The 62,252-nt window shown below is 41.9% G+C and overlaps 4 protein-coding genes and 1 pseudogene across 4 annotated transcripts; all 5 read left to right on the top strand.

Annotated features, from left to right (window-relative positions):
• The first annotated feature begins 1,078 nt into the window (after positions 1–1,078).
• Positions 1,079–4,368, top strand: LOC120029577 (KIF-binding protein-like). The gene is made up of 7 exons (XM_038974853.1): positions 1,079–1,528; positions 1,777–1,875; positions 2,093–2,172; positions 2,259–2,442; positions 2,717–2,810; positions 2,931–3,043; positions 3,140–4,368. The coding sequence occupies exons 1-7, from the start codon at positions 1,079–1,081 to the stop codon at positions 4,022–4,024; spliced, it is 1,905 nt and encodes a 634-aa protein (XP_038830781.1). The 3' UTR covers positions 4,025–4,368.
• Positions 4,369–9,149: 4,781 nt separating this feature from the next.
• On the top strand, positions 9,150–13,508 carry LOC120030018 (serglycin-like). The gene is made up of 3 exons (XM_038975334.1): positions 9,150–9,348; positions 11,136–11,274; positions 12,995–13,508. Exons 1-3 carry the CDS (start codon positions 9,276–9,278, stop codon positions 13,206–13,208), a joined length of 426 nt encoding a protein of 141 aa, XP_038831262.1. The 5' UTR covers positions 9,150–9,275; the 3' UTR covers positions 13,209–13,508.
• Positions 13,509–23,814: 10,306 nt separating this feature from the next.
• LOC120029826 (vacuolar protein sorting-associated protein 26A-like) lies at positions 23,815–37,403 on the top strand. Its single transcript, XM_038975114.1, has 9 exons — positions 23,815–23,908; positions 30,735–30,884; positions 31,609–31,684; positions 32,195–32,351; positions 32,558–32,722; positions 32,895–33,001; positions 33,209–33,277; positions 33,439–33,581; positions 36,207–37,403. The coding sequence occupies exons 1-9, from the start codon at positions 23,906–23,908 to the stop codon at positions 36,318–36,320; spliced, it is 984 nt and encodes a 327-aa protein (XP_038831042.1). The 5' UTR covers positions 23,815–23,905; the 3' UTR covers positions 36,321–37,403.
• Positions 37,404–39,133: 1,730 nt separating this feature from the next.
• On the top strand, positions 39,134–47,013 carry LOC120029982 (ATP-dependent RNA helicase SUPV3L1, mitochondrial-like). The gene is made up of 15 exons (XM_038975296.1): positions 39,134–39,579; positions 41,087–41,164; positions 41,295–41,402; positions 41,526–41,640; positions 41,978–42,146; positions 42,307–42,418; positions 42,597–42,674; positions 42,825–42,916; positions 43,076–43,256; positions 43,473–43,566; positions 43,999–44,218; positions 44,342–44,422; positions 44,546–44,722; positions 45,776–45,924; positions 46,115–47,013. The coding sequence occupies exons 1-15, from the start codon at positions 39,294–39,296 to the stop codon at positions 46,521–46,523; spliced, it is 2,349 nt and encodes a 782-aa protein (XP_038831224.1). The 5' UTR covers positions 39,134–39,293; the 3' UTR covers positions 46,524–47,013.
• A 4,161-nt stretch (positions 47,014–51,174) lies between these two features.
• Positions 51,175–56,844, top strand: LOC120029382 (annotated as a pseudogene).
• The last annotated feature ends 5,408 nt before the right edge of the window (positions 56,845–62,252 follow it).

Here is a 62,252-nt window from a genome sequence, read left to right as displayed (position 1 = left end):
TCTCGTCACGGTATCTCTGTGAATTCAAATTGCCATCGATAAAATGTAATTGTGTTCATTGTCCGTTGCTTATGCCTGCCCATACCATAACTCCACCACCACCATGGGGCATTCTGTTCACAACATTGACATCAGCAAACCGCTCGCTCACACGATGCCATACACGTGGTTTGCAGTTGTGAGGCCGGTTGGACGTACAGCCAGATTCTCTAAAACGACGTTGGAGGTGGCTTATGGACATTCAATTTTCTGGCAACAGCTCTGGTGGACATTCCTGCAGTCAGCATTGCACTCTCCCTCAAAATTTGAGACATCTGATGGCATTGTGTTGTGTAACAAAACTGCAATTTTTTTCGCCAGCACAAGGTGCACCTGTTTAATGATCGTGCTGTTTAAGCATCTTCTTGATATGCCACACCTGTCAGGTGGATGGATTATCTTGGCAATGGAGAAATGCTCAATAACAGGGATGTAAACTATTTTGTGCACAACATTTGTCAGAAATAAGCTTTTTGTGTGTATGGAACATTTCTGGGACCTTTTATTTCAGCTCATGAAACATGGGACCAACACTTTACATGTTGCGTTCATATTTTTGTTCAGTGTAGTTGGACAAAACAGGCATGTTCTAAACCGAAACAGTGTGGTGATTGCAGAATTTAGTCAGTTGTATAAATAGTTGAGTGGGATCATTTAAGAAAAAAAGCTGTCCTGCTGTATTTATTATCTTGGTGTAAACCGCTGTATTTAATTCAATTTGCTATAATCTTTGAGAGATTAGTCCTAGCTAAATTAGTCCTAGTTAAATTGTCAATTAAAAACAGCTTTTGAGATTCCTTTGTGAATCTCATTATTTCTTTATGACCCTAGCTTTCTTTATACGTACCGTGTCCTGGGTTCTATTCATTAGGCATCAGACGAACTGAAACAGGGAGGGAGGGACTACCTGAACTTGTCCAACACTAAACGCTCGTTTTTGTTTTCTGTTGCAAAACGTTTAGCAACGGTATATCCTAATGGACACGACCCTGAGCACACAACTACGGGTCCCCGGTTGAGTCATACTGAACTAACAAACATGGCTTCCACATACAGTCATGAGTGGAGAGCAGTTTGCGACAAATTTAATAATGCTCAAGATCTATCTGAAGTAGAATCAAGAAAAGACCCAGAAAATGACCCTTTTCGATCGAAGTATAAGGCAAGGGAGCTTTTGAGAGAGATTTACTGCTCCTTGAAGAATTTCGATGTCGGTGAAAACGAGAGCGTCAATGATGAAGCCGACCAGCGCCCGACAGAGCAGCCGGTTGACGGAGGAATGGAGGAGGGCTTTGGGAGAGGCCACTGTGGAGATTCCCCAGCCGGATCAAGAGCAGCTAAACTCGGGGCGGTGGAGTATTATCTTGGTGTAAACCACGTGGAAACAGAAGAGCTGTCTGCTGGAGAGGAACATTTAATGAATTGCATGACATTGCTGGAGAAGTGCAGCATATCACCAGAGAACGTGTCTTTGTTCATCCAAGTCAGGGTAATCAAATTAAATTGTATTCATCACATACACAGTTTACAGCCGGTATAAAACGTGCAGCTCCCTCAACAATGCAGTAATAGAGCACCTAGCAATCTTTAATTTAGTCCGCAACTAGCAGTCCATTGCATAATATTTGTATAATTAAATATGCACACACATTGTCTAACTTTAGCTAAAGATAATGAATTAAGTAGCTAGTAAAATTCTGTGAACTGACTTTGCTGTTTGTGTGTCTTTTTTTACAGAATCAACTGGGCATTCTGTGGGCTGGCAGGGATGAAATTGAGAAAGCCCAAGGATTTTTGGAAACTGCAGAAGCAATGTATATTCGGTACATGAAAGAGGTAGCTTGTAACGACACTGTCTAGATGCATAATTTACCTACTTAGCTAGGTTCATTTTGGGAGAAGAGAAAACAGCAGCATCATCATCTTTCATCAGGAAGGCCAGCCGCAGTGCATTCTGGATTATTGTCCTGTCAGACTTAATTCTATGTTTAATAATTGTGACCTTGAAAAGGCTGAAGGAATAATCTATTGTTTTGTTTTATTCACACCATAGGATGGGCAACCCCCAATGGACCTCACCGAGTTCTTTGTGGCAGAGGAAGAAGCATTACCCCAACAGGAGAGGACCAAGAGGTAGGGACATCACTGTTGTGGAGTCTTTCAACAATTTCATAAATAAATGACATTGCTCTTTTTAACTTTTCCCTCTCTTCAAACAGATTTGAAATGGCTTATACCCACACACTGTACTATCTTGCACAAGTGTACAAGAACTTGGAGCAGTATGAGAAAGCTGGGGGCTACTGCCACAGCACTCTGCAGAGACAGCTGAAATTCAACCAATTCATTCCTCTGGAATGGGCCATCAACGCAGCCACGTTATCACAATATTACATCACCAAGGTAAATGATAAACTGTACAAATGTGTTGTCTTCATCAAGATGAATGACTTGTCATGTATTTACAGTCAGTACATGACTTGATTTCTTTAAAATTATATTTGGTATTTTTAATAAGATCCCCATTTCTATTTGTATTATTATGGATCCCATAATAATAATAATAATAATGGTGTGAAAGCAGCAGCTACTCTTCCAGGGGGTCCACATGAAACATGACATAATACAGAACATCAACTATGGATTAATCTCACATATATTTTGTTCTTCCTCCCAGAACCTCTACATGGAGGGCAGGCACTGTCTATCTGCTGCCAGTGTCATAGCAGACCTGGCCGGGGAGGTCCCCTCAGAAGCTGCTGCCCAGGAGAGTAAGTTCTCACTCTGAATTCATATACTCAACCTTGATAGTATATGTTCTTTCTGAAATGTTTGTAAAGTTGCCTTTCATTCAATACTCATTAATACACATCTCAAACCTTTTTCTCTAGGTGAAGCTGAAGCTGAGAAGCGAGACCAACTTAGACAGAAGAGAGCTGAAATAGCCAGGTGTTGGATAAAATACTGTCTTAATTTGTTGCAAGATGCCAAGAAACTTCTCGAGGTAATTTAGATATCTTCAGATCAAATGTAATTCTGTAGATGATTAGCCTATAATTGTGAGACAGTATCTTATTCTTATGTCTACCGGTTTGAGCAGGACAACATTGGAGAGCTAGATATGGATCGTCAAGCAGAGCTGAGAGCAACACGGCTACAGGAGGAGGAGGAGAAAGAGAGGGGAAGGAAGAGTGCTGTTCTGTTTGGTTCCACTGACACCTTTGACTCCATCTGTGGTCTGGAGGAGAAAGTGAGTTGTGTGTTCCCTGTGGACTTTGAGGAAGCCCGCGCCATCTTCCTGGTTGGCCAGACCTACGTAAATCAGGCCAAGGAGTACTTTGAGATGGACGGCCACGTCACAGACCACATCGAGATCCTGCAGGACCACAGCGCTCTCTTCAAGGCCCTGGCTTTCTTTGAGGAGGACATGGAGCGTCGCTGCAAGATGCACAAGCGGCGTGTGGACATGATGGAGCCCATCTGCAAAGACCTGAACGCCCAGTACTACCTGCTCGTCTGCCGCCAGCTGCAGTTTGAGCTGGCTGAGACCTACTACGAGATGATGGATCTCAAGCTGGCCGTGGCCAACAAGCAGGACGACTTGGATGCGCACACGGTCAAGAAGTTTAACCACCTCTGCTCCTCCTCCACCAGGTTCTACCAGATGTTCCTTGACTCCGTCCGCTCGCCAGAGGGCAAATGGCCGGAGAAACTGGAGGATGAGGTGCTGAGGCCGGCACTGGTGGCTAAGTTCCGGGTGGCTCGTCTCCACAGCAGGCTGATCTCGTCCAGCAAAACCGTTCAGCTGGAGAACCTGAACCGCTCCCTGGAGTGCTACAACTTTGTGGTCCAGTACTGCAAGGACAACCCAGAGGCTAAAAGCGCCATTGAGACAGAGCTGGAGCTGAGCGAAGAGATGGTCAGCCTTCTGCCCCTCAAGATCAACCGACTCCAGGCAAATCTGGCCTCCTCTAACGGACTCTAAATGTGTCCTAAACGCTACATGACACACCCCTATCATATATTGCATATGTAATTCTCCTTAACCCCCATCTGCATTTCCTGATGTCACTGTGTAAATTGTTACTCTTGGACCAATTAACCACACCTTTAATATCTTAAAACAATTAGTTATATGCATGATAACACATTCATTGCCTAATTTATTTGTTCTAGCTGATTGAAAATAACTTATGTTGTATGGAATGTAGATATGTAGCTAAAAACAATGTAATGGAAACATGAATTAACTGATGTGATATTTGTTTTAAAGGGATGTTTTTCGGTTTATTTCCAATTGACAACCAAAAATAAACAAAGTGCAAATCACTTTCACTTGTCTCTCAAAAATTATAATTGTGTAAGTAAATTTGAACAATTAAGTTGATTATGACGATCTATGTGTTCTTGTCCAGCAAGTGTCAATTGTGTTTTTAACACAGTATCAAATCGGAACTCTAATACATAGATACAAGCAGATATGTTGCTGCGTCAGAGTAGGGCTTATAAAGAAACTGAAGAGGGCGCTGTTACTCATCAAATGGCTTCTGACATAGAATTGCATGAAATTCTTTTATCAAAAGCAATTTTATCAGACCTTCAAATATGATGATAGATTCATGCAATGCTTTTATTATTAATATCCACAGGCAGAGGATACAGGGCAGAGGTTACAGCGGAAGTTATTTATCTAGCTACTTCACTTTAACTTTACTTCATTGTCAGTACTATACTAATTTGAAATGTAAATATACCCATTGCTCTCAGGCTAGTGCAAGCATAGATGTCTTACCCTATCATAAACCCAAATCTAAGACACTTCCTCCATTGCTTAGGTTTTTGTAACAATTTTAGTTTTTTGAAAAAAAGTGTATATATAAAAGGTATTATGTTGATGTCATGAACTGTCAGTCTTTGTGTCTATAGCTCTGTATATGAATTTTGAATGTTGTTACATTTCCTCAACCCCATCTCTTAGCTTACCAAACAAAGTGGCAGGGCCAGGCTGATGAAATATCAGATTGTGCCTGTAATTGGAAATTACCCTTCCGCTATCTGTATTAGCAGATGTGGCCATGCTTAGTATGAATCACTTAATCTTTTCCTCTGATAAGAAAAAGCATACACACGCCCATCCTCATTTATAAACTAATATATTGTTTTTTAGATAATCAAACCTTCACTCAAGTATGAATGTATAAATGTGTTCATAGCTGAATATAAAAACATCTGATAATCTTAATCTATTACCAAATGATTAGTTCCTCACAGACAAGTTACCAAGAAGAATTTTGTTAAGCAGCGTCTATCTATTGATAAACAGTGTTTTGTATCTCAATCATTGCTCAGTGCTACTAAGGATACAGCAGAAACTTAAATTCATCTTAGTTCCCCTTTGAAAGGTTCCCAAATGTTTGATGATCATGTCCATGAATACTTGTTTTTTATAAAATAAACATTTTATTGTAACATTCATACAAACATAGGAACATAGTAACATTCATACAAACATAGGAACATAGGAACATTGTAACATTCATACTTACATGGGAAAATATATAATAGCTCTGTGACTTAGATGTACATAATTGTACATTTTAGGAGCTGGGAGGATTTAATTACAGACCTATATTGTTTACATTTTAAGAGGCATAAATGTGTCTCTGTGTCAAGATTTATTGCCACTTCAGCTCTGTAAATATACTTTGAATGCAAAACCATCCGGATGGGGCTTTGGTGTTGTTACCATGTGAATTCTCCTGAGCAAGATGCCAACGAGGCTGTGGGAGACATTTAGCTCCACTTGGTGTGACTTGGCTGTAGGATGAAATCTCAACCTGCCAATGGCAGTGTAGTCGCTCTCTTTATAAGCCCAATGAAGAGGAATGATCTTTTCTCCATTTGTGCTAAAGAGAGATGACAGACAAGACAGCTGATGAGCATGCTTGTTATTTTAAAAACATTCAAAATAGTAGCTAATACTTATTTTTATTAAAGCAAAAACATGTTTCCTTGGTAAGGTGGAGAATCGTTCTTTTTGTGCTTAAAAAATGCACATTTGATATAATTTACTCAACAAAAACAGTGTCCACAAAAATAAAATAAACAATAATTCAGTTGAATGATTTGTCCCTGCCCTAGAACAATGTATGATTTAAGGCATTTCATTTACTAGGTCATCAAACACTTCAGTATTTGCTCAGCTAGGGCATTTTACTCTGAATGATATTTGAGAAAGAGACAGTCAGCAAAGAATCTAGATGACCTCATTCACGTCTCAACTTTCTACCCTTCTCTAGAAAATCTTCTGTTTGCATGCATGAGTGATCAACATGGAGTGGTTTTCAGTGGACACAGATTGAGCCTAGTCCTAGACCAAAAATTATTTTCGATGGATATTGTCCATTGAGTTTGCTTTTTAGTCCAGGACTAAGCTTAATCTGTGTCTGGGAAACTGTCTCAATGAGCTAAAACAACAGCATGAGTACAAGTAACAAAAACAGACACTTCACTATCAGTCATAACATGTATAGTGGTATCAGTAAAGTTAGTCCAATCGTTTTTCAGTATAATTTGTTTTCATGGGATACATGGCTGAAGGGTAGACTGTAATGGAGCCTAAAAGCAAAAAGAGGAGATTCCTCAGCACATCAGGATGGGTCTCCAGTGCAATCTTTTATGAAACGGACAGTTTGGCAGAGCCATATGTTTAGACCCATAAGTATGACTGACAGTTGCTCCAACAGGCGACCTAATACAAACAGGTGACTTGCTGCAATGGGGTTATGACAGCAACAGGATCAGGACAAGGTTAGTAAATTGTGAATAAACTCAAGTTTTTCTTGTATGAATTGATCACTTACACTTTGAACTAAAAACTTCTAACATGTTTAAGCCTTCATACTTTTGAAGCCATGTTATTCTTGAGATCAACACATTTCCCCCTTAAGACAAACTGCATAGGCTATGTATGTTCCCCAGGCCAGGCACCTCTATTGCTGGCTGGCTTCAAAAGTATGAAGGCTTAAACATGTTAGAAGTGTTGATCTCAAGAATAACATGGCTGGCTTCAAAAGTATGAAGCCAGTGAAGAAACTGAAGTGTCATTTCCTGAGAAAAGATAAAAGCACCCGATAAACCCACTTCCTGTTCCATCTCACATCTACGACTACGCATTGGCTGAAAAGAAACATTCATACACATGCACGTCACCTTTTCAAAACAAGATTTTAAAGAGACCAATTAACAAGACAGAGATCAATCATCAGAATCTAGAGTACACTGTAAAAAAAATCTATGTTGCCCAACTCAGGATCTTTAAGTAACTAGTTCCACAGACTTTTTGAGTTTACTCAACATTTTGGAGAAGTGTTGGTCCTCTGTAGCTCAGTTGGTAGAGCATGGCACTTGCAACACCAGGATAGTGGGTTCAATTACCAGGACCACCTGTGCAGAAAGAATGATTGTAAGTTGCTTTGGATAAAAGTGTCTGCTAAAGGGCCTATTATTAATAAACATCCATATTTTAAGCATGAAGGACACCATGTTGCTTGCTAATATCGAGATTCAAGATTCAAACCCACAACCTCTGCCTCCCAAACACACATGACCGCTCTCCTGAAGCGTGTTACCCAGTCGCACCGCTGAAAAGGTAGCTATTAGACAATGCAAGTGGAGACACTGCAGGTCTCTGACAAGTAGATTAACTACAATATAGTATAATACAACTTGCCGAAAGGCACACTGGGAAATGTGTTAATAAGACATGTATTTTAAGCCAACACAGTATTTTAAGTTGCAAAGCTCAGCTGACATTGAGCAATACTCTTTCATTAATGTACTTATAATTTCTATTAAGTGCTTACATTGCTTGTCAGATCCATATAATTCTAATATTCTCACTCTTGTGTATTTTGAGTATGGTTTGAAATGCACTTTTCTTCCAAGTTGTGTGGTGTTTTCTAGCAGTAATTTGTTTGGTCGATACCAACCACATCCAAGACAGTGACAGTAACCCCACCTCAACATTTCGCCTGTTACCAATTTTTTTTTAACCTTTATTTAACTAGGCAATTCAGTCAACACATTCTTATTTACAATGACGGCCTACCAAAAGGCCTCCTGCGGGGACAGGGGCCTGGGATTAAAAAAATAAATAATTACAGCATAAATATAGGACAAAACACACACAACAAGAGAGACAACACAACACTACATAAAGAAAGACCTAAGACAACATAGCAAGGCAGCAACACATGACAACACAGCATGGTAGCAACACAACATGGTAGCAGCACAAAACATGGTACAAACATTATTGGGCACAGACAACAGCACAATACACAATACATCACACAAAGCAGCCACAACTGTCAGTAAAAGTGTCCATGATTGAGTCTTTGAATGAAGAGATTGAGATAAAACTGTCCAGTTTGAATGTTTGTTGCAGCTCTTTCCAGTCGCTAGCTGCAGTGAACTGAAAAGAGGAGCGACCCAGGGATGTGTGTGCTATGGGGACCTTTAACAGAATGTGACTGTCAGAACGGGTGTTGTATGTGGAGGATGAGGGCTGCAGTAGATATGTTAGATATATAGTATGCATACAGTCACTTTACCAATACATAGAATTTTCATAATATCTTCAAAATTCTTGAGAAATTAACCAAAGGTAATCAAATGTGAAATACTGCTCATTCATTTGCTGAAAATTCCCTTCAGCAAATTAATGGGGGGGACAATGATAAGCCTTTGGAGAGATGTTATAGCATACCATGTCTCCAAACACAGAGAGACTAAGTGTTTTACGTTTTAGATCTTATTTGTTCATCTAGGACTTCATCTATTGGATTTAGGCTATTTATTGGGCCAACGCTTGATTCAAATTAGGCTATGTGTCATTTTCTATCAATATATGATGGTCTATTGCAGTTTTACAGTGTGACTACCAATTTGTATATCCGTGGAATTTCCAGATTAAGCTACTGTGTTTATCTTTTTTTTGTTGTTACAAACTAAATGCGCTGAACGTAGGCATGCCAGATATGGAAGACAAGAACTTTCCATTGCGGATGTTAAACTTCTTGCTAAAAATTCTGGTTTCAGGAAACAATGACGCATAAATGGGCAGGGTTTAGGGGTATTCAACAGTGCGATTAGGTGTACTTTCAGAATATTCACACACAAAGGTTATTCTTAAAAGCATATATTGTCGTCTCCTCATTACAGCATCGAAAATAATGAAGGGACTACTGAATTCGAAGATCTGTCTGACACTGGCTGTCATCTTCTTTCTCGCAGATAACGGACATGGTAAGTTTTAAAATAAATAGTAGGCTATATCACCTTTTTGCATTAGCCACATATAGGATACTAGAATATTTAACTATTGACAAAAGTAATTAGGGATAGTTAAGGATTTTTAACAATAACATTAAAGTTGAGTAATTCGTATTGATACATTTATCCGCGCGTCTGCTTTCAAGTTGACGTCTTCTGGCACGCTTGACAAAATAGCCTATAGGTTACTGACTATTTTGTTTGAATTGGTCTGTATTTTCTGACAGGAGGACACGTTTTACTACCAGAATAGAGTACGAGTAAGAAAAAGGTTGAGGCCCCACAAGTTAGAACAATTCACATGTTACTCATAACTTTAAGCTGCCATTTATAAAATGGATGGTTGCATAAGTGAAAGTGTAATTTGATCATAGTATTGACATAGTCTATTGTAGGCCGTCATCATACTGTGAAGACATTTTAATGCCTTATAATAATAATAATATAGGCTAAATGTGTAAATGCAGAGTAGCCACTGTGAGTTTGTGTGAATAAGGTATTTCTTTGTTTTCTATTAAAAAATCTAAATAAGTAGGCCTATATCCATTCTGCCCAACAAAAACTAAAGCTGTAGGCTACCTATTTAGTTTGTTAGTTTTTTCTAAAGGGAAAATGTACTCATAGATTGCAAGAACAAGTATACTAGCAAGAAATGGGAAAGTGTCTCACAGTAGGAGTGCTGCTCAGGTCCTCTCACAGTTGGAGTGCTGGTCAGGTCCCCTCAGAGTGGGAGTGCTGGTCAGGTCCTCTCTGTCCATTATAATCTTAAAGGCAAAACTGATCCCAAATCAACACCCCTACTCTGAGACCCCTACGCTTGGTACATACGGACCGAGAATAGTTTAGAGTACATGTTTTGGAAAGTTGTCAAAATATACCCCCAAAACAAGTTGTTTTATACTGTTACATAATTTTTGTTGGGCAGGAAGAATGGTGGCAAGCACACTTGTTCATATCAAAACTCCCAGACTCCTCTTACAGGCTGACTACACCGCTCGCGTCGCAAAATCTATGTTATTCAATTATTGCACCCACACTGCTTGCGCGCACCAACGAGCATCTGTGCTGCCAATAGAAATCAGTTCTATTTCTGACACAGATCGCTCTTCAGAGTTTGTTTTGATATTTTAACCTGCGTGTCGTGATCGCGTTTGGTGTGGGGGGACAAAATACATTTATGCACGATGGCGCACGCGCGCAGCCGGTTTGGGTTCCGTGTTAGGGATGGGGGCTACCTTGACTTGTTCCTAAACCATTCCAAGGCCCTTTGAAGTCTTTTCAGGCCTATTGATTATTCCCGGGCATTATAAATCAGCATCCAGAAACAGATAACTGCCAACATAAAGGAAACACCAATATAAAGTGTGTTAATAGGGCATTGGATCACCACGAGCCATAACAGATTCAATGCATCTTGGCATAGATTCTACAATTGTCTGGAACTCTATTGGTGGGATTTGACACCATTCTTTTATGAGAAATTCCATAATTTGATGTTTTGTTAATGGTGGTGGAAAACGCTATCTCGGGCGCCATTCCAGAATGTATTAATGTTCTGTATTATATCATGTTTAATGTTTTGTGTGGACCCCAGGAAGAGTAGATGCTGCTTTCGCAACAGCTAACAGGGATCCTAATCAAATTCCAATGTTTTAAAGCATATATTTCATATATCATATTCAATAGGAATATTGTTGACAAATGATCCTTTGTCACAAATGAGTTATGTTTATATATTGTCATTCCTTTATGAAACACAGGGACTCCAGCAAAAGGCAGATATATGTGGGTTAAGTGCAGTCCAGACGCCAAGAATACCAACTGTGAGACACAGAGGGGTCCCTGGATGGACTTGCCCGGGCCTCCTGACAGACTCCCTTCAATTGCCGTAAAGGATATGTAAGTATATGTCATCATCACAGATCAATTTGTCAGGAGACCAAGGCTCTATGGGCTAATGAATTTCAGAATTGAACAGACTGTGACAGAATTGTTCAAACTTTAACTTCTTTGCGCCATTGCTTTTGATGAGCGATGTCTCCATAAAGGATTGCAATAACGGACATTGACAAATTGTGTCACAAACCCCGACTTAAGCAATAACATTTCCAAAATCTTTTCAAAAAATCTCTTCACAATTTCCTGTAGGAATGTTACTAATTACAGAATCAGCCTGGTAGGTACGTACTGTGACTTGAATGGCCTCCGATATTCGGTCTTATTCCGAGAGCGATGGTAGCATACAGAAAGAGAGCACTTTGATGACTTGTTATTAGTATAAACTACACACTGTGGGCCTACTCTTTGGTTCTAGATTATCCTGCTGAAAGATCAGTGTTAAAACTACGACCTATTTTAAATGATCTGATTATATATGTGTGATTTCTGCACTCATTATATTACGACAGACAGAAGATAACAATATGCACTCAGCTCTGTTAAACGCTTTGTTCAACGTTTTCACTATTGAGGAAGCTAAACATTTGCTATCACATGGTCTAAGACACCACTTCCCCTCTAGTGGTCAAAATCCTCAGCAAGACATTGTATCAGTTAGAAAAACACTAAGAGCCAAAAGGGTTGGATCTCACAAAACCCTCTTCCTTATACTGTTGTTTGCAGAAAAAGTTATTATTGTTATAAATTCCCTGTTACCATGAAGAAATATAAAAACCTGCCTTATACGACAATAAAGTACAATGGCAAAAAGTCAGGAATACATTGTTTAATTATGGATTTTGTGTATTACACTTGTTAAAAGTACCATGCAAACAGAAGCTTCAGTATTTTAATAAAACCTGTGTAGTAGTGCTGTTATTATGTTAGTAACAACATTGTATTTTATGCAATTACAAAGCATTTCCTAAATAATTACTATGTAACAACATATGAATCCAATATAGTGACTGGAGTAATAAGTGTTTCCTCACAGGTATCAGAGCAACTTTGTAAAGTTTTACAAATTATTCATCTACATGTGGTTATTTTCACATTCACTTTAATGTGCACTATGTAGAAATCTCTTTGCCATTTCCTGGTTGCTAAAATTGTAATAGTTCGCCTCATTTCAGTTTATGTGACAAAACAAGCAGGTATAGTGTAGAGAATCATTGTATACTCTAAACCGCTGTGAAATATATTTTCCATAACCAAAAATATTGTATTTTCAGCTGGTGTACAAAACCGAAAGTAAAAAACACAAAAATGAAACTTAAGAGCGGGAAGCATAGAAAAAATGCACATAAAACATATCTACTGCTTCTTAGACTTGCTTTCAATGAGAATGACAGCTCTATAACACACATTTTTATGTAAATTTGGTCGGGTCGCCCAAAAAGTTACATAATGCTGCTTTAAGTTGATAAAATAAAAGATTGGACACTGTTTCAACAATATATTCTCTGGCAAGAAAGGTTATAGAGTTATCATACACTCAGCCTTTCTTGTTAAACGCTTTGTGACTTCAACTTAATACGATCCAAGGCTCTCAGACAAACAAAGCAGGGAGGATGGGTGTGTAGAGACTCCCAGGCCTGCTCTGTAGTGAAAAATCACAGGAAGAGCTCAGAGGATGTAGACTGTAATGGCTAACGATACTGTGCGTCTGTTTTTCTTCCAGAGTGCCGGAAGAGGCTGGCTCAGAGCCGGAGGAGCAGTCAGACGAGGGTTCTGCCACAGGAATCCTTTTCACTGAGCAGGGCTCTGGCGACCAGTTGGGCAGCACAGATGTGGATGGGATTGACTACCCTGGCTTTGTCTTCCCACCGAAAATGACCATGGATCAGGCTCTGCCTCCTGCTCAGGAATTGAAAGAGGATCACCTGATCCTGTAGCCTGCCAGAATGCTAAATATTGAAATTGTGATGTCAATCCAGTTGTGTAAAATGCATTTTGTAACCTCTCATGATTCCATGAGCACCTTAAAATGGAATTTCCATTTGAATTATTGTATTTTCTGGTCAATGCTATCTGCATCTTGTGAAAGTAGTAGTACCATGCTATTTGACCCAGGTATTGATGCTTGGCTGTGTAAGATTGCATTTAGGTAACTGAAGTGTGGGCAATGTAAGTGGTTATCCCCTTAGAGGGCGAGGTAAACTCCAATAAATATACAGCCATTGTTTGAGTGATGACCTTGAACCTATGGTGAATCATTTCTATCCTGATGGCCCTATTAAGACACTTTATGTTGGTGTTTCCATTATTTTGGCAGTTACCTATATATTGGGTGGTTGAAATTATGCAGAACTTCCTGTTATTTGACCTTGTTTCAATGTTGATAGCAAAATAGTAAGTTTGAACTGTTTTAGCTATAAGCTATTATAAGCCCATTCCTGAAAGATAAGACTCTCTGGAACATGGATGTGCCTTCTGATCCCCTCTATGATGATCACAGGCCGCGCAGGACCAGTTCCATGCTGACCACACTGCCCATGTTACAGGACCAGTTACATGCTGACCACACTGCCCATGTTACAGGACCAGTTACATGCTGACCACACTGCCCATGTTACAGGACCAGTTACATGCTGACCACACTGCCTATGTTGCGTGCGGGATCATTGCAAAATAAATGTACACATACAGTTGAAGCCAGAAGTTTACATACACTTAGGTTGGAGTCATTAAAACTCGTTTTTCAACCACTCCACACATTTCTTGTCAACAAACTATAGTTTTGGCAAGTCGGTTAGGACATCTACTTTGTGCATGACACAAGTAATTTTTCCAACAATTGTTTACAGACAGATTATTTCACATAATTCACTGTATCACAATTCCAGTGGGTCAGAAGTTTACATACACTAAGTTGACTGCCTTTAAACAGCTTGGAAAATTCCTGAAAATTATGTCATGGCTTTAGAAGCTTCTGATAGGCTAATTGACATAATTTGAGTCAATTGGAGGTGTATCTGTGGATGTATTTCAAGGCCTACCTTCAAACCCAGTGCCTCTTTCCTTGACATCATGGGAAACAGGTACAAAAGTATCTATATCCACAGTAAAACGAGTCCTATATCGACATAACCTGAAATGCCGCTCAGCAAGGAAGAAGCCACTGCTCCAAAACCGCCATAAAAAAAGCCAGACTAAGGTTTGCAACTGCACATGGAGACAATGATCGCCATGTCTTTAACCAAAGACTAAAGGAGTGTATGTGTCCACAGGTATGGAAGGAAGCTAAAGTAATTTCACTGCCTAAAAATAGTAAAGCACTGTTTGCTGGCTCTAACAGCCGCCCAATCAGTTTGCTGCCTGTTCTTAGTAAACTGATGGAGAGAATTGTGTTTGACCAAATACAATGCTATTTTTCAGAGAACAAGTTAACTACTGACTTTCAGCACACATATACAGAAAGGCACTCAACTAGTACTGCACTGATTCAGATGACTGATGATTGGTTCAAATAAATGGATAATAAGATGATAGTTGGAGCTTTATTATTAGATTTCAGTGCAGCCTTTGGTGTTAGTGATCATAAATTGTTATTGAAAAAGCTCACTTGCTATAGCTTTGCATCACCCACCATCACATGTTTGGAGAGATATTTATCCAATAGAACCTAGAGAGTGTTCTTCAATGGAAGCTTCTCTGACATCAGCTATGTACAGTGTGGTGTCCTTCAGGGCAGTTGCCTTGGGCTGTTACTCTTCTCTATTTTTACAAATGATTTGCCACTGGTCTTACACGAAGCTAGAATGACTATGTATGCGGATGAGTCCACACTCTCCATGTCATCACCCAAAGCCAGTGAGCTCACTGAAATTCTAAATAAAAAGTTACAGTCAGTATCAGAATGGGTGATTAGTAATACAGTGTTGTATTTGGTTCCAAACATTCTCTAAGATCTAAACCTCAACTGGAGTTGTGCGTAAAGGCTAAACTCCTAGGTATACCACTGGATGGTCAATTATCATGGTCAAGTCATACTGACAAAGTTGTTGTGAAGATGGGGAAGGGTATGTCTGTTATAAAAAGATGTTCTGTGTTGTTTACCACAAATCAACTGCACTCGTTGTTAGGTCTCTGGTCTTGTCCCATCTTGATTACTGTCAGGTAATATGGTCAGGTTCCGCAAAAAAAGACCTAGCTGGTTCAAAACAGTGCAGCACACCTTTCTCTTAACTGCACATACAAACTAATATCAACAACATGCATGCCAGTCTACTTGAGGGTTGACGAGAGATTAACTGCTTCTCGTCTAGTTTTTATGAGAAATATTACTGTTATGAAAATTTCCCATTGTCTGCATAATCAAATAACATAGAGCTCAAACACCCATACATGCCCCACAAGACATCCCACCAGGGGTCTCTTCACAGTCCCCATGTCCAAAACTAATTCACGGCAACAGACAGTATTGTACAGAGCCATGATCGCATTGTCATCTACAATTACTCAAGCAAACAGCAAAATTACTGTCAAAAATATATTAAAACAACATCTCATGGAACAATAGGAACGGAGAAATGACAAACGCATGCACACAGACACACTCTATCACACACAATCTACAAACACAATATTCCAATAGTGTTTGAGCTGTGACATCCACTTGTATTGATCATATCTTCACTATTGCTAGATCTTTGCTCCAAAGCAATATCAGTTCCAATTGGCTGTAGTGACCATAAGATTGTGGCAATAACAAGGAAAGCCAAAGTGCTAAAGGTTGGGCCTAAAGTCATTTATAAGAGATCATACAAAATGTTTTCTTAGGACTCTTTTGTTGAAGAGGTAGTACACATACATTATTGTTTAGTTATAATGTTTGTATATCGTTGTATTTTAAATTTGTGTGACTGTTCTTGTTTATCAGTATATCAGTGTTTTGTTGTGTTTTTTTGTTGTGTTGGCCCCAGGAAGAATAGCTGCTGCTTCGGCAAAAGCTAATGGGGATCCGAGTAAACCAATAAAACCCATTTAATGAAAGTGCAATAGAGAGGGTATGGTGATCCATGCATGTGATGAGTAACCTTGCCTGAGACCTAAAGATGTGTTAGTATGACTGATGGCGTCTAACCCTGGTCACCTGTGCGCCAGACAATGCAACCTTTCAGGTCTCAGACAAGTTAGTCATCATGCGAGCGTGGTCACCAAACCACCTGTGTTACGCTTCACCCCCCTTTGATCTCCTCCTTGAAGAGACCATCCAAGTCACAGGACCAATGCCTAGGCTTTAGCTCAGCAGGCAAACACAGTCTTAACCCAGCCAGTCACATGATACACATCATGACTACCCTTGCCGGAGACTTGAAATTAACATGTCTAACACAAACTCACACATGTCAAACTAACACTTCTTTAGGTTTCAGGCAAGGTTCTCATCGCATTAGCATGGCCCACCAAACCACACTCGTTTGACGAGTAATTTTGCTGGATCTTGAAGACTTGTATTGGTGTAGCAGATGGGGATCTGTGAAACTCAATACTCAGTCTAAAGTGTCGGCCCTTGCTATTGAAGAAAGACCTTTTTAATAGTAAGATGGGTTGGAATGCTTCAGTAGGGCGTTCATGTGTGTTTTCGAGGCAGAAGTCCTGAGTTCAAGTCTCCATTTGAGCTGAATCAGGGGTAAACGGTACTAGCTAAGCAGGCAGCTAACATCCTCTACAATTGTGCCACTGAACTCCAATCTGCAGTTTGCTGGTTCAACCACTGTGGTCACTGTGAAATCAGTTTGGAAGGTGAATGTAGCAGATGGGGTTATGTGAAACTCACTCATCAGCTTGAAGTGTCGTCCCTTGTACATTAGCAGAAGGCCTTTCTCAATAGCGTGATGGGTTGGAATGCTTCAGCAGAGAGGTCATGTGTGTTTTCGAGGCAGAGGTCCTGAGTTTGAGTCTCGGTATGAGCTGAATCAGGCGGAACATTGGTTCGAACCCAGTCAATCTCAAGAGCGAGATTAAATGGGGAGTGGAAAGGCTATCCTTAGAATTATATTCTTATTAGGCCAAATTGCATTTTTTTGTGACACTCCCTTCTAACGTATCCTGCGCGGCATGTGGTCATCATAAAGGAAAACAGAAGGCATATCCATGTTCCAGAGAGTCTTAGCTTTCCAAATTCATAGGACGGAAATTAATTCAACATGTCACATTCCCTTCATAAACCGCTAAAAGCTTCTGTTTACCAGAGATAGAATCAAACGCTATCCGTTCTCCTCTACCTTTCTGGCTGGCAAAATACCAGGATGTTGTCTCTGGTTTTGAATCTGAATTTAGAGAACTGAATTTGAAAACTAAATCTGAATGCATCTGAGAAGTTGAATATATGAAACTTTGATGAACTTGAAATTATAGTTTGTAAACTTGATAGTTTGTAAACTTGATACACAGACAATGAATGCAATATCTACCATATTGAAACTCAATATATAAATACTGAATTTGAATATTCAATTAAATTGACATTTAATTTTAAAGCTGAATGCAATATTAATTCAATTCAATTTTAAAACCAGTTTAATTTATGAATTCAATTATTCAATGTGTGCATTACAAATTAAAAAATATTAAATTCAAATTCAATATCCTAATACAAATTCTAAATTACGGAATTCAAATACAATTTCTGTTTGACCTGAAATTGCTCCATACCTGCCTGCAACTTCAGTGTCAGTGTCACTATGCTGCTGAGGGAATTTCCTCGTGATCTAAATGTTCATATGAGGGTTTAATGGCCAAGACGTTAGTTTCTCCCGTGGGAGACCAGGGTTCAGAACCTCCCGTGACACTTCAACCACACTGTGTCATTTCCTGAACTGGCGATAGTCCATTATCACACCCTCATGTTGAATATTTCCCTGAGCTTCCTCTGTAAAGTTTCTGATGACCTACAAAACCACCAGTTTTGTCATGCTGAGACCAAGGTATATTTTTTAAGATAATCCCTGAATTACTGAAATTACAGAAATACACACATTAAAATACAAATACAAAATGCAAGCAGAAAGAAAACAAAAAAGTTTGAAAATATATTAACCTGTCAAGAGTTGGTTAGCGCACTTGCCTCTCTTTTTCATAATTTTCCAGATGAAAATACAGGATAAAAATAGACTGTATTGTTTCTTATTAAACTGGTTGTTTGGATCCTGGATGCTGATTGGACGAGCAGCGTTCCAAACCGTGCTGTATGTATTGGCCGTCATAGACACAGAGTGAACCGTGCCCAGACAACTTCAGAGCCAGTCGTATTCGCGCATCAATGTCATTATCATGGACATAACCAAGTAAATGCCAATAGAAAAAAAGCACAATCAAACGAAGCTAGGATACTGTCATTCCAGGTTCAATGTTTGAAGTGACTGAGTTAGCTGAAGTTGGCTAGTTAGCTAGCAAGTGACATGAACGTTATCCAGCCTGCATAGCAACAATTTATTTTAGAATGGACGACCAGTCATTTTGAATAGCAACTATAATTCAATGAATGTGTCGCGTGTGATAATGTGAAAGTGATAATGCCCTCGAAGCCGGTGTTTCGTCTCTGGCCAGCAAACCGTGTCAATATATCCTCCAAACACCGGCTTCGAGGGCATTATCACTTTTATACAAGGGGTTACCAACATATTAAAATAATGATTTACATATTTTGATTAAACGTTATTTTGAGGAATTTATTCATACTATTCCATCCTTCCACAAGATATAGTCCCGACACAAATCTAGGGTTTCTACCCAAGCCAGCTGGTTGTGCATTCTATCGGTTCGGTTGCTAAAGATGCGACCCAGTCTTCAGTATTTTTGTTCTGTATCCATGGACGTGACCCAGTCGTTCCTTCTAAATGTTCCATTGCCATACTGACTGGCAACGTTATTTCTTATCCCTTGCTTGCTAGCTAGCCAGCCAACTACGACTAATTTACAGTCACCTCAAAAAGTGCAGCAAGAATAACAGCAAAATGCATTTGCATTTGTTTATGCTGTTTTCTAGTGACATTTATTTGGATACATCCATAACAATGAGCTAATGAGGTGCGATATCGCCTGGCATATAAAATGTGTTCACTCATCAGGACACTGTTCACTCATGACTGCATGGCCAGGCACGACTCCAACACCATCATTAAGTTTGCCTAAGACACAACAGATCACCGACAACTTTGAGACAGCCTATAGGAAGGAGGTCAGAGACCTGGCTGTGTGGTGCCAGGATAACAATCTCTCCCTCAACATCAAGACAAAGGAGATGATTGTGGACTACAGGAAAAGGAGAACCAAGCACGCCCCCATTCTCATCAACAGGGCTGTAGTGGAGCAGGTTGAGAGCTTCAAGTTCCTTGGTGTCCACATCACCAACAAACTATCATGATCCAAACACACCAAGACAGTCGCAAAGAGGGCATGACAAAGCCTATTCCACCTCAGGAGACTGAAAAGATTTGGCATGGGTCCTCAGATCCTCAAAGTTCTACAGCTGCACTATCAAGAGCATCCTGACTGGTTGCATCACTACCTGGTATGGTAACTGCTCAGCCTCCGACTGCAAGGCACTACAGAGGGTAGTGCATACGGCCCAGTACATCACTGGGACCAAGCTTCCTGCCATCCAGGACCTCTATGCCAGGCGGTGTCAGAGGAAGGCCTTAAAAATTGTCAAAGACTCCAGCAACCCTAGTTATAGACTGTTCAATCAATCAAATTGATTTATAAAGCCCTTTTTACATCAGCCGATGTCACAAAGTGCTATACAGAAACCCAGCCTAACACGCCAAACAGCAAGCAATGCAGATGTAAAAGCAATGCAGACTGTTCTCTCTGCTACCGCATGGCAAGTGGTACCGGAGCGCAAAGTCTAGGTCCAAAAGGCTTCTTAACAGCTTCTACCCCCAAGCCATCAGACTCCTGAACAGCTAATCAAATGGCTACCCAGACTATTTGCATTGTCCCCCCTCTTTTACACTGCTGCTACTCTCTGTTTATTATCTATGCACAGTCACTTTAACTCTACCTACATGTACATATTACCTCAATTTCCTTGACTAACCTGTGCCCCCGCACATTGACTCTGTACCGGTACCCCTGTATATAGCCTCGCTACTGTTATTTTACTGCTGCTCTTTAATTGTTATTTACATTTTTTACTTAACACTTATTTTTCTTAACTGCATTGTTGGTTAAGGGCTTGTAAGTAAGCATTTCACTGTAAGGTTGTATTCGGCGCATGTGACAAATAACATTTTATTTTATTTGTTGAGAGGAGCTAGCCAACAACACAGCTAACACAATCACTTCAAACCGAAGCTGGAAAGACTGTGAACTAGCTGCACTTCATTTCGTTGTACTTTTTTCAACTGACATTTCTTTGTCTAGATCCATAAAAATTATGCCAGCTGATACATGATTTCGACTGGCTGAGAAATGCTGTCTGTCTGTCTTGTCCCGACATGTTCATTACTATGGGACAGCTGGAGATTGAAACAATGTTGCAAATGTCGGGGAGACAGACACCAAGGTTTATACAAATCTCCGCTGTTGAAAACCAAATGTTAGTCTAAAATAAATGTGAGATAATGTCTAGATGCTTTTTATAATGGAGATCAAGTTTATAAATTGTTTGGCTGGGTTGATGAGACAGTGGATTGCGCAGTCAGATGGAACAGAGTAAATAGGCATTTTAATGGCATAGATTTAGACGGTGGTAATTTGTGGAATAGACACTGGATGGAATGCGGTTTTAACCAATCAGAGTTCAGGATTAGGCCCACCCGTTGTATAAAGCAACATGACCAAAATACCTAACAACCAGATTTTTGTCTGGACTAGCTATATCTTCTGGTGGAAGAATTCAGTTGTATTAATTGGCTTGTCAAAATAACGTTTTAATGAAAATATGTAATTTTTTAAAAAAAAGAAAGAAATAAGGTTTGTGCCTTTAATGGTGCAACACTACTCGGCCTATTCATATGACTTTCGGTCACATGATAGATCACGGGATTTTAGAGTGTGATATTTGCAACAAGATGATTTATATTCCAGATTTTTAGGACAAAATAAAAGTCTACTGAGGGTGTGTGCGTAAATTCACTCTGGAGTGCCAGATTGCACTCTGGGCTTTCGTAAATTCAGAGCGTTTTGCGCTCGGAGCGCTCAGAACGCACACTGGACGCTCTGGCCAAGGACTAGGGTTGATCCGAGCGTTCTGACCTCACAACAGCAGTCAAGTACCCAAGCTAACTGGCTAAAGTTGGCTAGCTTGCGAGCTACTTCAAGACACAAATGAGAGAACACCTCACCTTTTTACTCAGCCTAGCAGAGTTGGTTAGGCTGTTTTCATGTTATCTATCATTGGTGACCAGTGGTGACCTGTTATTCAGGGGTAAAATAAATACAATTGTTGCCTGTTTTGCATGTTATTTTGAGCCTAGTGGTTAGAGCATTGGGCTAGTAACTGAAAGGTTGCTAGATCGAATCCTTGAGCGGACAAGGTAAAAATCTGTCGTTCTGCCCCTGAATAAGGCACTGTTCCTAAGCCATCATTGTAAATAAGAATTTGTTCTTAACTGACTTGCCTAGTTAAATAAAGGTTAAAGAAAAAAAATATTTATACGTGTCACATATCAGTTTGCAAACAATGTAAGAACAATTATTGAGTTAATGAAGCCTCATACAAACATTGTCTCTTTTGTGCTTTCTTGAGTAAGGCAGCTCCAAAACACAGGTGTTTCAGCCTAGATCAGTGCTTTCTGTAGTGGTGAGGCAGCCAGCAGAAAATACAGAGCGTAGGCATTGGTCATCTTCTCTAGTTGCGCTGTGATTGGCTCAGTGTTCTGTCACTCATGGGGACACTATGTCACTGCAGAATCTACAGGGAGAGCTAGGCAGTTCAAGCACCCTTGCGTGCTGCCTTAGATTTACATTAGAAGTGCCCATCCAAAATGGCTCAAGGTCATTGGCCACAGATAAAATGACGTCAAATCTACCGTAGCTTTGATTGGACTGTAGCTTTGATTGGATCTTAGCTAGGAAGCTGACAAGCAGTCACCATCATGAATCATGTCGACAATCTACTTGCAAATCCTTTTCAATCCCTGTCATATGAAGAGAAATTATAGATAAAACGTATCGGTGCTCATCGGCCATTGGACATAAACATTACACAATAACTTGGAAATCGCATATTCAACAATCCTCTTTCTAGAGCTCCGACCTTGAGATCACTGACGTCATGATTCGACCTTGTTTTTTTTACGAGTTCCCAGTTGTCTTGAAAGCACCATAAATCCAGAGAATTCCAGACTTTGATGACAAAGTCTCATGACAATGCTACTGTATTCTGCTGCATAATTGATGTAATATGCCAGGGAGATGTGTATACTGTAGCTAAGAAAGTAATACAAGTGTATGTTGTGTAGTAAGCTGTTAGTAGCCCATGTGCCTTCCCCTAATAATTTGGTCCCTTTCCTACTCATAACTTAGCCTACTGTTCTGACTTGGTGGTGCACATGTAGCCTATAGCCTGTTTTAGAGAAATGTCATGATCTAATATTGTAAGAACTTACATTGTCTGCTTTTATGCCCCCTTTATTTATCCTACGATTCTGACTTGCTGTACAGGGAGAATACTGTAAAAACAGCCCATGTTCTGAATTCTGTCACTTTACATTTCAAAAGTGCTGAACAAATAGTTATATTGACTACATCCGTCTTATCTCGCTCATTAATTCCTTAATTGAAATGATGGATTGCCTCTTATGCCATATTTGTACATCTCAATTGTCAGTAGAACCCACATTAGTTTAAGCAATTCAGCCATATCAGCTATGTTTTTTAAGAAGGCAGTAATAAATAAGGCTGAATTAACTGTTTTGCTGCCATCAAGTCTCCGCTGATAGCCAGGTGTAGCGGGGGTAAGGATTCACTCCATTATGCTGAAAAGAAAGCTCTGCTGTTGGTCTTAACATTTTGTGGGCACTGTTTGTCAACGTTATAGTGCAATTAATGTATTGTTTAGTGTTGTATTGCGTAGTGGCTTTGCTGGCACTGAGATTTACATGCTAAAATCGCCACTGTTGGTGACTAACTGTGCTGCTGGCAACAATTGAATTGCGTTTTGTTGCCGAAGTTTACTGACACTGGTCATATTAAAAGGGTGTTGTGGGTTAGTAAATTCATCAGTTATTCTGCGCTCAGGCACACTCAAACGAGAGTGCTCTGAAATTGGAGTGGATAACCAGAGTGAATTTATGAATGCACCCCAAGTAACGCTGGCTTGATACAAAGTGCTGCTATATCAAAGTCAAAAGATATTACATATAAACTGCCTCTTCTAAAGAAAGTTACTGTAGACAATAGAGATTTTGCCAAAACCTTCAGAAAAGTACTCAATCATCTGCAAACAGTGAATGTGAAAATTTGCAGCAGCAGTGGCTTAAAAAAAATTACATCGCTAGACGTTGGACTTTTATTTTGAAATGTATGTGTTGCCATTGCTTCTGTATTCACAGATATACTGCTTCTCTGTTTTGTGTTTCACCACAGGAATTAGCAACACGGAGGCTAGCTAGCTGTCACAGCAGTTTAAACAGCTGAAATGGTGAGTTCAAAATGAAAGAAGTAGCAACACATACATAAAGAGATGTGCTGAAGGTATTGTCATCCTCTGACCATTTGTTTCGTTTTTTTTCTAATTCGTTTGCTAGCTTGGCTAACGACTAGCTAGCCTAGCATAACGACGTTAGGTTCGGTATCAACACAGACAGGGGTCGGAGGCCCACTGTGTTCTTCCAACTGTAGCTAGATAGCTAACACGTTTTAGTTGGCGTCAATTGGCTAATGTAGCAGTTATATAATTTCCCACTTTGTGGTGATTATCGATGAAAGCTACGCAAAATTCCTGGATGTCACGAGAAATTGTATTTTTCGATGAGGTTTAATTGCGGTTGTATTACCGCCACCAACTAGACTGGAGTATAACTCAATTATACTTTGTAATTCTACACAAGTTAAAACCCTATTCCACTATTTAACCCCATATTGTCCTGCACTATGCCAATGTCTTGGGAGGACGGGACGCCACCACTCAGCCCACCCTGTAACTCTTCTGAAGTAAAATCTAGTACACCCAAGTACTTCTCTGCAGCTGTGTAACGGATGTGAAATGGCTAGCTAGTTAGCGGGTACGCGCTAGTAGCGTTTCAATCAGTTACGTCACTTACTCTGAAACCTATTAGTAGTGTTGCCCCTTGCTCTGCAAGGGCCGCGGCTTTTGTGGAGCGATGGGTAACGACGCTTCGTGGGTGTCAGTTGTTGATGTGTGCAGAGGGTCCCTGGTTCGCGCCCGTGTCGGGGCGAGGGGAGGTACTAAAGTTATACTGTTACATTGGTGCCGTGACCCGGATCACTGGTTGCTGCGGAAAAGGAGGAGGTTGAAAGGGGGGTGAGTGTAACGGATGTGAAATGGCTAGCTAGTTAGCGGGTACGCGCTAGTAGCGTTTCAATCAGTTACGTCACTTGCTCTGAAACCTATTAGTAGTGTTGCTCCTTGCTCTGCAAGGGCCGCGGCTTTTGTGGAGCGATGGGTAACGATGCTTCGTGGGCGACCGTTGTTGATGTGTGCAGAAGGTCCCTGGTTCGCGCCCGTGTCGGGGCGAGGGGACGTACTAAAGTTATACTGTTACATTGTATGTAATGTATGTAATGTAACAGTATAACTTTAGTACGTCCCCTCGCCCCGACACGGGCGCGAACCAGGGACCCTCTGCACACATCAACAACTGACACCCACGAAGCGTCGTTACCCATCGCTCCACAAAAGCCGCGGCCCTTGCAGAGCAAGGAGCAACACTACTAATAGGTTTCAGAGCAAGTGACGTAACTGATTGAAACGCTACTAGCGCGTACCCGCTAACTAGCTAGCCATTTCACATCCGTTACAGCTGCATCTATTTTCTGTGACTTTACGTCCCATCTCTGCGGTACAGTTGATAACCATTGCTATGAACGCTAAGAAGCCAACTTTACTGAAGCATATATCACTCGTTGGCCTATCCCTTTGTGCTGGCACAAATCTAACTGAACAAAAATATAAATGCAACATGTAAAGTGTTGGTCTCATGTTTCATGAGCTGAAATTAAAGATCCCAGAAATGTTCCATACGCACAAAACGCATATTTCTCTCAAATTTGTGCACAAATTTGTTTACATTCCTGTTGGTGAGGATTTCTCATTTGCCAAGATAATCCATCCACCTGAAAGGTGTGGCATATCAAGATGCTGATTAAACAGCATGATCATTACATAGGTGTGCCTTGTTTTGGGGACAAAAGGACACTCTAAAATCAATTTTCTCACGTTTTGAGAGAGCATGCAATTGTCATGCTGACTACAAGAATGTCCACCAGAGCTGTTGCCAGATAATTTAATGCTCATCTCTCTACCATAAACTGCCTCCAATGTTTTAGAGAATTTGGCCGTATGTCCAACTGGCCTTACAACAGCAGACCACATGTAACCACGCCAGCCCAGGACCTCCACATCCGGCCTTTTCATCTGCGGGATCGTTAAAAACTGGGTTTGCACACCCAAAGAATTTCTGCACAAACTGTCAGAAATCGTCTCGGGGAAGCTCATCTGCATGCTCGTCCTCACCAGGATCGTGACTTGACTTGACTGGAGTTCGGCGTCGTAACCGACTCCAGTAGGCAAATGGTAACCTTTGATGGCCACTAGCACGCTGGTGAAGTGTGCTCCTTACAGATGAATCCCAGGTTTCAACTGTACCGGGCAGATGGCAGACAAATCAAATCAAATTGTATTTGTCACATGCACCGAATACAACAGGTACCTTACTGTGAAATGCTTACTTACAAGCCCGTAACCAACAATGCAGTTTTAAGAAAATATTTACAAAATTAAGTTTAAAAAAAAGTAACACAAAAACAATGAGGCTATATACAGGTTAGTCGATCATTTGTATATGTAGGCAGGTGTAAAATGACTATGCATAGATAATAAACAGCGAGTAGCAGCAGTATAAAAACAAAGGGGGGAGGGTGTCAATGCAATAGTCTGGGTTGCCATTTGATTAATTGTTCAGCAGTTTTATGGCTTGGTGGTAGAAGCTGTTAAGGAGCCTTTTGGACCTAGGCTTAGCGCTCCGGTACCGATTGCCGTGCAGTAGCAGAGAGAACAGTCTATTACTTGGGTGACTGGAGTCTTTGACAATAGGTCCTGGATGGCAGGAAGCTTTGCCCCAGTGATGTACTAGGCTGTACGCACTACCTTCTGTAGCGCCTTACGGTCGGATGCCGAGCAGTTGCCATACCGGGCGGTGATGCAACCAGTGAGGATGCTCTCAACTGTGCAGCTGTATAACTTTTTGAGGATCTGGGGACCCATGTCAGATGTTTTGGTGTGACTTTCTTGGTATGTTTGAACCTCGAAAGTTTGTTGGTGATGTGGACACCAAGGAACTTGAAACTCTCGACCCGCTCCACTACAGCCCCGTCGATTTGAATGGGGGCGGGTTCGGCCCTCCTTTTCCTGTAGTTCACGATAATCTCCTTTGTCTTGCTCATGTTGAGGGAGAGGTGGTTGTCCTGGCAGTGTTCTGACCTCCTCCCTATAGGCTGTTTCATTGTTGTCGGTGATCAGGCCTACCACCATTGTGTCGTCAGCAAACTTAATGATGGTGTTGGAGTTGTGTTTTACCATACAGTCGTGGGTGAACAGGGATTACAGGAGGGGACTAAGCACACACCCCTGAAGGGCCCCCGTGTTGAGGATCAGCGTGGCAGATGTGTTGTTGCCTACCCTTACCACCTGGGGGCGGCCCGTCAGGAAGTCCAGGATCCAGTTGCAGAGGGAGGTGTTTAGTCTCAGAGTCTTTAGCTTAGTGATGATCTTTATGGGCACTATGGTGTTGAATGCTGAGCTGCAGTCAATGAACAGCATTCTCACATAGGTGTTCCTTTTGTCCAGGTGGGAAAGGGCAGTGTGGAGTGCGATTGAGATTGCGTCATCTGTGGATCTGTTTGGGCGGTATGCGAATTGGAGTGGATCTAGGGTTTCCGGGATGATGGTGTTGATGAGCCATGACCAGCCTTTCAAAGCACTTCATGGCTACCGACGTGAGTGCTACAGGGTGGTAGTCATTAAGGCAGGTTACCTTCACTTTCTTGGGCACAGGGACTATGGTGGTCTGCTTGAAACATGTTGGTATTACAGACTCGGTCAGGGAGAGGTTGAAAATGTCAGTGAAGACTCTTACCAGTTTCTTCACAGCGTGTATAGCGTCGTGTGGGCGAGCTGTTTGCTGATGTCAACTTTGAACATAGGTCCCCATGGTGGGGTTATGGTATGGGAAGGCATAAGCTACGGACAACTAACATATCCATTTTATCGTCTGCAATTTGAATACACAGAGATAGCGTGATGAAATCCTGAGGCCCATTGTCTTGCCATTCATCCACCGCTATCACCTCATGTTTCAGCGGGATAATGCACGGCCCCATGTCGCAAGGATCTGTTCACAATTCCTGGAAGCTGAAAATGTCCCAGTTCTTCCATGGCCTGCATACTCACTACCAGACATGCAGTGCATTCGGCAAATGTATTCAGACACCTTTTACCACATTTTGTTACGTTACAGCCTTATTCTAAAATGCATTAAAGAAAACATTTTCCTCAATCTACACACACTACCCCATAATGACAAAGTGAAAACAAGTTTTAGAAATGACCTTATTTACATAAGTATTCAGACCCTTTGCTATGAGACTTGAAATTGAGCTCAGGTGCATCCTGTTTCCATTGATCATCCTTGAGATGTTTCTACAAATGAGTCCACCAGTGGTAAATTCAATTGATTGGACATGATTTGGTAAGGCACACACCTGTTTATATAAGGTCCCACAGTAGACGGTGCATGTCAGAACAAAAACCAGGTCGAAGGAATTGTCCGTAGAGCTCCGAGACAGGATTGTGTCAAGGCATAGATCTGGGGAAGGGTACTAAAAAATTGAAGGTCCCCAAGAACAAAATGGCCTCCTCCATTTTTAAATGGAAGAAGTTTGGAACCACCTAGACTCCAGCTAGAGCTGGCCGCACGGCCAAACTGAGCAATCGGGGGAGAAGGGCCTTGGTCAGGGAGGTGACCAAGAACCCGATGGTCACTCTGACAAAGCTTCAGGGTTCCTCTGTGAAGATGGGAGAATCTTCCAGAAGGACAACCATCTCTGCAGCACTCTACCAATCAGGCCTTTATGGTAGTGGCCAGACGGAAGCCACTCCTCAGTCAAAGTCACATGACCGCCCGCTTGGAGTTTACCAAAAGGAACCTAAAGGACTCTCAGACCATGAGGAACTAGATTCTCTGGTCTGAAGAAACCAAGATTGAACTCTGGCCTGGATGCCAAGCGTCACGTCTGGAAGAAACCTGGCACCATCCCTACGGTGAAGCATGGTGGTCATGCTGTGGGGATGTTTTTCAGCGGCAGGGGCTGGGAGACTAGTCAGGATCGAGGGAAAGATGAACAGAGCAAAGTACAGAGAGATCATTGATGAAACCTGCTCCAGAGCGCACAGGACATCAGACTGGTTCACCTTCCAAAAGGGCAACGACCCTAAACACAAAGCCAATACAAAGCAGGAGTGGCTTCGGGACAAGTCTCTGAATGACCTTGAGTCGCCCAGCAAGAGCCCGGACTTGAACCCAATTGAACATCTCTGGAGAGACCTGGAAATAGCTGTGCAGTGACACTCCCCATCCAACCTGACGGAGCTTGAGAGGCTCTGCAGAGAAGAATGGGAGGAACTCCCAAAATACAGGTGTGCCAAGGTTTTAGCGTCATACCCAAGACTCGGCTGTAATCGCTGCCAAAGGTGCTTAAACAAAGTACTGAATAAAGGGTCTGATTACTTATGTAAATGTATTGTTTCTAAATTTGTATTATTAATAAATGTACTAACATTTCTAAAACCAGTTTTTGCTTTGTCATTATGTGTAGATTGATGAGGGAGAAAACAATTTAATAAATGTTATAATAAGGCTGTAATGTAACAAAATGTGAAAAAAGTCCAGAGGACTGAATACTTTCTGAATGCACTGCACCCATTGAGCAGTTTGGGATGCTCTAGATTGACGTTTATGACAGTGTGTTCCAGTTCCCTCCAATATCCAGCAACTTTGCACAGCCATTGAAGAGGTGTGGGACAACATTCCCCAAGCCACAATCAACAGCCTGATCAACTCCATGCGAAGGAAATGTGTTGCGCTGCATGAGGCAAATGCTAGTTACATGAAATACCTTTAAAAAAAAAAAAAGCATATCTCTATTCCTAATTGTGAAATCCATAGATTTAGGGCCTAATTTATTTATTTCATCAATTGACTAATTTCCTTACAGTTCATATCTTTGAAATTGTTGCATTAACTTTTGTTCAGTGTACGCACAGGGATCATGGCCACGAAACTACACATCCCTCTGTTCCTTGCCCTGCTGATACAAATCTCAAAAAGAACAGACTGTGTTACCTCTTTCACCATGCTCCCCACCGGGTCTGCCGTTTGGTGCGAGGTCGCACAGAGTGCTCACTCCCTCTGGGGGGGAAAAACACAAGCAAACATCACAAGTCCTCTTCGGGTTACCTTCAACGACTCAACAGCAACCAACATATATTTCGCCCAACCTTGATACCACAAATTTTTGGTGTGGAACTATCTGTTATTCCATGTAGTGAATCAGTCAAAAGGCCTGGCTCCACTTTCTCCAAAAATCTCATTCCCACTGGACCAAACTAGTCTTCATCATAACCATGCCCATCAATGTAAGGCTCGGGCTCTGCACTCCTCACCACACCTTCCACCTAACTAACTTAAATCTCCCTCATTCACTTCCATTTCACCTCCAGAACTCAGTCTGGGGGCACAGTTCACTCTTTGTACTTGACCCCAATCTTCTTCCATACACCATTTCCCTCTTTTCCGCCATCGTTCAACAGATTCACACTCAACCTCTGCCTCATTCTATTCAACCTACTTCTTCCTTCTAATTTTCTTCCCCCATTCCTCCCTCGAAATCCACCTTTCCGTATCCCTTTCCCTGCATTCCTATTCTCCCGGCTTTGCTAGCGGCCCAGTGGCATCCTGACGTAACTTCATCTCATAATCAGAGTTGGACATGGCTAGTATATAATCGTCAGCTCGAAAAACCGTCAGTTTGCACACAATGCATGAACAATCCTCCATTCATCTTTATCGAGGGTACGCGGAGCGCTCAATCCAGTCAAAACTACTAGAAATGTTGACTGTGTTAACGTCAGCTGTCAGGTTAGCAGATTCTGTGCCTGTGTAACGTTATACGATTGTATGTGCCTTTTTGAGATGATTGTATACTTATTAAGTCTTCCTGTGTTTCAGAGTTTCCTGGGTGGTTTATTTGGTCCTGTGTGTGAAATTGATGTCCTACTCAATGATGCAGAGACTAGGAAGACCGCAGAACTCAAAACAGAGGATGGAAAAGTGGAGAAGAACTACCTTTTTTATGATGGAGAATCTGTCTCTGGGAAGGTGAGCGTTGCGCACATACACACATTTGACATGACATTTCTTTATTGCAACAAATAATTTTGAAGGTACGCGGGGCACGTGACCTCATCGCTCAACTCTGAAGTGCCATTCCACATTTAATTCTAAATGCCTACTGCTTTCAAAATAAAAATGTTCAACTAGAAAAGTGATGTTTTTTTGCAGCACAGTGATTGTCCTGACTTTCAGGAATGCCTGAATTGCTTCGCCTTGCTTTTCTGGTTGGTTGGCATGTTTCACCATCCAATAATTATTACAGTTGAAGTTTCAACATGGCACAGGCCGGCCGTGGTGATATGTTGACACGAGAATTATTAGAATGTGGCAAATATTTGTCAGTTATTGCATTCTATCCATGCTGGTTTTCCCGGGGCTACCTGAGACATGTAACAGATAGGTGGGAGGGCATAGGCTACAGGCTGTCGCCACTTTATTAGGTTATTTGCGTAAATGGCTAATGGAAACACTTTAACCACTTCATTTTTATTCGACACTGTAGGTTGTGAAAAATCATTTTTTTCTTTAGGTGTGATGACATTACGTCAAGGTGTTTTTATCGTCGGGATAGTTAAATGGAAACGCACCGTAGCAGGCAATTGTCACATCTATTTTATATGCGAACTTTCTGAATGTTGACAAGTTAAGGGAAACATAGCAACTGTGTCCTATGTCAATACCCCATAACTTGTTTGTGTTTTCTTGTAAGGTGAATCTCAATGTGAGGCAGACAGGCAAGAGACTAGAACACCAGGGGATTCGAATTGAGTTTGTTGGGCAGATTGGTGAGTTTGTGTAAATTGATATTTTGACATTGTAACCTAACAACAGCGCCCACCTCAAACACCAACCATGCATTGTTCATTGGTTCACAAACAAAGTGCGCTATCAGTCTCATTTATGCTAAACCGCTTAGCAAAGCATGTGCTTGTCATGTGAAAACCGCAGTTGTCCACACTCCACAGCACACACTCTGGCCTGATGACAAAGTGTTTCTGTGAGGATTCCTTGACCATTACTAAGTGTTGGTTCAATGTTGTCAAACTGACTGAGGAATTTTGGGAAGCCTACAAATAACATATTTAATATCTGAATGTCTGATCATAGGACAAAAGTTCAAATCTAATACAGGACAATCTAGGTTAATAGATTTAGGACTCCTCTATTTATACTTTTGTTAAAATAAATGTTTCCCTCGGTACAACGGATGTGCTCATTGGAAATGTGAGGTTCCTGTGTGTGATGATGTGATGACCCTAACAGAGGTGTTTAAACTTGTGGTCTATTTCTTTCAGAGCTCTTCAGTGATAAAAGCAACACACATGAGTTTGTGAACCTGGTGAAGGAGCTTGCCCTGCCAGGGGAGTTGACCCAGAACCGAAGCTACGACTTTGAGTTCACGCAGGTGGAGAAGCCCTATGAATCTTACGTTGGAACCAATGTTCGACTGAGGTTAGCGCACAAGACTCTGTCATAACCAGATGTCCTCTGCATCGTCCCTTTCTATTGGCACAGCTTGAGATGATCTGTGAAACTGCATCAGATGGCTTCTTGTTGTCATTGCTGCATCCACCTTATGAATATAAGCAGCGTGTCGGTTGAATGTCATTTGCATTGTTGTAAGCCATCCATAACTCTCCTTTTGTTATTTCCTGTAGATATTTCCTCAAAGTGACAGTAATGAGGAGACTGTCTGATCTGGTGAAAGAGTATGAGCTCATTGTCCATCAGCTGGCTACTTACCCTGATGTGAATAATTCCATTAAAATGGAAGTTGGCATTGAAGACTGTCTACACATAGAGTTTGAATACAACAAGTCCAAGTAAGATATATATATATATACCACTATAAGACATGCATGCATTCAAATCATAGCACAGTAGCAAATACATGTCAATCAGATTCAGAATTTAGAAGTCATAAATTTAATAAATGATTAGAATTTATATATACATTATTATAAATGTATAACTTGACCTCAACTGTCTTCTCAGATACCACCTGAAAGATGTCATTGTTGGTAAAATCTATTTCCTTCTGGTGAGAATCAAAATCCAGCACATGGAACTTCAGTTGATAAAGAAGGAGATGACTGGAATAGGTGAGATGAGGTTTACTTAAAGAGATAGTTCACTTAAAACGGCATAAGATGTTACTCTTTTAAATAGCATTTTTATTTAAAATGATTGAATGTTCCAGATTCTTCAGATTTCAAATTTTGTGAACCTAAAACATCCCTGTAGTCTCTGCGTTTGCTTTAAGAACAGTGTGAAATGTATGTATTTGGTCATGTGACATTCCTTCGCAGGGCCTAGCACAACTACAGAGACGGACACTGTTGCCAAGTATGACATAATGGATGGCGCCCCTGTGAAAGGTAAGCACAATATGGTGTTGATTTTTATTTCATTGTCTATTTTATTTTGTTATTCCGCCCCACCAAAGCAGTTTAATGTTTTCAGGACTAGTGTACATCTGTCTCTTCTTGCCATGGAACTTGTTTCACAATCCTCTTCATGCCTGTTCTTTCACTCTTAGGAGAGTCCATTCCCATCCGTCTGTTTTTGGCTGGCTACGACCTGACAGCCACCATGAGGGACGTCAACAAGAAGTTCTCTGTGCGGTACTTCCTCAACCTGGTGCTGGTGGATGAGGAGGACAGGAGATACTTCAAACAGCAGGTACAGAACATCAAAGCCAACCTCCATTTACCAGTCTGTCGTTATTGTTCCAAGACTGCAGATACACTATATACAGTACCAGACAAAAGTTTGGACACACCTACTCATTCAAGGGTTTTTCTTTATTTTCACAATTTTCTACATTGTAAAACAATAGTGAAGACATCAAAACTATGAAATAACACACATGGAATCCATGTAGTAACCAAAAAAGTGTTCGATTTTAGATTCTTCAAAGTAGCCACCCTTTGCCTTGATGACAGCTTTGCACACTCTTGGCATTCTCTCAACCAGCTTCACCTGGAATGCTTTTCCAACAGTCTTGAAGGAATTCTCATATATGCTGAGCACTTGTTGGCTGCTTCTCCTTCACTCTGCGGTCCAACTCATCCCAAACCATCTCAATTGGGTTGAGGTCGGGTGATTGTGGAGGCCACGTCATCTGATGCAGCACTCCATCACTCTCCTTCTTGGTCAAATAGCTCTTACACAGCCTGGAGGTGTGTTGAGTCATTGTCCTGTTGAAGAACAAATGACAGTCCCACTAAGCGAAAACCAGATGGAATGGTGTATCGCTGCAGAATGCTGTGGTAGCCATGCTCGTTAAGTGTGCCTTGAATTTGAAATAAATCACTGAGTCACCAGCAAAGCACCATCACACATCCTCCTCCATGCTTCACGGTGGGAACCACACATGCGGAGATCATCTGTTCACCTACTCTGCGTCTCACAAAGACACTGCGGTTGCAACCAAAAATCTCAAATTTGGACTCATTAGACCAAAGGACAGATTTCCACCGGTCTAATGTCCATTGCTTGTGTTTCTTGGCCCAAGCAAGTCTCTTCTTATTATTGGTGTCCTTTAGTAGTGGTTTCTTTGCAGCATTTCGACCATGAAAGCCTGATTCACACAGTCTCCTCTGAACAGTTGAAGTTGAGATGTCTGTTAATTTAACTCTGAAGCACTTATTTGGGCTGCAATTTCTGAGGCTGGTAACTCTAATGAACTTATCCTCTGCAGCAGAGGTAACTCTGGGTCTTCCTTTCCTGTGGCAGTCCTCATGAGAGCCAGTTTCATCATAGCGCTTTATGTTTTTTTTCGACTGCACTTGAAGAAACTTTCAAAGTTATTGAAGTTTTCCAGATTGACTGTCATCTCGCTTTGCTTATTTGAGCTGATTTTGGGATTTTACCAAATAGGGCTATCTTCTGTATTCCACCCCTACCTTGTCACAACACAACTGATTGGCTCAGCTGCATTAAGAAGGAAGGAAATTCCACAAATAACTTTTAACAAGGCACATTTTTAATTGAAATGCATTCCAGGTGACTACCTCATGAAGCTGGTTGAGAGAATGCCAAGAGTGTGCAAAGCTGTCATCAAGGCAAAGGGTGGCTACTTTGAAGAATACAAAATATATTTTGATTTAACACTTTTTTTTTTGTGGTTACTACATGATTCCATATGTGTTATTTAATAGTTTTGATGTCTTCACTATTATTCTACGATGTAGAAAATAGTCAAAATAAAGAAAAACCCTGGAATGAGTAGGTGTCCACATTTTTGACTGGTACTGTATACAAAAGTATGTGTACACCCCATCAAATTAGTGGATTTGTCTATTTCAGCCACACCCATTGCTGACACGTGTATAAAATCGAGCACACAGCCAAACTGCCTTTGGAAGCAACATCAGCACAAGAACTGTTCGTTGGGAGCTTTAGTAAATGTGTTTCCATGGCCGAGCAGCTGCACACGAGCCTAAGATCACAATGTCAAGCGTCGGCTGGAGTGGTGTAAAGCTCGCCGCCATTGCCCGCCATGTATCACTCTTCGCCATCTGGCAGTCCAACAAACTAATCTGGATTTGGCGGATGCCAGGAGAATGCTACCTGCCCCAATGCATAGTGCCAACTGTAAAGTTTGGTGGAGGAGGAATAATGGTCTGGGGTTGTTTTTCATGGTTCGGGCTAGGCCCCTTAGTTCCAGTGAAGGGAAATGTTAACGCTACAGCATACAATTATGTTCTAGACTATTCTGTGCTTCCAACTTTGTGGCAACAGTTTGGGGAAGGACCTTTCCTGTTTCAGCATGACAATGCCCCCGTACACCAAGCGAGGTCCATACAGAAATGGCTTGTTGAGATCGGTGTGGAAGACCTTTACTGGCCTGCACAGAGCCCTGACCTCAACCCCATCGAACACCTTTGGGATGAATTGGAACGCGGACTGCGAGCCAGGCCTAATCGCCTAACATCAGTGCCGACCTCACTAATGTTCTTGTGGCTGAATGTAAGTCCACGCAGCAATGTTCCAACATCTAGTGGAAAACCTTCCCAGAAGAGTGGAGGCTGTTATAGCAGCAAAGGGGGACCAACTCCATATTAATGCATATGATTTTGGAATGAGATGTTCGACGGTGTCCACATACTTTTGGTCATGTAGTGTATATCTGTGGCAGCAACATATTACAGTAGTTAAATATTACAGTAGTTTGAACTCAAAACAAGGAAGTAGGCCTATAGTATTATTGAAAGCGATCGTCTCATCTCAATATGCACATTTACAATAACCTATGAGAGGATCACTGTGACTAGTGTTGATGTAATTCTTCTCTATTACTAGGAGGTCGTTCTCTGGAGGAAAGCTCCTGAGAAAATAAGGAAAAGGAACTTCCAACGCTACGAGTCGCCGGAGCCACGGCCGACCCTTACTGCTGAGCAGCAACCCGAAATGTGAAAGCTGCTGAGAAAAAAAATGCTGAGAATGCTTCTGATTATAGCTTAAAGCAAATGAGAAGAGAGAGGGGGCGCCACTCGACACGCAAAGAGAAAATAAAGAGTCAGCCATTTAATACATCTACCTTCTGCAATGTGACCGTGACCTACTGGTGCATCTGACTGTGCTGGGTCTACTCTGTTAGCGTAATGTATGGACTCGTCTCTTTGACACACAATAAATAGCACTGGAATGGGATCTACCATCACATTTTTTTGGGACATATCCTTTCTGTAAAAGAGGCACGTGGGTTGGCTCAACACTGGCATACAATTCACTACTAGATATTTCAAAAGACGTTCCAGTGCATGTAAGCAGGTCAAATTGAATGTGATGGGTTAGTATCATGTCAATGCTGGCAGTCGGGTCAGTTTCTAAGGTCAAGCTGTAAGACAATAGGCATTATTTGAGCTCAAATAGTACCTTGTTTATAATTCACCTTAAGAGTTAGAAATCTTTTACATCTTAAGTCATTTAGTGTAGCTACAACCTGTAGTTTGATTCTTTTTTTCACTTCACTTTTTCTTGTAATTTGCGCTTTCTTCAAATATATTATATATCAATAAATGCTTTTGCTAGTGGCATTGGATTGAGGTGACACAAAATGCTGTTTAATGGGTACTTACATTTTTTGGGGTTCTAGATTTAGGGAAATACCACTTTACATAATTTCTCTAAGGTTAAATATTTAAGCTCAGATGGGGCTGTGCTACATCTGAACACTATACAGGCAATATCTTTTTTAAGTGCCTGTAATGTCATGAAGAAACTGTTATGCCAAATACTGCCCTGACCCACCACTGCATGTTCATTTTTATACTGGGTCCAATGTAACAGACTTGTGTGGACGTTGAACATTTGTGTATATATCCAACCTGTCTATATCCATCCTTCATCGATTTAAAGGAAATGCGAATTTAGACTTGTATGTATTGGAGTGATGTCTTTAATACGTTCTGATTACTTATGCACTGAACAACAATATAAATGCAACATGTAAAGTGTTGGTTTCATGAGCTGAAATAAAAGATCCCCGAAATTGTCCAATAGGCACAAAAAGCTTATTTCTCTCAAATTTTGAGCAAAAATGTGTTTACATCCCTGTTAGTGAGCATTTCTCCTTTGACAAGATAATCCATCCACCTGACAAGTGTGGCATATCAAGAAGCTGATTAAACAGCATGATCATTACACAGGTGCACCTTGTGCTGGGGACAAAAAAGCAGTTTTGTCACACAACACAATGCCACAGATGTTTCAAGTTTTGAGTGAGTGTGCAATTGGCATGCTGACTGCAGTAATGACCACCAGAGCTGTTGCCAGAGAAGGCGTGTTGGTGAGAAGTTTGCTGATGTCAACGTTGTGAACATAGTGCCCCATGGGGACAGTGGGGTTATGGTAGGGGCACTTATAAGCTACGGACAACAAACAGAATTGCATTTTATCGATGGCAATTTGAATGTACAGCGATACCGTGACGAGATCCTGAGGCCCATTGTCGTACCATTCATCTGCCGCCATCACCTCAGGTTTCAGCATCATAATGCTCAGCCCCATGTCGCAAGGATCTTTACACCGTTCCAGGAAGCTGAAAATGTCCCAGTTATTCTGTAGCACATTGGGATGTGTGACACTTACTCATCAGCCTTAAGTGTCCTGCATGAGTCACCTCATTGGCTAGCTTTTGAGGTTGTGCGATTTACCTTTAAATTGCAATGGTCTGCATACTCACCAGACATGTCACCCACTGAGCATGTATGGGATGCTCTGGATTGACGTGTATGACAGCGTATTCCAGTTCCCGCCAATATCCAGCAACTTCGCACAGCCATTGAAGAGGAGTGGGACAACATTGCACAGGCCACAATCAACAACCTGATCAACTCTATGTGAAGGAGATGTGCTGTGCTGCAAATGGTCACACCAGATACTGACTGGTTTTCTGATCCACGCCCCTACCTTTTTTAAGTTACCTTTCAGAAACAGATCAATATCTATATTTCCAGTAATGTGAAATCCATATATTAGGGCCTAATTAATTTATTTCAATTGACTGGTTTCCTTATATGAACTGAAATTGTTGCACATTGCGTTTATATTTATGTTCAGTATAGTAGGGGTTTCAATCCTGGTCCTATGGACCTACAGGGATTTGCACATTTGGATTTTACCTGGTTATATGCATTAAAATTTTAACTATCACAAGAATATTGTTTTCCATTGATCTCACTCAAATGCTGAGTTATAGTAGGCATTTTAATTTCGTGCATTTGTGTATAACTAGAGCTGCTAACTCTCACGCATTAACCGTGAGACACATGCAATTGACATTGATCACGCAAACTCACGCTACACCTCTTATATCACGCTGAATCCCAGAAATGTGTTGTTTTTTTGTGTGCTTTATTTTCATGAATTGTGTTCAGGTATGAATATGAAGGCAGCACCTCCCCAAACGCGATCATAATTTATAACTAACATTTGTTTTCAGGTTTTTAGCAATGCGCACTTTAACCTTTGATCCGGCTTTGACCTTTTCAAGGGCCTTTTGATTTGTGAAATGTAGGCACCACAGACATGCCAGAGTATTATCAGTAGATATGTGCTCATATAGTACATATATCATTTCAACGTATAATCACGGTATTTTTATAGAAACAATTATGTTTTCTAATTAATTCAACGCATTTCCGGAATTACTATATATATTTTTACATATTGCTACAGGCATATTTTTGGACTCCAATGCAAACAAGGGTCCTCCTGCACGTTGTATCACAGAATGAAGCCCATGTAGACAGTCTGCTACAATACTGTGCAAAGACTTACCAGCAAAAGATTATGACACATTGCATAAAATGGGACATTGAAAAGTGTTTATTGACACACACCAGACAAGGCAACATAATCGCGGACTGTATCTAGCAACCAAGGATGTCAGTAAACCGCTGTATGTTGTTATTCTCAAGAGTACAGCACAGAATATGCGCCATATCTGTACGAAACAAAAACGCTCTGGTGGACAGTCCTTGTGGAAACTTTGGATCTACAACGTCATTGAATGACCCCTGGTCTGGTCCTCTGACCTCCAGACGAGGTGTTTATTCGAACAGCTCGTCACGATCACCAGACACCTCACTATTTGTGCCTCTCAACATCAAGAGTGATGTCGGCGATGGTTGGGCTGTGGGAGCTGAGCTCACGCAACCTTTGGACAGAAGTACTGTATTTTTAACACCTATATTGTTGCGCTATATGTTAATGTTGTTGATTGCCAATTAGACAGATGAGCTGTTAGTATAGCAGAAATTGACTTATTTTTGTCATTTAGTGCCAAGATGGCTTCAATACAGCACCCCCTGTCTGTCTTCCAGGGTTATACACAATATTGGAAGATCATGTACCATTATGCTTGTTTACAATAAGCTGCACTGAGGTCAGAACGCAATCACGTTTACATGAAGACACCATGGAGCTGGCACGAGATATGGGTGGGAAAACGTACCTCAATGCAGAGATGGGATAGGCCATTGTACCTTTATCCACACTACAATCAAGAAGATTGACATACTGCTAGTTTCCCAGAAATCAACCCTTTTTGCCCTCATGCTAGCTAGCAGTAGCCACCGGGGCCATTTTGGAATGGCCGTGTCAGCCAACCAACTCCCTTGTTCAATGCAACGTGCCATTCCATAATGGCTGCTGCTAACTAGTATGAGGATGAAAAGGACAGTTGTCTGGGAAAACTAGCAGTACTTATATCTTCTCATGGAGCAGTGTGGATAAAGGTACAATTGAGTTCAGTGGCATATCCCATCCCTGCATTGAGGTATGTTTCCCAACCCATATCTAGCACCGGCGCCACACTGTCTTAATGAAGATCTGATGAAGGATATTCTTAAAAAAATCTAATAGGGAGAGTCAACTAAATGTGTTTACCCTCCACCTCTCTCAAGCCAACTGTACCAGGTGCTCTTAAATATCCTCAGTGCCAGCAAAGGTGAAACGCCTTCTGATTAACGAGATGACAAGCCAGCACAGGTGTAACACATACTGACTAACGAGGTGACACCAATCGGTGCACCCAACGTGGTAACGTCCAACCTCGAAATCTAAATGGGAAAACCAAAACCTGTAACAATGTGATATGAAAGTAGAGGGATTTATGTTTCTAGAACTGTGCTGCAATTGAGAATGGTGTCATGTTTGGATGCAATATTTGTCTGGCTTCCAGAGCCAATTCGCCTTTAAGCAGAACATGTAAGGTCCTTTGGCTAAGAGTAACATTAGGCTTCTTTAGTCCAATATTGGGCTAAATGTAACGATGATTGCTTTCCGACCCAAGTGCAGCTCAGTGTAAACAAGCGTAAAGGTAGAATCGGTATATTTGGGCAAGCCATGGCCTGCCCCAGTATCTGTCCATTAGAAATGTCAACAGTGAGTGTGATGTCCTCGACATCTCTAACGCACAGATACTGGGGCAGCCATGGCCCTGAGACATGGTGGCTGTATTCTAACGGTATACTATGGAGTCTTACAGCCAGCCATGTCTCAGTGACAGCTCGCTATGAGTCTGAGACTTGTGAACGTTTGGTCACATTCCCTGTCAATATATATTTTGAAAAAGTTGTTTGCTGGGACTCTCTTCCTATAATGTTTATAGCTTCAAGAATAGGCCTGGTACATGGCTGTTTTATCAGTCATTACTATGTGGTTTCTCATAACAGGTGAACTTCTAAAAATACTTAATAAGTTCTACAAGAGGAATGAGATGCAAAAAATTGCTGCGGATCAAGGTCTCGATGGTGAGAACAACAATCATTTTCAACTAGTTGGCCTACTGGTATGGTACCCTCATCAAATATATGTGTAGTGATCATACTCTTCCAACCAAGCCTCATGTGCATACCAAAACATTCATCTCTGTGTTGTTAGCTCGTCTCTTTCACCAAGCCTTCATCAGTTTTCGGAAGTATGTGCTGGAAATCTCTACACTCAGTGCAGACCTTCATATCATCCTCAATGATATATGCTGTGGAGCAGGTGAGTTCAACACTCTGCTTATGATGTAATGAATCAGGTGATTGAAAGCAACTGTGAGCTGGAACTGAGTTCCAACCCCTCACACCCTGTCAACTGATGAGTGTGTTTGCTTGTGTTCACCAGGCCACATAGATGACCTTTATCCTTACTTCATGAGACATGCAAAGCAGATTTTCCCCATGCTGGACTGCATGGAGGATCTACGAAAAATCAGTGATCTGCGTGTACCAGCTAATTGGTAAGTATCACACTTCATCTTCATGTGATCTCAACATTAAACACATTTTACAATAGTTTTTGTGGTTTTATTGTCACATACACGGGGATAGGTGCAGTGAAATGTGTTGTTTTTAAAGGGTCAGCCATAGTAATGTGGTGCCCCAAGGGCAAATTAGAGTTAAGTGCCTTGCTCACGTGCACAAAATCGACAGATTTTTCACCTTGTCGGCTCATGTATTCGAACCAGCGACCTTTCGGTTACTCGCCCAACGCTCAAGATATTTAAACATACAGCGCTGTGTTCACACAATACTCCACACAAGTGTCTTTCAGCCATGCACCTGAATGTTTCCCAGGTACCCTGAGGCTAGAGCTATCCAGAGGAAGGTGATATTCCATGCTGGTCCGACCAACAGTGGAAAGACCCATCATGCAATTCAGAGATACCTGGCTGCCAAGTCTGGTGTCTACTGTGGACCGCTGAAGCTGTTGGCCCACGAGATCTTTGAAAAGAGCAACACTGCTGTTAGTATGACCCCTCTTTCACTAGTAAACCTCCATAGAGAAGACATTAAGAAGGATTTTTGTGTAGCTAATACCTTGAAACAATTGAAGCAAAAATGTTTCATTTAATTCTCAGAGCACTATGTAGGAGGACGTTAAATCAAAGTTTATTTCTCCCCAGGGCGTGCCATGTGATTTGGTGACAGGAGAAGAGAGAACATTTGTGGATGCGGAGGAGAGACAAGCTGAGCATGTGGCCTGTACTATCGAGATGTGCAGTGTCACAACTCCATGTCAGTGTCTTATCTTACCTCTCAACTTAACCTCATGTACATGAAATATGTTTATTTTTATCACTTCAATGTAAGTATTGGGTTCATGTTCTGCTAGAGCTAGATATTTGTTGACATTGGTTATTACCTGCTGTGTTCACTAACATGTGAAACGTGTCTTCTTGTATGTTCTGTCCAGATGAAGTAGCGGTTATTGATGAGATCCAGATGATTAGGGACATATCGAGGGGATGGGCCTGGACCAGGGCTCTTCTCGGTCAGTAACTTCACTGTGACCATTGGGACAAACTACAGACCATTGGAGTATTGTTATTGTATAGAAATTACCAGCTATTTACTAGGTCAATAACAATATTGTACAATTATAATTTCACAATAATAACTAATGGATTATTTGTTTTTATAGGTTTGTGTGCTGAGGAGATCCATGTGTGCGGAGAGCCTGCTGCGATTAACTTTGTCACAGAGCTCATGTACACAACAGGTGAAGAGGTGGAGGTGAGTCTGGCCAGTTGTCTTCTAATGAGACTGTCAGTCATCTGGGGTAGAAGCCTGCTTGTCATTTACATGATTCTGCTGAATATCAATTAAAAACTGGGACTTCTATTGTTAAAAAAAGAAAAGCCAAGTGTCTTACAGTTGACATTCTACTGGCAGGTTCGTAACTACAAGAGGCTCACTCCGTGCTCCATTCTGGACCGTGCTGTGGAGTCTCTGGATAACCTGAGACCAGGCGACTGCATCGTCTGCTTCAGCAAAAACGATATTTACTCCATCAGTAGGCAGATCGAGATCCGAGGCCTGGAGTGTGCAGTCATCTACGGAAGCCTTCCACCCGGTAAGGCTTTCATCTGTTCTTAGATGTCCACAGAGCACAGTGATTGAGGTGATGGAGATTTAGAATGGTGTGAAAAATGTAAAATATGGACATTCAACTTGTTCGGGTGCTGTACAGAAAAACGAAATGGCTGATATACTCCCGCTGTGACATCACACAATCCTTGAGGTGTAATAGTGTGTAACATTAAAGCACTGTCAATCATCTGCTCAACAGGGACCAAGCTATCTCAAGCAAAGAAGTTCAATGACCCAGAGGACCCATGTAAGATCCTGGTTGCAACGGATGCCATCGGGATGGGACTAAACCTGTGAGTTGAGCATTGAAGCTGATCTTGTTGGCTTATTGTTTTAATTGACCTCTGACAATCCATATTATGTTTGAAGTACATTGTTCTACACATTGTCATAAAACTACTAAACAGAAAAAAACCTACACATTTCTTGCATGATTAGTTGATTTCAGTTTGTTGTAGTTGTTGCAATGCACGAAATGTACAACTTGTATTGTATTATAGGTTTAAAAAGGCTTCCGACATTTGTAATTTTTACTTTGAATTTTCATTTATTTTTCCTTTACCAAAAAATCTATCAACCCCTACAAAAATGTCCGTTAATTACAGTCCACGTAATAATTCACATTTCCTCTTGCTGCAGGATTATTTTGCATGCTGTAGCAAACTGCCTCAAATTAAGATCCGACAGCTGTATAAGCTCTGTCTACCATGCCCCTCCCACATTAGGAGTATCAAGAGAATCATCTTCAACTCCTTGGTGAAACCCAACATCAATGAGAAGGGTGAGAAGGAGCTGGACACCATCTCCACGTCTCAGGCTCTCCAGATCGCCGGGCGGGCCGGACGCTTCAGCTCCATCTTTAAAGAGGGCGAGGTCACCACCATGCACCGCGACGACCTGCCTATCCTCAAGGAGATACTCAGCAGGACCGTCCACGCCATCGAGGTGAGGAATATGGACCGTTTCTGACCTTTGATCTCCTGTGTGTGGTATATCTGACTATTTAATATCCTTCATTTTATTTAATGACAATGAAGTATGATATTATGTTAATTTTCCGAATCCTAGATTGCTGGGCTGCACCCTACAGCAGAGCAGATTGAAATGTTTGCCTACCACTTACCTGATGCCACATTGTCCAATCTGATAGTAAGTAACTTTACTTCAATACAAATTACTCTGTAATGAGAATTAAGATTTACTGTTAAATTCACAGATTAGTATAGAATTATGTGTTAATTTAAAAGTAACCCTTTTTCTTTCTATCCCCAGGATATTTTTGTGAGCCTCTCGCAAGTTGATGGTATGTACTTTGTGTGCAACATCGATGACTTCAAGTTCCTGGCTGACATGATCCAGCACATTCCCCTCAACCTGCGCTCTCGATATGTGTTCTGCACTGCGCCCATCAACAAGAAGCAGCCCTTTGTGTGCACCTCCTTCCTGAAGGTAGGAGCAGAGACATCTTTACAGCAGAATCATCCCCATTCCATTAGCAACACTGGTTAAAACGTCTGGGCCCGCATTCACAATGTAGGAGTGGTCATATACGGTATCGCCTTTTTAGGCCATTATCAACCCTTTACACTCGTACCCGTATACAGGTTGAACATGGCAGAGTTGGACACTGATAAGTGCCCTAAATTGGAACGCATTGGCTGTACAGTAACATGCTATTTATAATGGATTTTTTGGGGATTGCTTAAACAACAACAGTAATTGTGTAAAGGTGGGGATGCAGGGCTGTGTTCCAAACAAACAACTACAAATGTGTTTGCTTCAGTTCCTCAACGGTAAAGCTAGGAGAGATCAAAAAAGCACCTTATAGTTGAAGGCTCTTTCCTTGAGCCATAAAAGTACATTTAAATTCCGTATGAACTGTGCCCAGTCTGGAGAGGTGTGTGTCCACTTGGAGACACCAGTTAGACCTCACACTCAAACTCTTGTAATTATTTTGTCTTATATTGCACCTACCCCAAAATTGTCATGGATATTGTTATGTAACTCCATGTATCCAGCATATTTTCAGATTTCATTATCAAATGTGGCAAAAAGTACAGTAAAGTACAGGGGGAACCTGACTCTAGATCAGCACTCCTCCTCTGAGACACTTTGTGAATACGGGCTCTAACCTCTGAATTGTCCTGTCATTCAGTGATGGGTCTACTGTTTGTAATATAGAATTTGTCATGGGAAGCACACATCCTTGCATGAGTCACTCCATTGGTTCATATTCTGGCATGATCAGTATGTTGCCAGTTTGCCTCTGATATGAGCCGTCTTCCGGCCGTACAGTAACTATAGCAACATTGATAAGCTTTTGTTAGTTGTTGGGCTTTAAGGAACATGACATCAGTGTTGTTACGGCAGCAGTATTGATAAGATCTATTGTGGGTTGGGTGAAACATTATGGTGACTATGGTCTAAAGGTAATCCTATGGTAATTGGGTCTGGATGATGAGACACTGAGTGTTTGTGAGGTGACGCTCTCGCCGTCTCCAGTTTGCCAGACAGTTCAGCAGAGATGAGCCTCTGACCTTTGACTGGGTGTGTCGGCTCGTTAGCTGGCCCCTGGTTCCACCGAAGAACATCAAGGACCTGGTGCACCTGGAGGCTGTCCATGATGTGCTAGACCTCTACCTCTGGCTCAGGTGATCCCGTCTCTCACCACTCTACCTTACCAAAACCATTCACCAATCAAAATGACTAAGTGTTCTTGTTGTGCTAAAGGTCATCACAGTATTTAGTAACACAATGTGCCTAATGAGGTCATTGATTGTCTTTATTGCAATTATTCTCAATCAGATATTAATAATACTCTCTTTATGACTTTGTCTCCAGCTACCGCTTCATGGACATGTTCCCAGATGCCAATCATGTCCGAGAGATCCAGCAGGAGCTGGACAGCATCATCCAGTTGGGCGTGCGCAACATCACACGACTTATCCGAGCAACGGAGACCAGCGCCACCCCTGGGACAGACCCCCTCTCCAACCAGAGGAGGCCGGGGCCCAGCCCAGTATCCCCAAGGAAGGTTCGAGGAGCTCCCAAGGCCCAGAACAGTGGAGTAGAGGCTGGGCAGCTGGACAAGTCCCTAGGCTCCCGCCTAGTGCAGGAGGGCTTACTGACTCCCGACCTCCTAAGGCAATTGCAGAAGGAGTGGTCCAAGGAGCACCGTCAAGAGGAAGGAGGAGTCAAACTGGTTGCGGAAACTTTGAATAATAAAATTAAAGGGAGGAAGAAAAAGTGACCGCTCTAGTCTCTGACTTAGTTGTTGTGAAAAACAGGACCTGTTTCCTGTTATTTTGACGGGACTTCATACCAGTCTGTATTATGCAGCTGTTGACCAATTGGACTGTGTGTGTCCCAGCTCCTGTCTATAACTGCTCAAAAACAGTAATTTTGTGGCCCATAGGGTAAATAAATATCTAATTACAAAGTCATTTTGTAGTCTTATTTTATTTTTATCACTTAAAGTAAAATGGTTGACTGCATCACGTAGATAGTCCGTCTCATGCAGCAAGCAATGACTCATTTTTACACTGAGGTAACATTCCTTGAGCAATTTGTGCCCATCCTATGCTTGGGCTAGACTACTGTAACATAAACTTAAATGTTTTATGAGACATCGTCTCTTGCACTTTACACCACTAATTATATTCTCCTATGTATGATTTGCGAAACTGACAGTATAAGTGATAATGTGATTGATAAAATAAAAGTAACATTTTTCTTTTGAAGAGGTTTTTGTATTTATTTTATGTGAGACGTAAGGTGACAAATCTCGAATTCTTTATTTTACTCGTAACGACAATGTAAACATGTCCTCAAGCTTTATAACAAATGGTTATAAAATGTCATGTCAGTGATTTTCTTACCTTATGACACTAATTATAATGTCTTTATAATGAACACTTCATACCACATGATAAAGGTTATGTGACACTTAGAACGCAGCACAATGTCTCAGCATGGTCTAAGTGTTCTCTCTGAACTGGGATTAGTTTTAGCCACTTTCAAAACCCAAGAACCACTGGGAGTGTGAATGAATTTCATTATTTCCTAATTTGTTACAAAACAATCACATTTGTGAACTGCTTGAAGCTGTTATTTGAGAGAGGCGATATGATGTTTCAACCTTCTGAATTGTTAGAAATGAAAGCAGTGAGCACTCTTATACTGTGACTGAAATGACCTGGATCCTCCAACCAAGGTCCTCCTAGGAAAAACATGGGCTTGATACCGTATATAGATCTAGGCTTCCATTTCTGTTGTTGAACCCATTCTTTTCTTTTGAATTGGACACAGTTAAAAGGTCCCATGGTTCCAAAGGAAAGTGCTCTTTGGAATAGAGCCAGGGCATTGCTAGGAGTAGTGAGAGAGAAAGACTAGAGCTAGGTTACTCATTACTGAGCCAATGGAGGGGCCATGGATTAGGAAAACAACTAGTTGAGGAAGAAAAACACTCATACAACACTCACATTGTAGCTGAGGGGACACAGAGCCACAAGCTCAAGGACTAAAACAGTTTTCTCTCGAAGTTTATGAGATTGTTCTGATTAAGGTTATATTGCTTTGAGAAGACACAGTTGTAGTTGCAGGATAGAATTTACAGGTAACAGAAGTGAACATGTTTGCTGTGCACTTGCTCTCTTTCCATTCCTCCAAGCCTCAGCAGGACCAAATCAAGAATGTGACACATTTCTGATGTGTGAAGGATCGTATTTGATCAGAAACTTTTTTGGGGGGTTATGTGTACATACTGTAAGTAGCCTAGTTGCTATAGAAATACGGATGTTGGCGACACAAAACATGTAAATTGTGTGCCATACATTTACTGTACAGGATTACGTTTTTGTCATTTGTATGGATGCTTTGATTTATGTACGTTGGAAGCAAAGTAAACAATGATAGTCCTTTTCCCCAAGTTTGTTAGTGACAAACAACACAAAGGATGGTTTACTATTTCTAGAGGGAGATTTTCTTGGCAAAAATGTTAATGTTAGTTTCCAAATAGTTCATAGCAGGATTTAGTGCAGTTTACAGGATCACTGTCATTTTATTTCATTCATACCTGCATGTGAAATACCTGTTTGAGACAGATTAAGCCTTTCTATGAGGAGGCCCTTCATTCAGGGATGAAACCCTGGCTGTCGTGGTTGCTTAATGTGGCTACATTTATTTCACGCTGTTGCTTGAGGAATGCTTAACCTTGTTGCATTATTGGTTTCCACGGAGACACAGTTAAGATTGTGAGGAAAAGGGGGACCTTGTCCTCTGAAACCATGTTTATTGGAATGGGATTTGTAATCACACAGTCTAACATGTTTACTGATATATGTAGAGGGCATACAATACATACACTAGCGTGTGGGGTCACTTATAAATGTCCTTGTTTTTGAAAGAAAATACATTTTTTTTGTCCATTAAAATAACATCAAATTTATCAGAAATGCAGTGTTAATGTTGTAAATTACTATTGTAGCTGGAAACGGCAGATTTTTTTATGGAATATCTACATAGGCGTGCAGAGGCCCATTATCAGCAACCATCACTCCTGTGTTCCAATGGCACGTTGTCACGTATACTCCCTCTCCAGCCTCTAGGTCATCAGGTTGCTGATTATCCCGCACATCTGTCACCATCGTCAACAGCACCTCATGACACTCACCTGGACTCCATCACCTCTTTGATTATCTTCCCTATATCTGTCACTCCCCTTGGTTCTTTCCTCAGGTGTTATTGACTGTTTCATGTCAGTGCCTTGTTTGTGTTTATTGTTTTATTTATTGAAACACTCAATCCCTGTACTTGCTTCCCAACTCAGCGCATTCGTTACACACGTTGTTAGCTAATCCAAGTTTATCATTTTAAAAGGCTAATTGATCATTAGAAAATCCTTATGCTATTGTTAGCACAACTGAAAACTGTTGTGCTAATTAAAGAAACAAAACTAGCCTTCTTTAGACTAGTTGAGTATCTGGAGCATCAGCATTTGTATGTTTGATTACAGGCTCAAAATGGCCAGAAACAAATTACTTTCTTCTGAAACTGTCTATTCTTGTTCTGAGAAATGAAGGCTATTCCATGTGAGAAACTGAAGATCTCGTACAACGCTCTGTACTACTCCCTTCACAGAACAGCGCAAACTAACCAGAATAGAAAGAGTGGGAGGCCCCGGTGCACAACTGAGCAAGAGGACAAGTACATTAGTGTCTAGTATGAGAAACAGATGCCTTACAAGTCCTCAACTGGCAGCTTCATTAAATAGTACCCGCAAAACACCAGTCTCAACTTCAACAGTGAAGAGGCGACTCCGGGATGCTGGCTGCCTTCTGGCCATTTTGAGCCTGTAATCGAACCCACAAATGCTGATGCTCCAGATACTCAACTACTCTAAAGAAGACCCGTTTTATTGCTTCTTTAATCATCAACAGTTTTCAGCTGCGCTAACATAATTGCAAAAGGGTTTTCTAATGATCAATTAGCCTTTTAAATGATAAACTTGGATTAGCTAACACAACATGCCATTGGAACACAGGAGTGATGGTTGCTGATAATGGGCCTCTGTACGCCTATGTAGATATTCCATTAAAAATCATCTGTTTCCAGCTACAATAGTCATTTAAACATTAACAATGTCTACACTATTTCTGATCAATTTGATGTTAATTTAATGGACAAAAAATTTGCTTTTATTTAAAAAACAAGGACATTTCTAAGTGACCCCAAACTTTTGAACGGTAGTGTACATTAACTACAGTATGTTGTAATTTCAAGTAGTCAGCTGTGTGGTTCTCATCAGGGGTTGAATTATTATTTGGTTCTGAAACTATCCCCATAATTGATGTGTAGTGTGGATACAGGAAACTAAAGATGACAGCTTTGTACCCCCCCCCCCCCCCCCCCCCACACACACAAATGGGCCTCTGAGAATAAAGCATGGAATAGTTTTATGTATTTTCAGTCATACTATTTTGAATCATTCCCACTTGCAAGGCTCTTATATTTACCTCTACAATATTTACAGTATGTTAGGTCCTTTATTTGGAGATAGTCAAGTCTTTCTATAGCTTTGTAGGTTCATTGGTCAGTTATTTGGCTAAAGGTCAGTTGCACATTTTTACAAACTTTAAATAATCTACATTCAGAGTATGGACATAGTTTATCATCCAACTCATGCAATAATCCGATTTCTCTTGGATCCGTTAAATCTGTCTATTGAAGTCTTCATCATTCCAGACTGTTATGTTAAGGGTGGGTCAGACATTAAAATTACCACTCCCTGGCCACAATCTGCTTGCTGGTGGCTGGGTGGAGTAAGCCTATAATTGCACAATCAAAGAATGATAATTGAACTTGACTGTGAAGCTGACTTTTTAGCAGTGATGTCATTTCATCAATACCATGCAGCAAGCATCTGAGCCAGTACTTTCCCAAGGATGCTGGGCAGTTCTGTGGGCAGAGTTAGAGACAACACGTATAGGTCTGCAGCATAAACGGAGGAGGCAGATTCTGTCTAACCTAGGAAATGTAATGCAAAAGGAATCAGATTGCGTTACTCATTTTGAGTTAACAAATTACATTACTAATTACCTTTATTGTCATGTAATCTGTAATCAGTCATCGATTCCTTAAAAAAAAAAAAATGTTTAAGCAATCTGCCCAACCATGTTTCTTTTACGGCTGTTTGACGATGTTAGTCTCTGAAATACTTCCTGCAAAAGAAGCACATTAATCAGAAGACGAAAGCTTGGGGCTTCACCTTCTCTTTCACTTGTGGACAGTCCGAAGTAGCTGACGTATTTAGTCCGAAGTACCTGAGGTATTTAGCAATGCAGCCTAGGTTCATGATTCAATCCCTGTTTACTCTAGACACCTTAAATGGGAGTCTTATCATAATGAGTATTATCATTCCAAAAACATCAGACAGTCTCCAATGATTTATCAATAGAACTAGCTACCTGCAAAGCCACTTACATGTGACTTAACAGTAGGTGTGAACTGCACTGACAAACATGGTGTAACGTCCTGACCAGAGTTCTTATGTGTTTTGCTTGTTTAGTGTTGGTCAGGACGTGAGCTGGGTGGGAATTCTATGTTGTGTGTCTAGTTAGTCTGTTTCTGTGTCCAGCCTAATATGGTTCTCAATCAGAGACAGCTGTCAATCGTTGTCCCTGATTGAGAATCATATATAGGAGGCTTGTTTTGTGTTGGGGATTGTGGGTGGTTGTTTCCTGTCTTTGTGTTTTGTCTGCACCAGCTAGGACTGTGACGGTTAGTTTGTTCTGTCATTTTGTATAGTGTCTTGTTTTGTGTTAATTAAATCATGGAAAATTACCACGCTGCACATTGGTCCTCAGATCCTTCTCGCCTCTCCTCGTCTGAGGAGGAGGACGACTTAGACTGCCGTTACAGAACCACCCACCAAACTCGGACCAAGCAGCGTGAGTACGGGCAGCGACAGCAGCAGCAGCGGCCAACTACACAGGACTCTTGGACATGGGAGGACATTTTGGAGGGTAAAGGACCCTGGGCTAAGGTTGGAGAGAATCGCCGCTCTCGGGAGGAGATGGAGGCAGCTAAAGCCCAGGAGCGGTGGTATGAGGAGGCAGCACGGAAGCGTGACTGGAAGCCCCTGAAGAAACCCCCAAAATTTCTTGGGGGGGGGAGGCTAAAGGGTAGTGTGGCGAAGGCAGGTAGGAGACCTGCGCCCACTTCCCATGCTTACCGTGCAGAGCGGGAGTACGGGCAGACACCGTGTTATGCGGAAGAGCGCACGGTGTCTCCTGTACGTGTGCATAGCCCGGTGCGGGTTATTCCACCTCCCCGCACTGGCCGGGCTAGATTGAGCATTGAGCCAAGTGCCATGAAGCCGGCTCTACATATCTGGCCTCCAGTACGTCTCCTTGGGCCGGTGTACATGGCACCAGCCTTACGCATGGTGTCCCCGGTTCGCCTACACAGCCCAGTGCGGGTTATTCCACCTTCCCGCACTGGACGGGCTACGGGGAGCATTCAACCAGGTAAGGTTGGGCAGGCTCGGTGCTCAAGGGAGCCAGTACGCCTGCACGGTCCGGTATATCCGGCGCCACCTTCCCACCCCAGCCCAGTACCACCAGTGCCTACACCACGCACCAGGCTTCCAGTGCGTCTCCAGAGCCCTGTTCCTCCTCCACGCACTCTCCCTGTGGTGCGTGCCCTCAGTCCGGTACCACCAGTTCCGGCACCACGCACCAGGCCTATAGTGCGCTTTGAGAATCCAGTGTGCCCTGTTCCTGCTCCCCGCACTAGCCTTAAGGTGCGTGTCTCCAGTCCGGTACCACCAGTTCCGGCACCACGCACCAGGCCTACTGTGCGCCTCAGTAGGTCAGAGTCGGCCGTCTGCCCAACGCCGCCTGCACTGCTCGTCTGCCCAGCGCCGTCTGAGCTGCCTGCACTGCTCGTCTGCCCAGCGCCGTCTGAGCTGCCTGCCTGCCCAGCACCATCTGAGACATCCGTCTGCCCAGCGCCGTCTGAGCTGCCTGCCTGCCCAGCGCCGTCTGAGCCATCCGTCTGCCCAGCGCCGTCTGAGCCATCCGTCTGCCCAGCGCCATCTGAGCCATCCGTCTGCCCAGCGCCATCTGAGCCATCCGTCTGCCCAGCGCCATCTGAGCCATCCGTCTGCCCAGCGCCATCTGAGCCATCCGTCTGCCCAGCGCCATCTGAGCCATCCGTCTGCCCAGCGCCATCTGAGCCATCCGTCTGCCACGAGCCTTCAGAGCCGCCCGTCTGTCCCGAGCCATTAGAGCCGTCCGCCAGTCAGGAGCCGCTAGAGCCGTCCGTCAGTCAGGAGCCGCCAGAGCCGCCAGCCAGTCAAGAGCCGCCAGAGCCGCCAGCCAGTCAGGAGCCGCCAGAGCCGCCAGCCAGTCAGGAGCCGCCAGAGCCGCCAGCCAGTCAGGAGCCGCCAGAGCCGCCAGCCAGTCAGGAGCCGCCAGAGCCGCCAGCCAGTCAGGAGCCGCCAGAGCCGCCAGCCAGTCAGGAGCCGCCAGAGCCGCCAGCCAGTCAGGAGCCGCCATAGCCGCCAGCCAGTCAGGAGCCGCCAGAGCCGCCACAGCCAGTCAGGAGCCACCAGAGCCGCCAGCCAGTCAGGAGCCGCCAGAGCCGCCAGCCAGTCAGGAGCCGCCAGAGCCGCCAGCCAGTCAAGAGCTGCCCTCCAGTCATGAGCTGCCCTCCAGTCATGAGCTGCCCGCCAGTCATGAGCTGCCCTACAGTCATGAGCTGCCCTCCAGTCATGAGCTGCCCTACAGTCATGAGCTGCCCTCCAGTCATGAGCTGCCCTACAGTCATGAGCTGCCCTCCAGTCATGAGCTGCCCTCCAGTCATGAGCTGCCCTACAGTCATGAGCTGCCCTACAGTCATGAGCTGCCCTACAGTCATGAGCTGCCACTCAGTCATGAGCTGCCCTACAGTCATGAGCTGCCACCCAGTCCGGAGCTGCCACCCAGTCCGGAGCTGCCACCCAGTCCGGAGCTGCCACCCAGTCCGGAGCTGCCTCTCTGTCCGGAGCTGCCTCTCTGTCCGGAGCTGCCTCTCTGTCCGGAGCTACCTCTCTGTCCGGAGCTACCTCTCTGTCCGGAGCTACCTCTCTGTCCTGAGCTACCTCTCTGTCCTGAGCTACCTCCTAAATCATGTGGGGGGCCTTGGGGAGGATTCTTAGGCCAAGGTCGTGGGCGAGGGTCGCCACTCAAAGGACGCTAAGGAGGGGGACAAAGACAGTGGTGGAGTGGTGTCCTCGTCCTGCGCCGGAGCCGCCACCGCGGACAGATGCCCACCCAGACCCTCCTCTTGAGTTTTAGGGGTGCGTTCGGAGTCCGCACCTCAGGAGGGGGGTACTGTAACGTCCTGACCAGAGTTCTTATGTGTTTTGCTTGTTTAGTGTTGGTCAGGACGTGAGCTGGGTGGGAATTCTATGTTGTGTGTCTAGTTAGTCTGTTTCTGTGTCCAGCCTAATATGGTTCTCAATCAGAGACAGCTGTCAATCGTTGTCCCTGATTGAGAATCATATATAGGAGGCTTGTTTTGTGTTGGGGATTGTGGGTGGTTGTTTCCTGTCTTTGTGTTTTGTCTGCACCAGCTAGGACTGTGACGGTTAGTTTGTTTTGTCATTTTGTATAGTGTCTTGTTTTGTGTTAATTAAATCATGGAAAATTACCACGCTGCACATTGGTCCTCAGATCCTTCTCGCCTCTCCTCGTCTGAGGAGGAGGACGACTTAGACTGCCGTTACACATGGTCATTGTGTGACTATATATTCAGAGTGTAAAGTTTCTGCTCAGAGTGGCAGTTTTCCTCTTTGCCTGTGAACAATGATAGTTAAATCTCCCTAGCTCTTTCTCTCTTTCTCCCCCCCCCCCTCTCAATCTGGCTACAGATTGAAGGTTTATCTTGTTATTCATAATGCGGAACATTATCATGTTATTACCATGCTAATACCCTTTATGACACTTTATTCTGAACTGTCACCAAAACAGTTTGAGATGTTGCTGTTTTAAATCATATAATTAGATTCAAGTTGTTTCATTCAAATTCGAGTGATTACAACGTTTATTATTGCAGAGCGAGGAAAGAACTTGGCTTTGGACCTGGGAGGAACTAACTTCCGGGTGCTGGTGGTGAAGATCCGGAGTGGAATACGCAAGTCTGTCCGCATGTACAACAAGATCTACGCCATCCCTCTGGAGATCATGCAGGGCACAGGAGAGGAGGCGAGGCTGCCACCGCCCCACTGAGCAGTGTACTGGAGGATCAATGAGTTATCCAGCTAACTTTGATAAACAACCAGAAATAACTATTGATTTTCTGCTTCATTAAGAAATCAAAACGTAGATATGTGTTTTGATTGTTGAGTCGATCAGCCCATGCCCATTTTGAGCTTATCTTTCTAAAAAGTAATAAGTTATTTCAGAATATTTAGGCAAGTTAGCTGGCTAACTCATTTATCCTGCTTTGCAGGATAGCCCTGTGGTGCCTAACCTTAACCTGACTCAAACAAATTCTCTGTTTCCAGGTATTCAACCACAATTTCCAGTGCATCTCAGATTTTCTGGACAACATGGGAATGAAGAATACTCGCCTCCCGCTTGGTTTCACCTTCTCCTTCCCCTGCAGACAGTCAGGAATCGATAAGGTAAAAGTATAATCGTCATGATAAAGATCAGCAACCTTAATGCCAAAGAATGGCAGTTATTTCAATGCCCTGTCTGCTTAATCAGGGTAAGACATTCCATTATTTTTCGAGTATGTAACCGCTCTCCATTGTAATACTTCCTTCCTTAGGGAAGTTTGGTTAGCTGGACCAAAGGGTTCAAAGCCACAGACTGTGAAGGAAGTGATGTGGTGGAAATGCTGCGAGAAGCTTATAAGAACAAGGAATGTGAGTGAAATGGAACAAGCCCTACTGTGCTCTGTAATAGCTAGTCTGGATGGAAATAACTATACTATCGCCAATTATAAAAGTATCCATAGGCCAAATGTAATATTTTGTTTCCTGTAGCAATTTGATCTGGATATTCTTGCTGTGGTGAATGACACAACGTGAACAATGATGTGTTCATATGAAGACCCCAAGTGTGAGATAGGACTCAATGCTGGTATGTAGGGCCTAGCTATTCTCAGCCCTGGTGATTTTATATTGCACTACACTAACAAAACAGTGAGATGTGTATGATCTCAGAGTGAAATGCTGCCCCCTAGGGACGAGGAGTAACATGTGTTACATGGAGGAAATGAGAAACATGGAGATGGTGGAGTGGGACAAGGAACGGACGTGTGTGAACACAGAGTGGGTCGGTTTAGGGGAGAATGACTCCCTAGAGGACATCTGGACCAGGTTTGACAGAGAAGTAGATGAGGGGTCATTGAACAACGGCAAACAAAGGCAAGTTGTTAATATCCAGATCAGACTGACCACTGTATCACTAGAGCAGGGTTTCTAAAACTATGGGTTCAGGACCCAAAGTGGGCCCTGGGCATGTGAGAGGTGGGTCGTGAGTTATTCTTCATTTGGGTTGTTGGAGGACGATTTAGGTCACGGGACGAAGGTCAATTTCTCATTTTAGTCTCGCGCTGAAAAGGTTTAAGAACCCCTGATGTAGAGGACACCCTGGTACCAGATCTGACTGAACACTTTATGCACCAAAATTATTTTATAATAATCATTTTATAACAACAATAATAATAATAATATATCATAACTTACTGTGCTACTAGAGGACACCTTGCTGCCAGGGATTGTCATTCAATTAGTTTCTTAGCCATAGTTCAGTCTAAATCTAATACAAGTGAGTTATTCAACCATGTTAAAGAGAGATACATTATGCTTATGGAAATTTTCCCTAACCCATAATCATTTAAAAAGGCTTGATTCAAATTCTGCATGGCAATGTCCCCATATTAGTAAATAAAAAGGTCTAGACTATTGCCCTGGCAATACAGTGAAATATTGAACAATTTAAGCTTTTTTTGCATGTCTAATTCATGTCATTTCCTGTTCCTCCAGGTTTGAGAAGATGACCAGCGGTATGTACTAGCGACCTTTAGGACAGCCAATAGCTACTTTCCTTACTAAGGAGTTGGAAACACTGCCTCCCCGTTTTGTTCTGTTTGCTGCTTCTGTTTGCTTCTGTTTGGTTACTTTGGTTCTGAGTCTTCCAAAAATGTCTAAGAAACCTACCTATTCACAAAGTATCTTGATGAATCCCACAGCACACCCTCACCCCTACCCCCTGCGTTTCTTTCATTAACATATTTACTAATGACCTGCCACTGGCTCTGAATAAAGCCTGTGGATGACTCAACACAATGCATGTCTGCTACTATAGCAAGTGAAATCAATGCAACACTTAACAAAGTGCTGCAGTCAGTTTCAGAATGGGTGGCAAGTAATAAGTTAGTCCTAAATATTTCCAAAACTAAAAACATTGTATTTGAGACAAATCATTCACTTAACAATAAACCGCAACTAAAACTTGTAATTAATAATGTGGAAATTTAGCAAGTTGAGGTGAGTAAACTGTATTTTCTTACTAGCATAGACTTTGCTGCTTTATTGAGGAAAGATGACTAACTATGACTGTGATTTGTGGTTGTCCCACCTAGCTACCTTAAAATGAATGCACTAACTGTAAGTCGTTTTGGATAAAAGCATCTGCTGAAGGACTAAAATGTAAAATGTAGTGAATACACCCCAGGCGAACAAAAATATCAAGTGTGAGACTCCTCTATCTCCCCCCAGTGACCGCTTGGCGCTACTGCAGGTGAGGTCCATTCTGCTGCAGCTGCGTCTGGACAGCATACGTGATGACAGCGTCATCGTCAAGGTGGTGTGGTCCATTTTATTTTTATTTTTTATTTTTCTTAACAACAAATCAATACAGGAAGTACAAGTGCGAACACAAGTATATATAAATAATATACAAAGGAAAATTGGGCTAGGGGGTACAATATCACGTTACATAAGGACCTTAAGGGACATATATACTTATAATTCTAACAGCTTTTTTGTTAGTAGAGTATTTAATTGTCTTAAAATATAGTTCCATTTCTTTTTGTAAGGTAAAAAATGTGGTGTTTTTTTTGTAAATTTACATTCGTGGATATGAAATTTGGCCAAAAGAAAAATGAAATGAATTACATAAAATTGTTTCATCTTATTTCTATTGTAGGTAAATAATTGAAGCAGTACATCTCTCCACAATAGTATAAAATCTTCATAAATGTGTTCAATTATAAATCTACTGATGTCTTGCCACAGTTTTCTTACATGAATACAATGCCAAAAAAGATGCAACACTGTTTCTGGGTGGTCATTACAAAAGGTACAACTTGAGTTTGTTTCCTTAAACTTCTTCATATAGTGGTTGGCAGGATAATATTTATGAACAATTTTAAAGGAAACTTTATTTTGTTAACAAGTAGGTATGTGTGTGGCAACATCCAAACTTTTTCCCAAAAGATATTATCAATAAATCCATTCCAATAAGGCATGACATAAGGTATACAACATCCTGCTGAAACAAGGTTCGTATCGCTCTGTTGTTGAATGGCCCAAAAGAGAAACAAATCTTTCCTACTGATGAGTCAACAGGGTCAACGGAAGGTAGGCTCTGAGGGTCAGGTCTTGACACGTTCCTGAATAATAAAGCAACACCTGAGGGAATGGCATCTAAAACAATTGCAAAATCTTTAGGTGTTACGGGGACCTTGTAAAGTGATAAGAATTCCTTATAACTAAGTAAAAAACTCTCTGCATTTACCAGTTGACTCACCAATAGGATATTATTTCAGAACCAATATTCTAAAACCAAATAAGTATTTTTATACAGTATATCACGATTATTCCATATATAATATCTGTGTGGAGAAAAATTATGCTTATAAATTAAGGACCATGACAAGAAAACCAGCCGATGAAAAGCAGAAAGTTTCACTGGAACTTTGTCAATATTATAATTGCAAACCAACATGAAGTTAAGGCCACCAAAAGTAGAGAAGACATGATGAGGAATACAATTCCAGATAGAAGTGGGTCTTCTTAGGAATTGTTTTATCCAATTGATCTTACAAAGTAGTAAAGTAGTAAAGTCCAGAAAATTCAGCCCACCATTCTCATAAGTGTTCATTACAACAGTTTTCCTAATGTAATGGGTACGGTTTCTCCACAGAAAGTTGAAAAGCATCTGGTCTATCTCCTTGCTTATTTTACTGTCAAGATATAAAGATAGAGTGCCATATGTTAGTCTAGAGATACCTTCGGCCTTGGTTATTAGGACTCTTCCTTTTAAAGATAAGTCCCTCTGTAGCCAGAGAAGCTTCTAGACTTCTGAACCTTTGTAATGGTTATGCCTAAATATGTACAGTTGAATTCAAAAGTTTACATACACCTTAGCCAAATACATTTAAACAGTTTTTAACAATTCCTGACATTTAATCCTCGTAAAAATTCCCTGTCTTAGGTCAGTTAGGATCACCGTTTATTTTAAGAATGTGAAATGTCAGAATAATAGTAGAGAGAGTGATTTATTTCAGCTTTTATTTCTTTCATCACATTCCCAGTGGGTCAGAAGTTTACATACACTCAATTAGTATTTGGTAGCATTGCTTTTAAATTGTTTAACTTGGGTAAAAAATTTCAGGTAGCCTTCCACTAGCTTCCCACAATAAGTTGGGTGAATTTTGGCCCATTCCTCCTGACAGAGCTGGTGTAACTGAGTCAGGTTTGTAGGCCTCCTTGCTCGCACACGCTTTTTCAGTTCTGCCCAAACATTTTCTATAGGATTGAGGTTAGGGCTTTGTGATGGCCACTCCAATACCTTGACTTTGTTGTCCTTAAGCCATTTTGCCACAACTTTGGAAGTATGCTTGGGGTCATTGTCCATTTTGAAGACCCATTTGCGACCAAGCTTTAACTTCCTGACTGATGTCTTGAGATGTTGCTTCAATATATCCACAAAATTTTCCCCTCATGATGCCATCTATTTTTTGAAGGGCACCAGGCCCTCCTGCAGCAAAGCACCCCCACAACATGATGCTGCCACCTCCGTGCTTCACGGTTGGGATGGTGTTCTTAGGCTTGCAAGGCTCCCCCCTTTTCCTCCAAACATAACGATGGTCACTATGGCCAAACAGTTCTATTTTTGTTTCATCAGACCAGAGGACATTTCTCGGAAAAGTACGATCTTTGTCACCATGTGCAGTTGCACACCGTAGTCTGGCTTTTCTATGGCGGTTTTGGAGCAGTGGCTTCTTCCTTGCTGAGCGGCCTTTGAGGTTATTTCGATATAGGACTTGTTTAACTGTGGATATAGATACTTTTGTACCTGTTTCCTCCAGCATCTTCACAAGGTCCTTTGCTGTTGTTCTGGGATTGATTTGCACTTTTCTCACCAAAGCACATTAATCTCTAGGAGACAAAATGCATCTCCTTCCTGAGCGGTATGACGGCTGCGTGGTCCCATGGTGTTTATACATGCGTACTATTGTTTGTACAGATGAACGTGGTACCTTCAGGCGTTTGGAAATTGCTCCCAAGGATGAACCTGTTACGATGAGCGAAGGGGGGGAACCCAAGAGCGGACCCACACAATCACACCATATGAGTGTGTGTGTGTGTGTGTGTGTGTGTGTGTGTGTGTGTGTGTGTGTGTGTGTGTGTGTGTGTGTGTGTGTGTGTGTGTGTGTGTGTGTGTGTGTGTGTGTGTGTGTGTGTGTGTGTGTGTGTGTGTGTGTGTGTGTGTGAGTGTGTGAGTGTGTGAGTGTGAGTGTGAGTGTGAGTGTGAGTGTGAGTGTGAGTGTGAGTGTGAGTGTGAGTGTGAGTGTGAGTGAGTGTGTGTGTGAGTGTGTGTGTGTGTGTGTGAGTGTGTGAGAGAGAGAGAGAGAGAGAGAGAGAGAGAGAGAGAGAAAACACCAGATGGACACCAGATGGACACCAGATGGCGTAGTGGGAGCAGATGTGATAGAACCAGACTTGTGGAGGTATAGGTCTTGGCTGATTTCTTTAGATTTTTCCCATGATGTCAAGCCAAGAGGCACTGAGTTTGAAGGTAGGCCTTGAAATACATCCACAGGTACACCTCCAATTGACTCAAATTATGTCAATTAGCCTATCAGAAGCTTCTAAAGCCTGGAATTTTCCAAACTGTTTAAAGGCGCAGTCAACTTAGTGTATGTAAACTTCTGACCCACTGGAATTTTTATACAGTGAAATAATCTGTCTGTAAACCATTTTTGGAAAAATTACTTGTGTCATGCACAAAGTAGATGTTCTAACCGACTTGCCAAAACTATAGTTTGTTAACAAGAAATGTGTGTAGTGGTTGAAAAACGAGTTTTAATGACTCCAACCTAAGTGTATGTAAACTTCCGACTTCAACTGTATGTAGTTCTGTCCTGTTGAGCTGTTCATGTCTATTAATGTTCTGTATTATGAGATGTTTCATGTTTTGTATGGACCCCAGGAAGAGTAGCTGCTGCTTTTACAACAGCTAATAGGGATCCCAATAAAATACTGAATACTTCCACTTTGAGCCATGAGAGATTGACATGCATATTATTTATGTTAGCTCTACGTGTACATTTAAAGGCCAGCCGTGCTGCCCTGTTCTGAGCCAATTGTAATTTCCCGAAGTCCCTCTTTTGGGCACCTGATCACATGACTGAATAGTAGCCCATGTGCAAGAAACTAGGGCCTGTAGGATCTGTCTTGTTGATAGTGTTGTTAAAAAGGCAGAGCTGCACTTTATTATGGATAGACTTCACCCCATCTTAGCTACTGTTATATCAACATGTTTTGATCATGACAGTTTACAATTCAGGGTTACTCCAAGCAGTTTAGTCACCTCAACTTGCTCAATTTCCACATTATTTAGTACAATATTTAGTTGAGGTTTAGGGTTTAGCATATCATTTGTATTTATTTAGGACTAACTTATTTCTTGCCCCTCGTTCTGAAACTAACTGCAGCTCTTTGTTCAGTGTTGCATTGATTTCAGTCGCTGTAGTAGCTGACGTGTTAAGTCATCCGCATACATAGACACACTGGCTTTACTCAAGGCCAGTTGCATATCATTAGTGAAGATTGAAAAAAGTAAGGGGCCTAGACAGCTGCCCTGGGGAATTCCAGAATTATGTTGGAGATACTTCCATTAAAGAACACCCTCTGTGTTCTGTTAGACAAGGAACTCTTTATCTACAATATAGCAGGGGGTGTAAAGTCATAACACATACGTTTTTCCATCAGCAGACTATGATCGATAATGTCAAAAGCTGCACTGAGGGCTAACAAAACAGATCCCACAATCTTTTCATCATAGATTTCTGTCAGCAAATCATCAGTCATTCGTGTAAGTGCCGTGCTTGTTGAATGTCTTTCCCTATAAGCGTGCTGAAAGTCTGTTGTCAATTTGTTTACAGTAAAATAGAATTTTATCTGGTCAAACAC

The sequence above is a fragment of the Salvelinus namaycush genome, chromosome 35 (assembly GCF_016432855.1).
Source record: "Salvelinus namaycush isolate Seneca chromosome 35, SaNama_1.0, whole genome shotgun sequence".
NCBI classification, from domain to species: domain Eukaryota; kingdom Metazoa; phylum Chordata; class Actinopteri; order Salmoniformes; family Salmonidae; genus Salvelinus; species Salvelinus namaycush.
Note: the sequence above shows the minus strand (reverse complement) of the source record. Positions and strands in the feature narration are given on the sequence as shown.

Coding starts and splice junctions, on each gene's coding strand:
- LOC120029577 (XM_038974853.1), top strand. CDS start 1,079: ATGGCTTCCACATACAGTCATGAGTGGAGAGCAGTTTGCGACAAATTT. Junction 1,529..1,776: donor CTTTGTTCATCCAAGTCAGG/GTAATCAAATTA, acceptor CTTTTTTTACAG/AATCAACTGGGCATTCTGTG. Junction 3,044..3,139: donor ATGCCAAGAAACTTCTCGAG/GTAATTTAGATA, acceptor CGGTTTGAGCAG/GACAACATTGGAGAGCTAGA.
- LOC120029982 (XM_038975296.1), top strand. CDS start 39,294: ATGTCAGTAAACCGCTGTATGTTGTTATTCTCAAGAGTACAGCACAGA. Junction 41,641..41,977: donor CTGCGTGTACCAGCTAATTG/GTAAGTATCACA, acceptor AATGTTTCCCAG/GTACCCTGAGGCTAGAGCTA. Junction 42,675..42,824: donor CTGGACCAGGGCTCTTCTCG/GTCAGTAACTTC, acceptor TTGTTTTTATAG/GTTTGTGTGCTGAGGAGATC.
- LOC120030018 (XM_038975334.1), top strand. CDS start 9,276: ATGAAGGGACTACTGAATTCGAAGATCTGTCTGACACTGGCTGTCATC. Junction 9,349..11,135: donor TCTCGCAGATAACGGACATG/GTAAGTTTTAAA, acceptor TATGAAACACAG/GGACTCCAGCAAAAGGCAGA. Junction 11,275..12,994: donor TCAATTGCCGTAAAGGATAT/GTAAGTATATGT, acceptor TTTTTCTTCCAG/AGTGCCGGAAGAGGCTGGCT.
- LOC120029826 (XM_038975114.1), top strand. Junction 31,685..32,194: donor TGAGTTTGTTGGGCAGATTG/GTGAGTTTGTGT, acceptor TATTTCTTTCAG/AGCTCTTCAGTGATAAAAGC. Junction 33,582..36,206: donor GGAGATACTTCAAACAGCAG/GTACAGAACATC, acceptor CTCTATTACTAG/GAGGTCGTTCTCTGGAGGAA.